This window comes from Cervus elaphus, chromosome 23 (assembly GCF_910594005.1).
Source record: "Cervus elaphus chromosome 23, mCerEla1.1, whole genome shotgun sequence".
Taxonomy (NCBI): domain Eukaryota; kingdom Metazoa; phylum Chordata; class Mammalia; order Artiodactyla; family Cervidae; genus Cervus; species Cervus elaphus.
This window is the reverse complement of record NC_057837.1, coordinates 44,342,800-44,411,339: the sequence shown is the minus strand read 5'-3', so window position 1 is coordinate 44,411,339 and position 68,540 is coordinate 44,342,800. Positions and strand designations below refer to the sequence as shown.

The 68,540-nt window shown below is 42.7% G+C and overlaps 1 long non-coding RNA gene across 1 annotated transcript; it reads left to right on the top strand.

Moving 5' to 3' along the window:
- The first annotated feature begins 12,715 nt into the window (after positions 1-12,715).
- Positions 12,716-41,732, top strand: LOC122682131. Its single transcript, XR_006337224.1, has 3 exons — positions 12,716-12,849; positions 17,036-17,182; positions 41,107-41,732. It is a non-coding gene; the product is annotated as an uncharacterized LOC122682131 (long non-coding RNA).
- Positions 41,733-68,540: the final 26,808 nt, after the last annotated feature.

Genomic DNA, 68,540 nt, shown 5'->3' with positions numbered 1-68,540 from the left:
TAACATGATTGTTTTTAATTTATTAACTTCTAAGCCTCAGTTTTTGCATTTTTCTCATAAATGGTGTATCTACTACATGGGTTCTAGTGGGGATTAAATAAGATGGCATATATGGAGCATTTACCATGATTCCTGGCAGTAGGAAGGGTCTTTGGAGCATGGTCCTCATCTTACCATTTAAGAAAGTTGTGATAGCTATATTGCAAGGTATTTTTTTGTAATCTTGAGGCTATCACTGTAATGTCATAACATTATAACAGTCTAATCATTTCCAACACATTTCCCAAAGGCCACAAAGGAAAAACAAAATGACTTTTTGTTGCCAACATATAGGAAAAATATTGATTTTTCTGTATCTATTTTGCAGCTGAGCGATTTTGTAACTGAACTCTCTCATCACCATTTCTACTGTTTTCAAGTGCATGATTTCATCATGGTTTAGCATCTCTGGTTTATAATCCATGTCAACCACCAGGCAGTCTCTATAGCTATCACTGGAGGAGAAAGTGCGGTCCTTGCTGGCAGCTTGCTCTCATCTGGGCTTAGACAACATCAGTCCATTTGGCTATCACATGGGCTATTTGCATCAATAGTACTGGATGCAGCTGAAATTTAAATTTGGGTCAGGAATTGTCAGTTGCCTGAGAAGTGATTACACTTGACTGAGTATTGAAACAAAAACGCATTGTGTATACAGACAGTGCTTCCATGTACCATTTTAATGTGGTACTAATTTTTAAATGTTTCTAATAGATCATACAATTTTTAAATTTAGAGAGGTTGTTGTAACAGATTCGTGCATCATGTGTGAGAGATTATCACTAGGTACTAAATACCTGTCTAAAGTTTCAATATGTCTTCCAAGAAGAAGTTCATTGACTCTATGCAAGTCAGTTATGAAAAAAATAAATAAAACCACAGTTTTGACCAAACTGATACTACAGAAAAACTTCAATCTTCTCTGCAATCCTTGAAATTATAGTGACAAACCTAAAAATTATGAGGGCAGGTCATCAAAACCAATGAGTCTACTTGAAGACACACATAATGGCCGAATATCATTCAGAAGAAAATCTAAACTATGAAATGAAGATCACTAAGCTTAAATACAGATTAAGTCTTACAAAAGGAGTCAGTATGTAATTGTATGAATAAAAATTGTCTTACTGCCTCCTAGAAAAAAGTATAAAATTATTTCAGCCTTTTATTTTTTAGGTAAATTACTATAACTAAAGTGATTTTAAATAGTCCAAATTATTACACTTTAGAATCAAGAAATGACAGCAATTGTAATAGTTTTCTTTTTTACTCTCTTCATTTCTGTAGACAGATTATCACAATATCAGTAAGGAAGCAGTGGCTCTGCAGACAGTTAAAAAACACAGACTTGGGAGCGAGAATGCTGAATCCCCTCTGCATCATTCATTGTCGTGTGTCATGAGCAGGCTGAGCAGTGAGGGTATAAGTGGGTCAGATGTCTTACAAAAGAGATGTTGGAAAGATGGACATCAAAATATATTTATAATATCTCCTTTCTTTTATTTACATTTAATTTTTCTTGTCTTGTTGCATTTACTACAAATCCAAAGTAACATTAAATGATGACATCAAATGGGTGTTCTTGAGAGGTACTTTCTCCAGGCCATGAATAGACATTCGCTACATCTGTTTTACAACAGAACACCTTTTTTACTTTCAAGAGGATTAAGGTCAGCTAGATTTATTATCTTACTCTCTGGCACAGTTATTCAAATACCACAATAGTTTTGTTTCCTGGTTTCTTCTTGTCTAGTCCACATAATGGCTATCCTTTTTTTTTTTTTATTAATGGAAGATTTCACCAGGCACATGAATATAATTCATTAGATTGTCAGTTTTGTGATCCTCTAACAGATAAATTTTATTAGCTTTTTTCAAAGCTAAATCATCCTGTATCAGACTTGTAAGAAAATAACTTGGGTGTAAATTTTAGAAATAACTAATCTCATTCTTTCTGTGTGTGTTAGGGGAAGGGATTATTTGTATTAAATGAACTATTGGAAGAAAACCTCCTGCCAGTACTCCTAAGAAGAGCATTATTAACACTCATAATCTCCCTTTTTTGGATAAAAACTGCACTAGTTGGGAGGAACACAGGAAGTTTTGTGGGTAACAAACATTCTACCTAAATTCCTCACCTCATACTCCTTCTGCATTATTCTTGGGAGGTACTGAGCTAGGCTGTGTGTGAGCATGCTCAGTGGCTTCAGTCATGTCTGACTCTTTGCAATCCCATGGACCATATCCACCAGGCTCCTCTGTACACGGGATTCTCCAGACAAGAATATTGGAGTGGGTTGCTGTGCCCTCCTCCAGGGGATCTTCCTGACCCAGGGATTGAACCTGCTCCTCCTGTATCTCCTGCATTGCAGGTGGATTCTTGACCACTTGGGAAGCCCACTGAGCTGAGCTATATTTTGTTTTTTAAGTTGTGCAGACGGAAAAATAGAAGGAAGTCATTTGGTGTCAGATTCACACACAAAAGATGTGATGTTCTTAAAAACATGATTACAACATTTCTTCTACTACAACACAGTATGGTATCACAGTCAGTGCATTCTTGTGTATATATCCAGATAAATTAGCCTGTAGAATGGGTGTGTCCTTCATTGTGTATGAAACCTCACCACTTTCATATGCAGCGATGAAACAGATCGGACCACAAGCAAGTGAGAGCAGAAATAGGACAGGCACACGACTGCATCATTCTGCTGGGCCGGTTGCATACAACAAGTGAAAGATAGGAGCAGGGACCCACACACCTGAGTCATTCTGGGCTCTGCTATGACATCCAGCCTCCTCGAGTGATCTGCCCAATGCAACCCAAACGAGCAGAGCTGGGCTGGCCCAAGCCTACCATCTTTATCACATTTACAGCTTCTAACATGTACCTTGAAGGTGCCAACCTCCAGCATTAAGAACTGAGAACACCCACTCCCATCCCACCTTCAGCATGTCAAGGTTTCCTAATAAGATGCTAGGTGGTCCAAGAGATTCAGCTGCTTGCTTCTGTGGTATTCATTTTGCTTGTGAAAATCAAAGTTTGATAATACACTTAGTTAGGCACAAATTTGAATGTATCTTTCTTTTTTCTTATGACTGTGCCTGCTTTTACTAGCCATGTGCAGGTTTTCTTTTAGTTGCAGTATGTGGAGCTGAGTTCCCCAACCAGAGATTGAACCTGCATTGGAAGGCAGATTCTTAACCACTGGACCACCAAGGAAGTCCCTGAGTGTCTCCTTCTTCTCTCCATTAAATGCCTCTGGTTTTTCTCAATATAGAGTCATTGGCAAGCTTTTACTCTCTGCCAAGGGAAGAGACTCATGTTTATACCCTACACCTCAAAAAGACTCATTACTGAGTCAACCAGGTAAAAATCGATTGAGTCAGATAATCACATCATTTCTTTCTTTTTAACGTTTGCTATAAATATTTTATATTACACATTTTTATGAGCTTACATCTGAAGTATGAAACTGAGATAGATTCCAGGTTTGAAAGAAGAAAACGCTACAAATATTCTTCAAAGCTACATCGATATGCCAATCCTCTGTGGAGTTTCACCAGGGTTTTTGAACTAAAGTTTAAAGGGAATTGCATTTGTCTGAGCATTCCAAATTAGGTTATCATGTCTATTTATGACCGTCGGTTCCTGTCATGTAACTTGATTACGTGGGCTTGATCAGAAGTGACACATTGGATGATTTATATGATGTGTCAGCCAGCGAGATACAAAGGCTGATAATTTCCTGTAATTACCTTCAAAGGAATTTTGAAAATGGACTTTAAATAAATAGTATGGGGTTGCTATTTGAAGTAATTTTAAAATATCATTCCAATATATTACATGGAATTAAATAATCAAAGATGCAGGATGCTAACAAGAGTTTCCTAACTGGTTGAAAAATGGAAGGATACTTTTTTTTTTTTTTTTTTTTATGGTAACTTCTTATGGTGAGAAGTTGGTGGAGATGACCCGGCCATTGCTCAACCCTCAACAGGAAGAGAGAGATTTTGTCGCGTCTCTCACTTTCCTGTCATGTCCTCTGATCCCTGAGTCATTTGTGCCTTGTGCTTTGAATTCACCTCTCTGCTCATTTCTTACCTAAATTCTCTGCACCTTTCACAGACAAGGAGGAAAAAAAGCAACTACCAAGAAACCCTTCTTAACAACAGTGACTTCCAGGGATCCCTGTCTTTTTAGTAACCCCACCTGGAGATCTGTGCCAGCCTGTCCCCAGGCTCTGAGTCACCCTGACGACCTGTCCTGCCGGGCATGGCGGGGCCACAGAGCATGGCAGGGCTGGGCACCGTGGGTTACCACGCTCGGGCGTGACTTCCTGCCACGACACGCAGCAATGTGCCATGGCCTACTCTGCAATCTCTTTCTTGACGTTTCCTTATTCCCACCCTTTGACCTGGGGACTTATTTCATTTTACAGTTTATTTCTCCGTGTGTCTGAAGTACAGTCAGCTCAGCAAGAGGGGTAGACAACAGGGTGCTTCAGAAAGTCTGACACACAGGCCTGGGTTTAATTCGAGTTCACCCAGCTATTCCCTGAGGGATTTTGAACAAGTGACATGCCTTGTCTGAGGATCACTTTCTTAATCGGTGAAGCAGTGTCCATAGCACTTGGTTCACAGGGCAGTACTAGGTGGCCAAGCCCAGTCCCTTTCCACTCATTCTTATAAGACCTGGAACGTGTACTCAGTACATTTCCAGACACATTTGGGGCTCAGAAATATCAAGCAAAGAAAATATTGGCCGAGGAGGGAATTTTACTTGCATTCTTGACTGAAATTCAGATTCCTAGCTTACTGCAGTGCCTCCAGTGAACCTGAGTTAACATTTTGCCCAGTTTGACTGGTTACCCAAATCTTTTACCAACAGTCAGCTTTCCTGTTCAGTTTATTGCTTCATAGTAGAATTGATTTATCACTAGTTAATTTGTTTCTGCCTTTCCTCCATTTTTTTCCATAAGGCACACTTTTTTTTTTTAAATCTCAATTAGATAATGATTTCTTGGTGGTCAGGCTGCATATTTTTTGTTGCTCAAGCATTCACATTGGTAAAGCCATTATGCTTAGCACATACAAGCTGTTCATTGTTTATTGACTAAACAGAGTGATGTACTGTTGTCAGAAAAAATCTTCTGTATTCCTGTTAATCTATAAAGATGTTGAAGAGGGAAAGAAAATTGATGAATCGATATTTCAGCGTGTGTGTTTCATAAGTCTGAGCTTCAGGAACTTCCCTGGAGTTCCAGTGGTTAAGATTGCAGGGAGCAAGGGTTCAATCCCTGGCCCAGGAACTAAGATCCCATATGTCATGCACCAAAAACCAAAAACTGAAACAACAACAACAAAACAAGCTGAGCTTCAGATAGCAGGGCTGGGATTTTCTCTATCCTTGTGTCTCAAGGCTCCAGAACCCCAGGGACTTAGCACATGTTATGACAGAACTGATGAGTGAATAAATGACTTCAGAGGAATTAAGGTTAATATTCATCCTTCTGATGTATCATAACTTTCCTGAGGTCAGAATATCCATCATCAATTGCTTTGTCAGAAGTTGTCTTGCCCTCAGAAGGCAGTCATGTCTTGAGGAGCAGTTTCCAGCAAGTTGAGAGCTTGGCTCTTGGGAATGTGTCTACTCTGCATGTTTACCGGACAGTTCATTGATTTATTATAGATCTCTGTGCTTGTGGAAGTGGGTGTGCCAGACAATGTAGTCTTTTCTAAGTTGGTTTCAATGCCAGAAATTCTACCAGGGTTAATTTCTATCTACTTCTTGCCTCATCACATATACTTTAGAAGTTTTAATAAATCTCACCAGGTAACTGACACTTGTCAAAAAATAAGCACTTTTCTGGACACTGCTAAGCTAAACATCCTTAGTAGGACCACATATTTTTACTAAAATTCACAGATTCCCTTAAGTGTTGAGCCATCATTTATTATTTATTTATTCAATTTATTCATTTGTTGAGCAAATCTTGGGAATGTTCTCCATGCAAATGTCCAAAAATACTTGGATGCTCTCAACTTAGGGTAAAAAAAAAAAAATAGTAAAAGCTGTTTCTTGGGAGAAAAAGAATTCCTTCTTTAAAAAAGATAATTTCTGTACCATATTAGGAAAGAATTGTTTTTCATCAAAACTGTTTATTCTAGCTCACTAAACCACCAGAGGTACGCTTTTGAACTTGATCTGGCTGAAATGAGATCCTGAAATATATTATTCTGCTTACCTTGGACATCTTTAGTAGCAAGAAGGATCTCTATTGGATCATGGAGAATCCATCTCGGGTTTCATTTGTGGAAGACCAGGACTCTCCCAGGACTGCTGCTTTTCCTACAGAACATTATGGGATGCCTTTGCCCAGCTTTGAGGATGTGTTAAGGGCCATCATAGGAAAAGTATTCCACACCACGCTGGCCCCAAAGAGCACTGCCTCGAATATACAGGGAATGTTTATTTTATTTATTTAAACTTCAAGATCCTTATTAGCTGTTGTAGAAAAGTAAAGATTTATTCATCAATAAAACCCAAAGACTCCATTTACCAAATTTCCATTCTTTACTTTAATGCAATGTGTCTGTAGGGCTTTTAAAATTCATTTATAAAGTTAGAAATATATTCAGCTCTGCTGTCTTGGAGATAGATGGCCACATTATTACTTGTCTGTCAGATATAAGTAGGGCTGTTAATAATGTAAAGACAGCTACTAAAGATTCTAAACGTGGGTGTTTCCTTTAGAGGAAATTGCAACTCTAACCTTTGAGTTCCGTTTGGAATCAATTACCTGACTTTGTGTGTATTGTGAAATACCTTTTTTTAGTGGAGAGCAAGACAGAAGTTAATAGTCTTCAGAATATTTATTGAAAAAGGCAGAGGAAGCGTAAGAATATTAGTGCTAAGAGGACAGTGACTATGACATGTGTTTCAAATTGGGACCAACCTATTCAATACATTACACAAAGGACAGTCTGGACTCCTCTCTGACTGGCACATGGATTTACACAAGATGTCGGAGCTGGGGAAGGAATCTAAAAAGTGAAAAACTATCAACTGTTGTAGAAAGACGAGGTGCCTTCTTAGCCTAGAGTTAATGTGTTGATACATATTCAGAGATGCCTTCCTTTCTCCTCACCTGCACAATGAGTTCCAAAAAGAGAATATAATCAGAAAGCCAGTGTTAGAATAAATTTGAAGGTAGATTTTCTGGCTCACCAAGTCCAATTTCTTAAATACCCACATAGAGGCACAACTAGGTCCACACCGCAGCTCTCTGCCCCCTCTACCTTAGTATAAACCAGGCCCCCAAATATGAACTGGAGACGTTATAGTATGCAGCAATTAGTACTTTCAAGTAAAGAATGTTCATCCATTTTCACCAGTAAATATGCTTTTATTACACACTATCCTTGCTGTTAATAGATAAAACAGGAATGCATGGCTATTTTCTTTTAGGGGAAAAAATTGTTAAAGTTGATTTGAATACATGAGAACGGCATCCGAAACACTCCCGGATGCTGTGAGGAACATCTGGATCTCAGAGAAAAGAAAGAGAGGTCGCTAAGGATCTGCTGTTCCAGCAGAGTTCAGGCAGAAGTGGACGTGGATGAGGCTGACCGGATATGGGGGAGCATTTAGAAATACTTTAGTTACACATTGTCTGCAAAAGGGTTGACTCATCAAGGTCTAAGTGAATGTCTTTATTCATTCAATTGTTAAAGGAGCCGGGCTGGCTTACCATGAAAATTTCCTTTCAGAACCTGTTCATTAGGATAATTTTCAGACAATGGGTGATTTAAGACTTCATCAGTGAGAAAATAAGCAGCAAAATAAATGTTCATTTTCATAAACGTCAAAGATAGTATTGAATAATTGAATAATACCTTGAGATTTTGTTTTTTTCTAGTTGGGGGAAACTGTTGGGATTTTGAAATCTGTGGACATGGCTGTGATTCAGGAGAGTGGCTGACACAGCACCCAGGTTGATTGTTTTATGAGATTTCAATTTGTAGCTTCTACATGATGCCAATTTCCCTCATCTAGGACATGCTGGGGACCTGTGTGATGCACAACTGTTCTCATCATTTGGTGTGCCCTCAGGGTTGAGAAACTGCTTCGCTAAGAACAGCTATGAGCTGGACAACAAAGTTCTGGCAGGAAGAGACAATGTCTTATTTTTCTTTAAAATTCTATATTCTAACAGGGTTTCACTGCTCTGTGTTGGGGCAGAGGAGACGCGGAGCCAATAGAATAATTGCAGATTTTCACATAATTCTTAAGTGTACAGTATCTATGTTTGATGAAAGGGAAAAAACCACCCTGTTAGAATCTTAGCATCTGCCCCCAACAAGGACTGCATCCAGGAAGCTCTCTTCGAGCAGGAAGCACTGCTCGAAAAACATGAGAAGGAAGGCTGTGTCTCCTCTGGCATGAAATCTCTTTTGTCCTTGGAGAGTTTAAAGAATATTCATTCATGACTGATCTTCATTCACTTTTATCAATTATTTAGTTGTTAACAGGAGTTGACTGCCTAACGCAGACGCTGTCAAACGCATTGGGGCAGCAACGCAGCTTAATAGTTAAGAACATTGGCTTTGACAGTCTTGCTGTGTTTTGAATCATCTTTGTCATTTGTCAGGACAAATCGCACCTTTGAACAAATCTCTTTAATGATTCGGCTCTCATTTTCCTCATCTGAAAAATGGGTCAGTAACTGTCCCTGCCTCATAAGGCTGTCTTGGAAATCAGGTATAGACCAGAAGAAGGCTTTGTTTGACCGATTGTTGGTCTTCAGCGATGTCAGAAGAGGATGCAGCTGTGTTTCTTTTTGAGCACGATGGAGAGCCCTTTCCTTTCCTTTCTCACCCTTTTTCCATAAAATAAGGGAAGCGTGTCTGTTATTGTTCTTAACTCTTGAGGGCAGCTGTTGTCATCAGGGGAGGTGCAGGCAGCCTTGGGGACCATTCTGGACTCTGCGACTCCCCTGACATGATCTACATGTCAGCGTGCACCTTGAACCCTGGTGATGGAATTTAACCATCTTGGTATCTCCCTTGATTTTTATGAGAGCCTTTGCTAAGTTGGGGTTTCATCACAGAATTTTTCTTCACTTCTATTTGATATAGGTTATGGGTAAACACATCGGCCTGAGGTCTAATTTTGTCCTCTTGTTCCTGTTTTCATCAGCTTATAAGTATTCCATTTCAGCATCCTTACAATGACAAGGATTTTAATTTCACCCACAGATAGAACTTAATTTTCATTTGTATAATTTTCATAGATGATGGATATGATCTTTATATTAGTGTTGATGTGCTTGGAGACATAGTGACCAGCATATTTGTGGAAAAGCAGAAATTTTAAAGATGTTGACCAACAACAACAAAAAAATGTGTATTTCTTGGACAGGGTGCACACTGAATTATTTTCACATATCATTCCTCTACTATAAACTGAAATCATGTGGTTAGCATTTTCTAGTTAATTGAAGTATACTGTAGTCTTTCTTTTTAAAATATGGTTTTCAGAAATAAAATGCACTAAGGCGCCTGGCGAGGCAGGGATCTGAAGATCTAACACACTCTCTGGACAGTTTCCTGTTTGTTGGAGTCAATGTTTACCTCTCAGCTTTTGTCTTGGTTTGGGTTGCTATAGCAGAATACTGTGGACTTGGGGGCTTAAACAATAGGAATGTATTTCTCTCAACTATGATCAAAGATCAATGTGCCTGTAGACCTGGTGTCTGGTGAGGACCTGCTACCTGGTTCCCGGGGCAGAGGTGGAAACAAGCACTCCCGTGTTTCTTCTTCTAAGAGTGCCAATCCCATTGCAAGGGCTCCACCCTCATGAACTCATCACCTCCTAAAGTCACTGCCTCCTGACACCATTCTGGGTCCTGGGATTTCAACATCTGGATTTGGGGCAGACACAGACATTCAGCCCATAACAGCTCTTGACACTCTTTTTATTTATATTTTCTATCATCATGTATAAAAAGTACCTATTCCTCTGAGGACAAATTCAGCATTTATTAATTTACAGTATATTATTTACTAATTATTCCCTCCAAATTTATCGTCGGATACATCTGGGTAGAATTCCAGTCAGCATATAGACTAAATATATTTTGTCAAGTCTAAAAAAAAAAATAAAACTCCAGTATCCTGTGATAAACTATCATGGAAAAGAACATGTAAAAGAATAGATATATATATGTATAACAGAATCATTTTGCTATACTAACACAAAATTATAAATCAACTATATTTCAATAAAAAAAGAATAAGAACTTCCCCAGTGGTCCAGTGGATAAGAACCCACCTGTCAATGTAGAGGACATAAGTTCGATCCCTGGTGCGGAAAGATCCCACCTGCTGCAGGGCAACTAAGCCTGTGCACCACAACTACTGAAGTCTGTGCACCTAAAGCCCGTGCCACACAAGAGAAGCCCCTGCAATGAGAAGCACGCATGCCATCACTGGAGAGTGGCCCCTGTTCACTGCAACTAGAGAAAGCCTTTGCACAGCAACAAAGATCCAGTGCAAGCAAAAGTAAATAAATACATAAACTAATTTAAAGAAAACAATCCCATTCAGCATTGAGTCCTGACACACTCATCTTGTGGCAAACAGTCAAAAGATCCCAACATTTTAACTCTATAAAATGACATTTTTAAACAGAATTTACTTAAGAAGTTTCTCATTTATATCCATGTTATATATGTTCCATACAAATAATTTTCATGTTGACCACTCTTTCACTTTAAGAATTATAAAATAAAAGTAATTTTCTTAAACATGTTAAAAATAATTTTCTCTAAGTGGGATTTGAACAGATTTTAAGCTTTTGAATGACTCAGTTGATTATTACTTAAAAGCCAGGGTTTTGTTGTTGCTATCTATACAATATGATTTGAAATTATTATTTTTTTTCTCTTCCTGACCCTTCCATTCTAAGTGCCCTTCTAACATGATTGTTTTAGTCTCAAGTGGCTTTTTTAGTTTGTTGTTTCTAATCTGGTATTAAGTGAAATCTAGGTAATAGACAATAGAATCTGTCTTACGTTGTCTTGAAAACAATATCTAGTATTCACATGTAATGCCAGAAGAAACATTTTGTTTAACCAATTATTTCTTCGTCCAAATAATGTTTTTCAATGCCATAAAATTTTTTTAAAGAAATTTATTAGCTTTTAAAACCAATTGGCTTGTTCATATTTTGTATCTGTTGTTTTATAATTACACAGACAAGAGGAAAGCTTATTTTACTTGAAAAAGTAATATATTTCTAGTGAAAATGGAACCCTAAAGTGGATAGCAGATCTTTCTGAGTGACTTTCACTAGATTTTTTTAGAGGTAGAGAAAGAAGAAATTATTGAGTAAAGTGCAGGACTTAATTTTACTGAATTTATTGGCTAAAAGTTAGCACATTAAGGGGCTTCCCAGGTGGTACTAGTGGTAAAGAATCTGCCTGCCAACCCCTGGATTGGGAAGATGCCCTAGTGGAGGTCATGGCAACCCACTCTGGTATTCTTACCAGGATAATCCCATGGACAGTGTAGCTTGGTGGGCTACTGTGACTTAGCACACATGCACAGCACATTAAAATCAAAAGAATCTGAAAAAAGTCTATGCTTTCACTAAGAAAAGAAATCATAGGGGTTACTTTTTAAAAGCCATTTGTTTTGCTAACGAGCCAGGCAAAAGTAATAAAGACTTAACAAACCAATCAAAATTTTTTAAACATATCGAAGACACAAGAAAGCAAATATTTAAAAGTTTCAGTGACTAGAGGTGAAAATGGTGGAACTATTATTTTCATGTACTGTTGATGTCATTGTAAATTGGCATCATTCTTCTGGAAAACCACTTGAGTCATAAAAATAAATATGTCCTTTGACTCAGTAATCCTATTTCTGGGAATTGATCCAAAGAAAACAACTGAAATGAAGGCAAAAGCTACAGGAACAGATCATATTTATTGTAGCATATTTTCTAAGTATAAAAAGTGAGAAGTGGATACATATAAAAAAATCAGAAAACAAATAATGGTGGGCAGGTTCTCAATGAAATATTATGCTGTCATTAAGAGTCCTGAAAGAGACTGAACACAGAATGCTGTGCAAGGTCTGCATGACTTTCTCTGTGTTCCATTTGGCAGGAGGGGGACATGGAATTATTCCCTCTCCTTCCTGAAAACTCTTTAGAGTAACAATAAAGAAGCCCGGTGAAGAATATTCATAAAATGTCTGAGAGGAGAAAAGGTGAGCCAACAGCCAATCAGTAATATTGATAAACATGTAGAATGTGGAAACTATTCAGACCCATGCATAAAAAAAAGCAGAGCTAACTCCAGGCTGGACTACACAAGGGAAACAGCATGAGGGGAGGGGCAAGTTGCTCCTTTCTGAAGGGTCCCTGAGACCCTCCTGTTGTTGCTTAAATGTGTGGGAACTGAGAGTGGGAAATGGGGCAGAGATTAACATCAGGAATTGCAAAACTGTCAGTGGAAGAGCTCTGCAAGTCACTGCAGACACACACAGACACACACAGACACAGACACAGACACACACACACACACACACTGCCTTCCTGGGTGGCACTTTCTTCGGGGCCAAATGAGATGCATGCTCACTGAACTTGGGAAGGGTGAGGGCTGCAGTTGCTGGTGTTGACACCCTAGGGTCAAGCCTTTCTCCTTTTCTCAAGGATGGAGACGAGTGGGTCCAGATGTACAGCCTGCTTCCCAAGTGGCCATCCTATGCTGAACCCTCCAGTCATCACAGCTTCCCCAGGTGAGCAGACATCACAGTCAATCTGCCCTCATGAGGGAGGACTCTGTAGAGATACATGTCAAAGGCTACAGAAGAAACTCTGAGCAGCCTCCATTCTATCATGAACTAGTCCTTCGATTCCCAAGTGTAGGCAGACAAGCAAGGGTCACCAGAGGAACACCTGGAGCGCCCCTCAAAAATTTTCTGGGATGAATAAATACTGTTACCAATTGTATATGTCACGTAAAAAGTCAAGGACACAGAAAAGATTTTAAAAATCATCTTCTATTAGTGATATCTTTAGAAAGATTCAATAAGATAATGATTCTATGAAGAAAAGACTTTAGAAGGGATTTAAAAATCCCCCCAAAATTCTTTTTTTTTTTTTTTTAAATTTAAAAGCAATAGTTGTTACTGGTTCTTGAAGAAGTTTCTGCTCATGGGGATCTGAGAGTGATTCTCCCTAACTACCTTCTGTACATTCATTTTGGGGGGGCCAGTGGTTTGTCCTGTGACTCAGCTCTCTGATGGATTTAAGAAGAGTGGTTGATTTTCAGTTTGTTTAGCTTTTCTTGTTTTATGGGTGAGACTGAAGACATCAATGAGCCAGAAACAGTTTTTGTTCACATTTTTGAAATTTTTAGTAGAAAGTACTTCAGAAATAGGAAAATAAAATTCCATTGAAGAGATTAAAGAACTAGACAAAGAAATCTGTCAGATTTTGGACAAAGAGATAAAGAGGAAATGAAACTAAAAGGTCAATCAATGAGTCAGTAGGAATCTACTCCAAAAAAGGAGAGAATCCAGGAAGTGGTGAGCTAACAAAATAGAGCAGAATTTGCTGGAACTGAAGAAAGGAGAGCCTCTAAACTAAATTGTGCTGACGAGACCATGAAAAAGAATTGACATGTAGACATAGCTTTCTGAATTTTTAGCATGCAGAGGATAAAGGGCATATTTAAAGCCTCCAGAGAGAGGGAGGATGAATTTGCATTACTTGGAAAGAAAAACATACTGGCACTGGGGGCTGGTTTCTTAATAGCAACAGTGAAGTTGGTGGAAGTTGTGTCAAAGTTCTGGGGGTTCATCATTGGAATCTAGAATTCTGTCATCACAATGTCCATCAGTTGAGAAAGTAAGAACTATTGCATTTCATCTCAGTTGAGAAAGTAAGAACTATTGCATTTCATCTAGGATTGTAAATGGAAATATCAATAGCAATAATATAAAACGATCCCAGTCATGTACAAGATGGTAAGAATTGTTGGGTCCTGGAGGAAACTGGAGGATGTACAGGCTCTGCCCAAGGGTAGGTGCACCCAAGGAAGCACCATGAAACTAAACCTAACAAACAGATGAGCGGGCAACTTCTGACTCATACTCCTTGTGGCCCAACCTGAAGGAATCAATTGTAAACAGTTGAACAGTGCTGCTATGAACATTGAACTGCATGTGTCTTTATGAATTAGTGTTTTTGTTTTTTGTTGTTTTTTGGATATATACCCAGGAATTTCAAATCATGTTTCCAGTACTTTAAAGGCTTCATTTATATTAATTAATAATTAAATAGATTACAGTAGTTTATATTACATACATCAATATAATGCTCCATAAGGGAATTGCCCCCCAAAATTATTGACTGTTTTTATATCTTCATACATTGGAAATAACAAAAAATGTTTTAAAAACACTCGATTCCAGAAATTTTATTTAATCAATTTATTTTTTTTCTAGTCACTCAGTTAGTCTAAGAGAATGATTTTTCCCTATGTTAAGATAGGAATAAAAATTATTGAGAAGTACAGCTGCAAGAATTGGAGTATTTACATCTATTCTGGCAGAGTTACAGAAGCAAAGGATTAGTGTGAAAAATGGTATCAAATTACCATCCAGCACTGCCTGGAATGGTAACCAGGACGTCCTTTCTTGCAGAGATAGACTTCGGTTCACTCCTTTCTCCCACCCTCTTTCTTCCATCTGCATTTAATGTGGCTGCTGAACTCTATTTCCCATAACCTTAGTGGTGATGAATCAAAAGGAAGTAAATATTTGCATTAGTATGGGAACTTTGTAAAAGAAGTACTCGCGGGATCCAGCTGAGGCTCCACTTCCTGGCAGAGAGGCTCCAGGCTCCAAGTGCCCCGGGTTTAAAATGCATGAAGTCCGCACTTGCGATATTTGAAAACGGATTAAACTTTGTCATGAGTCATATGCTTAAGGTCTTTTCAGACAAAGCTGCTAAAAATAGATGTTAAGAACAATATCTTTCATCTTGTTAATAACTCATTTTAGACAAAATCCCTTTCACTGTGTGGAGAGGACCTTCTGACATTCTTATCTAAGACTGGAATTTCAAGCTCATCGGACTTTCCTGAGAAAGTCTATCCACACATTCAAGGGAGCTTTGGTTTGTTCACATTAACACTTAAACATTAGTTTAAGTTATTGATACTTAGGAAAACTCTATTGTCTCTGATTACCACTTGGAAGGTATTAATAGCAACAATTTCACCTTATTAAAAATGTTTAAAAGATAACATTTATCAAGGAATAAGAGGCTAAGAGCATTACTCTACAAATTTGAATTGCTTTTGACTCCAAAACTCCTGGAGGCCTAATAAGCTAGAAAAAATAAATGAATATAAGTTTGTCTCAAAAATTCCTGATCTACTATAATTTTATTTATTACTTCTTAAAATTTTAGATGATCATTATCCTGCCTTTTACAAGTTTTTATACTTAGAATTCAAAATCACAAATAATTTTCATATACACAAATGTCCATTTATACATTTACATAACATTGCAACAGTGATCTCACCTCCCATTGTGACTCAGAGCTGATACTGTTAAATGTAAATGTGAAATGATGGTTAGATTTTTTGTGTCTTCTTTTGTGCTGTGGGAGTCTGCAGACCATGTTCAGATCCCCAGTGTGTCTTTGACTAAAATAGCAAATGCATTCTGTATTTTGTCCTGAAAATCCTTACAGCAGACAAGCTTCTCTATGTTATGTCTAGAGAAATCAGTTTGTCAGTTCTGACCAGTGGAATGTTCTGGTTAGCTCCTCTTGGTAACACCCCACCACCTCCACAATGGAGGGGCCTGCAGCAGTCTAGGAAGGGCTTGTCTGGCCTGTGTCCTCACATATTTGCAGCCCCAGGGCAGTGGGTGCTGGACCACACGGAGGAGGGGCAGGGCTCAGGCTGGCAACCTGGCCCCTTGCAGCCTCAGAGCCTCCCAGTGAATAGTTGGGCTTCCTCACAACATGGTAGCCTCATACAGTGGGACATCACATGTGTGACCAGGATCCCGGAAGGCAGGTCCCTAACAGGCCTTTTCTGCTCTCAAAGCTAGTATATCGACTCAGTGACTCAGGTCCCTCTAGACTCAATGCTGGAGAAATAGGCTTCACCTCTGAATGGGAGGGGAGTTGAAGTCACAAGATACGGGAGGACAGGAGATGTTGCTGTGGCAGTCTTTGGAAAAATAGAGTTAACAATGTTCTATGGGAAACATGACTGTTCTCTCAGAAAGGATCAAGTCATTTCCTTGTCTAACATGCATTAGAACCCTAAGTTTCCTCTAAAGTACAGCCGGTATGTACTTTAGATGCTCTCTTAAGTTAAAACCCAGCGTGAGGGAACGGAGGGAGTGACATGTCTCAGGAGCAGAACATTCAGAAGAGAATATTTCAAATGATAAGATGGCTGCACAGTTGTGGGCCTGTCAAAGAGCCATCTGAACCCTTACTGGTTCTGGGAAAGACAACTCAGTGATTAGTGGAAGACAGTGTTTCTTGGCCTCTTCTCTGTTTTAATCAAATGTTTCACTGAGAGCAGCAGAGACAGCCACTGTTCCTTTCAAACCTTAATGATGAATGAAGCCAGGCACAGGAATAATCTCTCTGGCAGAGGCTGCTGGCTCTTCAAAACACTCTGAGTCCCCTTTAAGCCACCCGGAATGAAGACCGTATTTCCTGGACTACTGTGGTAGGCAGAATTCTAAGATGTCCCAAGCCTCCTCCCTGCTGATCTAAACATCATAGAATCACCAGGATTGTGAAAATGATGGGCTAGCTCTCCCGTGATTGGGTTAGGTTCTACGCACCTTGATTTTAAGACAGAGGATTATCTTGGGTGAACCTCATCTAAGCAAGTGAAGCTTTGGAAAGAACTGGGCTTCTTTAAATAAATATTTGTGGCAGGAGAGAGATCACGAGGGGATTTCCTTGAGGCTGAACATGAAGATGGAGAGGAGCACCCAGGATGGGATTTGGGGGCTCCAGAGTTGAGAACTGCCGCCAGCTGATGCCAGCAAGGAGGTGGGGACCAGATTCTGGCCCTTCTAACAGGTATGTAGTGTAACAGAATCATGTTTTGTTGGGGTTTTCCTAAAACTCAGCATTTCACAATTCTTTTTGATTTGAATACACTTCCCATCCTCCATCTCTAAACCCCTTTATCTCAGATGTACCACTCTTACTTTGAGGAACACAAGTGTGGAATTATTGCTTTGGATCATAAAGTGTGTAGTTGCTCAGTGGTGTCCAACTCTTTGTGACCCCATGGACTGTAGCCCACCAGGTTCCTCCGTCCATAGAATTCTCTAGGCAAGAATGCTGGAGTGGGTAGCTATTTGCTTCTCCAGTGGATCTTCCCCACCCGGGATCGAACCCAGGTGTCCCACATTGCAGGTGGATTCTTTACTGTCTGAGCCACCAGGGAAGCCTTGGATCATAAAGTTCTGATCAAAGATAAATCTATAGCCATGTGCCACTGAGTGAAGATCATCAAAGGTAAGTTTGTTTCCATGATGGAGACGCCTTCTCTAAAGCCATCCATCACAGAAATAAAACTCTCCTTATGCATAATAAGGGGAAACAAATTAGTAACCCAACATGCTACCACCACCTCGGTGAGCTCCCTGTGTTTATTGTTATTTTTGGAGCAGCTTACTTCATGAAGTACAAAGGGGGAGCATTGTTGAACTTCTGGGTTTTAATGAGATGATAGTAATCCAATAAGGAAGCAGTTGGATTATGATTCAGAAAACAAATATTATAGAATCTGAATGGAAAACTTGAAACATGTATTTTGGTGCTTTGACTTCAAAATGATCTAAAGGCAGAATTCAACTGCAGCTCTGCAGTGTGGGGCTCACAACCCCCTGTAGTTTATCCAGTGCTCTTGAACACTGAGTAACAAACTGTTAGGTGACCCCAGTGAGTCATGCAATGTGGAGTTCTGTCCCCTTGTCTGTGTGTGGGCGGGACCTGTGACATGTCTGTAGCCAGAAGAGAATGGCGCAGATGATGAATGCCACTTTCTCGATTAGGTTACTGTGTGTGGCCAAGATGGTGGGGTGTCTTGTTCTTCAGGACTTGGTCTTGGACCAGAGTGAGACCACCTTGGAGAAGAGTGCTACCAAACAGCTGGGGACAGGGGCTGTCCCTCTAGGACTTGAGGGCAGCTTCTACCTGGTAGGAAGTTAGAAGCCAGGGACATACAGCAGGAAAGAGAGGAATTCTGCTAACAGTCTGAATGTATGATCAGGGTTCCCTAGAAAAACAGAACCAGTAGGATAGAGAAACATAAGAGGATATTTATTATGGGAACTAGCTCATGTCATTTTGGAAGTCCCACTACCCACCATCTGTAAGCTGGAGTCCAAGTCGGAAGGTCTACAGACCTGGAAGGTGGCCGTGTAACTTCCAGCCTGAGGCCCACGACCTGAAAAACTGGACCTTGCTGTCCAGAGCAGGAGAAGATGGATGTCCAGTCCCAGCAGACAGCAAGCTGGCCATCCTCTGCCTTATTGCTCTGTGTTTGGGTCACACCTAGCACATTGGGGAGTGTCCTCTTCCTCCCTTAAGTCTATGGATTCAAACGCTAATCTCTCCCCAAAACACCCTCACAGACACACCCAGAAATAACGCTTTCCAATTTTCCAAGGGATAATTTTGCTTCTTAAGTTAGGTTTGCAATTGTTCACTCTCAGGTGAAAATTGCTGGCCATTGCATTTTGTAAAGCAACTACCGTCACGAAGGTGCCTGAAAGCCAGAGCCCACTTGCACATCAAATGCTGGTCCACACCCTCCATCTGCGGGGAGCTTTCCCGTGGTCAACTTTGGGTCATCGAAGCCACCTCACCCAGCAGCAGAGCAGCCAGATAGGCAGGGCCTCTTATTTTCTTCATCTTTGTTTCTCAGATGCTCTCTTGTGAAGGGACCTCAGGAGAAATGTCAAGAAGATTTCACGGACATTTAGTGCAAATAAGTCAAGAACTTTTAAATGTTCTCCCTCTATGTGTATACATATGTGGAGTCTCTCAGTTTTTTTCCTCCGTTTCCAGTAAGAATACTTAACTATAGCTTTCACTCTGAGATTTATTTTTAGGTAGTATTAAATTGCCTTATGATTTTGACATATGACATATAAGTATATGACAATAAGTAAAGAAATGCAGAGCATAAAAATAATTTTACTTCTGAAATACCTTTTGGTGTAAATATATATTCATTTTCTAGGAGGGTCAAATGGGCTCATTTGCAATGTCATCCCGAAGTTCTTTGTGCTTTGTCTCCAAACCCAGTGGTTTTGAGACCTTTGTTCTTACTTAGCTGATGGTGCAACATTTTCCACATGAGCATGTTCTATAAAGTCAGCTCAGATTTTATAAGACTTTAATTTATGTACTAAGTATGTCTTAACAGGTACTTAAAGTGCGTTGATTGAATGACGGGTAGAAAAAGGAAACAGGCAAATTGCAGTTTAGTATAATAAAGTTTCATATAACCGTATCAATATTAGGCTTTAAACCAACAGGAAACTAATTTAGGACACTAAATACATACCAGCGTGACACGAGTCATTTCCCCTACACTAAGGCAACCCAAACCCCCACTTCCTGTCTTGGGGTGTATCTGCACAAACTAGCAGATTTCAGATCTCAATTCTGTGTGCTTAAGTTCCTAAAAAAAAAATCTCAGTTCAAGTTTGTACCTTCAGTGGAATTTTAAATAATTCCAAGAATGAGAGTAACTAACACCTAGTATCAGATAGTAGTAGAACAATTTCACTTTCAACAATGAAATTAGACACCAGTTAAAATGTTCAGATGTTGTGAAAGGAAAAGTGAAGTATGTGTGTCTTAACAAAATAAAAAGATTTTCACTGAACTAAGACATACAAACAGAGACGCACAGACACATATAGACAGACAGACAGACACACAAACACAGCAATGCAGATGGACATATACACACATAGACACACATAGACAGGCATAGACATAGCAACATGCAGACACACAAACACGGCAACAGACACAGAGAGACAACACAGCAACAAATAGACACATATGCAGACAGAAACAAGCACACATGTGCACAAACAGTAATACAGACATGTGTATACACATAGGCACACAGAAACAGACACACACACACACACTATGAGGATGAATGCCCCTCCACTTCCATTTCATGATAACACTAAATAACCTGATACTTTCTTCAACACATTAGCCCATTTTATGTTCAAAAGTGAAAGGAAAAAATTGCCATGCTTTTAAGACTCTAGCACCTTTTCATTTTGGCCTTAATGAAACTGCCTGCTCTGTCCTCTCTATTTCCTTCCAGGAAAGGATCCTATCACGTTCAGGTATTTCCCCACAATTTAGACCTTTCTTCTTTTGCATGACATATCACATCATTGGCCTGTGAGTGTCATATATTGATGATGGCACACGTAACTATACAGGCTCCTTTAAGGCCACTTACAAGGAGGTTTTCCACAGAACGAGTTTGGACATCAACCAGACTGATCACAACTCATCTGTGGACCAGCCTTAGTTGGATATCAGTTACACAATATGCCACATTTGGGGGCCTGGTGGGCAAAAATGAGTTCAGTGTTTTCAAATAATAATTAAGGCACAAATATTCATTAACCATCTATTATAGGGTCTAAGAATGGAAGAAGGCAAAGATAAGTGGTCTATGTCCCTCCTTCAAGGAGTTTAATTGTTATTTGGACTGAAAAGACAAGTACTTTTTTTTTCAACCCTACGATGAAAACATTGTGAAAAAGCAAGGACTAAATCATCAGATGAATGAAAAAAATAAATAAATCATCAGATGGTCAGGAGAAATAACTCACTGCTGAAAAATTCAGAAACTACACAACGATGGCAAAGATGTTTTCTCACAAAGCTATTTGGTAGTTCAAATGTTTTAAATTTGGCATGTGGCCACATTTTAGAGAAGTTTCAAAATATCAAATATGATTGATTCTGAACCTGGATGGACTTGATAACCCTGTGACATAATGATTCTTGCTTTGTTAAAGAAATAGGAGGCATTTTCAATGCCATGTTTCTCCAGCACCATCTCTATTGGAACAACTCCTTCTACTGTCCCAGGACATCCATGCCTGGATTCACCCTCGGGAGAAGGCAGGACTGCTGCATCAATGGCTGTGCTCAATGACATTGCTCTCCTTTCTTTAAAATGTCCACAGTGCCTAAGCCAGGAAACCTGCCACTCGTTACCAGCCAGACCAAAGAAGTTGTTTTCCTCAGGCCCATGCGTGCAATCTCAAAATTCAGTTTGAAAGCAAACATTTCCTTTTCTCATTACAGTATTATTTAGAAATACCTACTATATTGTAAGTAATTGCCCCATTGTCCACTTCCCTCATTAGACAGCAAGGTCTCTGAAGTCAGTCACTGTGGTTTATTCTCCATTGTTTCCCTGAAATAAAAATTATTTTGACTCTATTTCATATCATTCACAAAAATGAATTCCAGTGGGTTACAGATACAAATGTGAAAACAAAACAAAACAAAACAAAAAACCCTAAAAAAAAAATGTGAGGATATCTTCATGCCCTTGGGAGTGAGCAAAGAGTTCTTAAAAGAAAGATCTGAATATAAAGGGAAAATTTGTAAACTGGCCCTCCTATGATTAAGAACTTTCATCAAAAGATGCCATTAGCAGAGTGAAAGAGCAAGCCACAGACTGGGAGAAGATATTTGCAATTCAAATGACACCAAGGATTTATGTCCAGAATATATAAAGAAGTTCTACAAATCAATAAAAAAAGACAGACAATCCCATGGAAATACACTCCAGAGAACTGAACAGCCACTTCACAAAAGAGGTTCTACAAACAGCCAATAAATATATGAAAAAGTGTCCACCTCATTAATCACAAAGAAATGCAACTTACAGCCAACGAGATCCCACTAGGCACCAGCCAACTGAAATGGCTGAAATGCAGGTTGGCCAGCAGGCAGACCAGCTTGGACTCTCAGGCACTGCTGGTGGAAGGAAATACCCACGGGTGAAACTGCTCTGTGGTTGCATTCTGAAACAGGACATAAACCGAGGGTGTCACCAGCAATTCTGCTCCTAGGAACATATCCCACCAAAATGAGGACATACATTCACCCAGAGATACATCCAAGAATCTTTATATCAGAACTCTTCATGACAACTCCAAGGGCCAACCAACCAACACATGTAAAGAGTAGGAGGGATAAAAGGATTGTGGGCTGTTCAAACACTGGGAAAGCTTCCTAACAATTTTGAAATGCAGAGACTCATCTCTATATGTGTTAAAGTCCAGAGAGCAGAAGCCTTTGGGGGAGGGCAGGGACCTGGGGTTGATGGTGGTGTTTTATTTCCTGATCTGCATGGGGGTGACGTGGATGCATTTGCTTCGGGAGAATTTTTCACTTCATGTATGTCAGTTGTACACATTTTTATGACTTGTCCACTTTTCAGTATGAGAGCTATATACTATAGCAAATTTCACTAAAATTATTTGCTTGTGCTCAACGGCAATTAAAATTCTAAAATTATTTTCTAAATCAGTGGTTCGCAACCTTTTCGTGGAAGACAATTTTTCCACAGATGGGAGCTGAGGCAAGGTTTCAAGATGATTCAAGTGTGTTACATTTATTGTGCATTTTATTTCTATTATTATTGCATCAGCTCCACCTCAGATCATCAGGCACTCGATCCTTGAGGTTGGGGACCCCGTTCTAAAGAAAGAAATGGCAATGCCATGAGAAACCAACTGATTTGGATGAGATGAACAAGAAAGAAGAGTAAGAGCTTGGTGAGGCCACACATTCCCCATCACTCTGGAGAGATGGAGTGGGGGTTCCATGCTGGCTAGACGGACCAGTCTGAGTTTTTTTGCTCCATCATAGCTCCTTTTCATAATGATGTGTTTATAAGACTTTCTCTGCTTCTTCCATGCCTGTTAAAGATGCTGACATTAAGAGGCTACATTGAAGTAGGAAGATGAGCTCTGGGATGCAAGGGTGACTATGGGCTACCACGGGCCAGTGACCTCACAGTGTTTACCAGACACTGCTCACCTTGATCATTCATTTGCCAAGTGCTTGGAGCCATCTCAGCTATTAAAACTGCCGTATGGGCCCCAACTCTATTCTCTTTTCTATTCATCATATTTGATTAATATCATTTGAAATATCATTAAGTAATTTTAATGCAGGTGTGTGGATCCGAAGCTACTCTAGAGCTTTCCTGACATAAACATTGACAAATTACGTGTGATTTTAAGTTTGCACAAGTGATTAATCTGCTCTTCTGTGGTTGAAATTAATTATTACTTTCATATTTACATGACTCATTCTGATATGTCCGATCATTAACACGCTGCCATTTGCCCTGGATCATTTTTAAACACAATATTGTATATTTAATGTACAACGAGGACAAAGAACAAGAGGGAATCAGATCAGAACTTTCATATTTGGTGATGTTATTAAAATTTTTCTGTATTCTGTCTTCACAGAAGCTTAATGGGATAGTATCACTATAAGAAGTGGACTGGTATATACTTTCGCCCAATTTATCTGTAAGTGCTAGCATAATTTACTTATGAAAAATATATTTGGAAATTTCCACTTCCTCTTACAAGCTCTCTTATAGGAGTGAGTACAGAAGCTTTTAGAAGGTCGCACGTATTCAGTAGGAAAATCCAGGGACCGGAGGGCTGACAGCCAACCTCACAGGACCTGTTGTGACTTCCTGCTGGTGGGAGGACTCACCTGCACCAGGTCAGACAGGTGGTGTTCATCTTGCTCTCCAAGGAACGAGGCTCTGTAACTTGGGAACAATCTGTGATGCTGGGGCACCTTTATCATTTGAGAACACATAGTAAAAATAACTTCAGTCCAAGCTAAAGCAAGAGGGTCCATTAATCAGGATTCTATGTGGTCCTGAGCATTGTTTAGGTTCGTTACTCACATTGTCTTTTATTTACTGCCATTTCCTTCTTATAGTCAACAAAATGGAGGCTTACGTTGCCTAAGGCTGGAGCAGGACAGGGTCTGCGTGCTGGTGAGAAAAGTGGGGTCTATGTACGGTGAGAATGTGAGTAATAAGAATAAAACTTAATATATTTGTGTAAATGCCCTGGCTTTGGGGGGGGGGGCGCAGGAAATTGTATGCATTGTTGCCGGCCTTGGCAGATACAAGTAGGCAGGCTCTATATTGAGTGACTTCTAGCTGTTTTAGGTTAAAGCAGATCCTTCAAGTGTTCCTGCTGAAAGGCGTCAGTTCTTGTTTTCTGCAGCTACACTCAGGCATAGGTGGAAAGGCAAGGAGTGTCCAGTGAGACACTGACGGGCATGGACAACCTTGCAGGTGGATTGTTGAAGAACAATTATTAAATGATATCAACTGGATTTTCACTGTTATTCTCTGCATCTGTGTATTCAGTCCGGCTAATGTCCATTGCCATGTTGCTTCAGGTCCAAGGATCCTTTCCTTGGTGCCACTGAGTTCACCAACAAGTCTGTTAAGTGCATTCTTCACCTGTGGTATCCTGGAACACGCATTTGTTGGGTCAGCATGGTATTTGACCCTTTCTTACAATTTCCATCTCTGCTGAAATCCACCATCTCTTCACGTCCATGGTCTGTCCCACCAGAGCCTGTAACTCACGAGTCACCATTATTTAAAGATACTGTCTGAGGGTGACAACAGTGGGGCCACTGGAGTCTGATTCTGCTGGCCCTGTTGTCTCATGAAGATGGTGTATGTCTTTTTTCCTTGCCTTTTCCCCATTACTTTTAACTGAATGCTTGCTATTAGGTGTGGAGAGTCAGACTGGGACCTGGCGTGCCCCTCCTGCTGAGCTTTTGAGATGGGAGGCTGAGTTATCCTCAGCCCCAGGAGCTGGGCTGTGTTGGTCCAGGTGTTGTTCTGGTCCCTTCTGACCAGTAGCTCTGAATTCCTCCAGAATTCCCCTGAGCTGAGGGTGGACCAGTGGACGGAGCTTTCTGTGGTCCAGCTGCACCCTCAGCATCCAGGTTTCCCAGCGTTTCTGAGCAGGGATGGTCCTCTCTGGACTCTCACGCTGTCTGGTAGTAGATCATGCTGCTTGTGAATAGTTAGTTTGCTGATTTCCTCTAAGTTCTCATTATTAAACTAAAAAAATCCTAATGGCTTTTATATTTTATCTTATATTAATTCACCTTACTGAATTCTTCTACTAATTCCAATTGTTTAGAAAGAGCTTTTTGGATTTTCTAGTTACAGAATCATCTCATAAAAAAGGAGGTATTTTTATCTTTTCAAAATGCCACACGAGTTATTAAACACTTTAATTACAGTGATTAGATCCTTGAAGACAATATTTAATTATAATTGTAATAGTAAGGATACATCTCTAATGTCTAACTTTAATTAAAACAGATTCTGCATTTTACCCTTTAAAATAGTAATTCTGACTGTCTTGTGTAAATAGTTATTATTGTATTTAAACAGTTAACATATACTCTTTTTTTCTTTTTTAAACAAAGTCAAAGAGGAATGGTTAAAGAGAAATGTTATTTAACATGTTTTAACACTATATAAATTTTCTCCTTTATGTCTGCATGATGGAACCCACATGACCAAGCAATGATTCATCTTTGTGCCAGCTCCATGCCCACACTTGCCTGGCTGAATGTGGCTGGAGAATAACAAATGCACCTGAGATGAATTCTCCCTTACCTTTCCAGGTGGCTCAGTGGTAAAGAATCTGTCTGCCAATGCAGGAGATGTGGGTTTGATCTCTGGGTGGGGAAGCTCCCCTGGAGAAGGAAATGGCAACCCACTCTAGTGTTCTTACCTGGGAAACCCAATAGACAGAGGAGCCTGGCAGGATACAGCCCATGGAGCCATGGAGTGGGACACAGCTGAGCACACACACACACACCACCGCCATCCTGGATTCCCAGGGTCCTGTCACTCTCTCCCTCCCTCTCTCCTCCCCCCTTCAAGCTCCCACCCTCTTCCTCCATTCTTACCCTGGTGGATCATATCCCTTTGGGTCTCTCTCAGGAGCAGGATGCTGTCTGAGGAGGGTGTCCACCCCTCACGTGGACCAGCTACAAGCATCTCCACATCCTCCCTTCAAGATCAGCCAAGCTGCCTACCCTCCAGCACATGTCTTAGACCCCTCACCCCCATTTGGTCCAGGGACTTGCTCTAGGAATGCTTCCTCTTTCTTCTCATTAATTAATCTTCCCCATCTATATGTAAACATATCTGATCATAAACATAAAAATCTCTATTTTCCTGTCTCAGTATTCCCTCACTTTCTCCATTCCTTAGAGTAAAGCTCCCCTGAGTAGTCTAAATTGCCTTTCTCCATTTCACATCTCCCTCTGAGCAGGTCTCTGACCTCCAGGGCTCCATTAAGACAGCTCTTATCTTGGACTCCCCCTTTCCTATTTAAACAAACCATCTTGGAAATCTCCTCCAACGTCACAGCTTTAGGTTATGAGGGTAGCTCAAGACTGCAAAACTGCCATTTCCAGCCAGGGAAGTCCCTCCAGGGGCTTCTTAAAAGACAGACTCATCATTGCCTCTGATGCCCAGTTACCTCTTTGACCACATCGTCTTCATAACCTTCCCAGGGGTTGTTTCTATCCAGGCCCATGTCTCCATGTTGCCCCCTGGCTTCACCCTCTGTTTGAGTCAGGCTCCCCACCCATCTCCTTGGCCACTACACCTGGTCTGGTCTTGACTAGCAACTGGTGAGTTTCCTTCTCTGACAAATCTAAATAGACCTCTCTGTCTACATCCTCTGTTTAATTCTCCTCCATTTTCACTTACTGCCATCTAACATCATAGGTATATATTGTCTTTTCATTTTGTTTGTTGTCGTGAGACAGGTTAGATGCTCATCTAAAATAAATGTTCATAAATTAGGAAAATAATGCAGGAATACATTTATGATACTTGAATAAGTTTTTTTTTCCTGTCTTCATAAATCAGACCCATTTATGACTTTCCTGTATTGTTATATCTTTATCAGAATTTTGAAAGAGTTATGGTGCCTTTGGGAGGTGAATTGGGAGGCCTTTCATCTCTGTTCTGAGGCCTGGGATAATTTAACTTTGAGAAGCCTCTCTCTTGAAGGTTATATAAATTCATGTTACATAAAACTCAGCTGGGACTCCATCTGTCCTCAGTGTCTTTTTCAATGGTAGATCTTTAAGTGTCTTTTTCTAAACTCTCTTATGGTAACTGATGTATTTAAGTTTCCCCTTCCTTTCTTTTTGGGTGAATTTTGGCAATATATATTTTGCTGGGAAGTCATCCATTTCCTCTAAATTTTCAAATGTCTTGTCAGAAAGTTTCATATATACATATATTTTTATGACTGCTTTAATCACTTCTACCTCTATAGTTATAGTTATTTCTTGTTTCTCTCTCCTAGTTTGGTGCATTTTTTGCCTTCTCTTTTTGCTTTAAACAAGCTCATGAGGCATTCATATAAATAAACTGACTCAGATTTGAATTTTAAAATTTCTGCTACCTTTAAAATTTTTGCCTAGTTTTAGCTTTTGTAATGAATTTTTATTTCCTCTTTGTTTTGGGTTTAAATTATTTTATATATTCATAGGATGAACACAGCTCTATTCTTTAACTTTCTTTGTAAATAATGATGATATTTCATGTCAATTTTTTTCTTATTCTGAAAACTACTTTCATTCTGTCCCACAGGTTTAGCTGTGAAGATAGTTCCTCTTCACAACTTTTTACATCCTTGTAATTTTCCTTTTGATTTTCTCTTTGTCCAAGAGTTATCTGTCTAGGAATGTTCTCCTTAATCCCCCAGGGATTCTGATTATTGGTCCCTTTATATTATTAATTATTTCTGATCTTGTTAGTTCATGTTCACAGAATGAACTCAATAAAGTTTTTTTTTTATGTACTTAAGCATTCTTTTAAGCTAAGAAGGTAATTTATTTTATAAATATTCCATGAACATGGGCATTTAAAAAATCTTTTCAAGGAATATGAGATTTCATATATACTTATTTTACTATTATTTAGTTATTTCATAAAATTATTTTTGTCTTTTAAATCTGTCCAGATCTCAAAGAAGCAGTTTAAAATATCTCAGTCAAATTATAATATTAACAGTTTAGTTTTTGCTTTATTTGCTTAGGTTTGTGTGATTTGGTACATATGAGAAACAGAAAGTCCCTCTTTATTTCTTTGTGTTTTTAATTCTAAAGCTAACATTTCCCTAGATTGTCATTCTAACTTTTATTTTCATTTCTACTTGTAGAATATCTGTCTATTGCCCACCCAGAGCTCGCTATTCTAATGCATTTGCTATTTGGTGTCAGCATTTCCGCAAGAATTCTTTCATATGGAGTGTGAGGCTGGGGTATATTTTCCAAATAACCACATATTCACATTTTGAATATGGGTTTGAATGATGGTGGATATTTCTCATATATTATCTAAAGATGTTATTCTAGTATCATCTAGAATCCCTTTGATCAATAGCTTTAGGATGCTTTAATGTCTTCTCATATTTATTTCTGTTTATTTCTTACAACTCATTATTTTCCTTATCTGAGGCATATCTGGGAAACTTTTCAAAGTCCATTAATGTATTCTTTTCCTTCTAGAACTCCTGTTTTTCTCTCAGTCTTCTTTAGGATTACTTTCCTCTACTGCCTGTGATTCCAACTTTACAATTTTGAAACATCTTTTATAAAAAAGAGTGGAATAATGCCATTTGCAAAAACAATGGATGGGCCTAGAGACTGTCATGCTAAATGAAGTAAGTCAGAAAGAGAAAGACAAATACCATGTGATGTCACTTTTGCATGGGGGCTTCCCAGGTGGCACAGTGGTAACAAATTTGCTTGCCAACACAGGAGACTTGAGGGACATGGATTCAATCCCTGGGTCGGGATGATCCCCTGGAAAAGGAAAGGACAACCCACTCCAGTGTTCTCTCTTGGAGAATCCCATGGACAGAGGAGCCTGGCGGGCTACTGTCCATGGGATCACAAAGAATCAGACATGACTAAAGAAACTTAGTACATCACTTGCATGTGGAATCTACATATGACACAAACATATGAAATAGAAAGAGACTCACAGGCATAGGAAACAGACTTGTGGTTGTCAAGGGGGAGGGATGGATTGGGAGTTTGGAATTAGCAGATCTAGATACACAACAAGTCCTACAGTACAGCACAGGGAACTGTATTCAATATCCTATGATAAACTACAATGGAAAAATATGAAAAAGAATTTATATATATATATACACACATATATATATGTATGTATAACCGAATTACCTTGTTGTACAGAGGAAATAAGCATAATATTGTAAATCAACTATACTTCAATGAAATAATTTTTTTAAAAATTAAGGCAATAACGTATGTTCTGAGTACGCTGGTTGGCTCAGACCGCACCTGAGTCAATGGGTTCGTATATCTATCTTCCAAGCAGAGCAGGCAGGAAGAATTAAGTGAAGCAATCAGTCTGGGATGATTTTAGAGCTTTCCAAGTGCAGAGCCAATGCTTCTGGGACTTTTCCTAAGAAGCAAACCCCCGAGAGAGGTGGATTATGCGGTTATTATCTGAGAAGGAGGAGCTCAATCTTTTAACAAAATGTGGCAGAGGAGACATTCTATGGAGACCATCTGAAACATGGCTTAGAATCATCTGCTGGGACAGCTTCTGAGGAGCTGATTGAAAGCAAAGAAACAATCCATTTTTAAAGGACTTGTAGATCAGTAGCAGACTTTGAAGTGGGTGGGACTGAAATGAAAGAGTGGAGATAAATCATAAGTGAACTCAGCCCTGGCAGGAACAAGATCTTGAAAATGAGAAGCTGCACTATTAACAGCGGGTCAGAAGATGGGAAGAAAAAAAAAAAACAGGTGAAGACTCCCACGTGTCCAGCCTGCAGACATGAAGCCTGCTAGCGCACTGTCTGGATGGTTTGCATTCCCCTGTTTTGCACAAGGCACGTTTACGAAAACACGAGAGCCTTCAAGGGCTCTTGTTTCTCAGGAGACACTGCTTTTCTTCCTCTCAGACACTCTCCAAGTTCCTCACACCTTCTGGGCTCTGGGGAAATTTACTATCACATGGCTCTTATTCCAAGCACCCTAATTTTAGGCGAATGGATGTCTTTGTAGGTTCTCCTCTTCAGAGTGTGGGGTACAATGTGATCACCAGCCCTGTGGGGACCTGACCTCAGACTCACTGGACTTGGTGTGACCTCAGGGTGGTGCCGTTCGTGGGCTTCTCATTCTGAAACGTTGCCTACACTTATCTGTCTGACCTCTTGCATCTTCCTGACTTGCTATATTTTTTTTTGATTAACTTTAAAAGAAGTTTTAAATACCTTATAACCCTGATAGCTCAGTTGGTAAAGAATCCACCTGCAATGCAGGAGACCTGGGTTCGATCCCTGGGTTGGGAAGATCCCCTGGAGAAGGAAAAGGCTACCTACTCCAGTACTCTGGCCTTGAGAATTCCATGGACTGTATAGTCCGTGGGGTCACAAAGAGTCGGACATAACTGAGCACTTTCACTTTCAGCAGTATTCCTATATGATTCATATTTTACAGTAAGATTGGTTAGGAACCCCATCTGTCTTCACTTAACTAATTTACCAACTATGAATAAGGTAAAAATCTCTCACTTTTTTAAAGTAAAAATCTAAGAAGCTCAAAGACAAGGCAGCATCCTCACCTTTCACCTTGTCTTATTACCTGTGACATGAACACTCGTGTCTTTGTTCTCTTTGGTGCTTTGTATGGATTACCACTTCTGCACTTTGTTCGTCATGTTGCCAGTCTGATCTCCATTCCACTCAACCCGACTGTCTGTGCATCAGGCAGCCTGCCCCTCCTCCAGCAAAACTGTAAAAGGCGCCCTAATTCTTGGCCTGATCAAGAGCTGTCCTCACTCCGTGGGGCCCTCCCACCCAGCTGGGAGCCATATTGAACCCACAGCTCTGCGATCTTCTCACGGTGACACCACGGCTTCAGAGCATGAAACTCTTATCCAGTTTCCTCACCAGACTGCAACCCGCCTGAGGACAGGCATCATAGCCTGGTTTATCTGTAGATTCTTGGCAGCATCCTCAGTTTGATACATAACAGGTATCTTCTGTATCCATTGAACACATCTCTAGTATTAAATGGTCCTGCCTTTGACCATTTACATCTTCTTTTCCCTTTTGTCTCATGAGGAGCCTACATGTTTTCCTGAGGGCTCACAACAGAGCAGTCACACCCCATTCGTCTTTGATTTGTATCTCACTTTTGGAGATTGCCACCCAGATTCTAGGTTCATGAATATTCAGTGACTATAAAAAATAAAGTGTCTTCATTTTCCGATGGGGTCAACTAAAAAATTGGGCTTCCCTGGTGGCTCAGATGGTAAAAAATCTGCCTTCCAATACAAGAGACCCAGGTTCAAATCCTGGGTTAGGATGATCTCTTGAAGAAGGGAATGGCTACCCACTCCAGTATTCTTGCCTGGAGAATCCCATGGACAGAGGAGCCTGATGGGCTTCAGTCCATGGGACTGCAAAGAGTCAGACACGACTGAGTGACTAACACTTTCACTTAACTAGAAAATTAGTCTTCAATTTGAAACTTCAATTGTGTACATAAAATCTACCTAGCCTCTTAATTAAGCATTTTAGTCAACTGAAGTTAAATTTAATAATTTATTAGTATCTTTAAATTGCAGCAGGAAAAAGTAATCGTGTTAATAATTAGAAAGTTGAGCATGGACTTTTTTTCAACAGAGTTGCCTTCATACTATTATATTTCACTTCATTTAAGTAAAGCAGTGTTCATGCAAATGGGAAATGATGTATTTGTTTGAGGCCTAACTTAGGATGCAAAAAAAAAATGTGGAGTTTTTGTAACAACACTGAAATCATAATTTTATTGACAGCTTCAGAATAAGATGAGGGAACACTCTAAAAACATCAAGCATTTCCTGTTTAAGCTTTCCCGTCAGCTGATATGAAATATACATGAAGTCACCAGAATTCAAGAGACCTGATGTAGGATACAGGAAGTGTGTTTCCTATTGTAGGTGCTCTGCACATCAGCTGTGTGTCTGTCCTGCACACCCTACCTGGCCTGCCCACTGCTTGCCAGCTCGACATCCAAGTGGCCACATCTCCCAAGTGAGTGCAGAGACAGGGTAGACCTTCAGGAGCCCACACTTCCTCTGGCTCTCAGCCTGAGTCCTCACGGCAAAGGGCTGGGGGGCTCCTGACTTCTATCTTCTCGTCCTCTCTGCTAGAATAGCGCAGGGAAAGTGACAGGGGCTGGGGTACCTGGGACTTAAGATGCTATGTATAATACATCACAGAGTTTGGTCTTGCCCAGTTCTCATGGTCCAACATGTAGGTCTGCATAATTCAGAGCTGAAGGGGATTTGAGCTGTACGGTGAGCTGCAGGTCACTGTGTATATCACTTAGGATTCATATCCAGGTGAGTCATTTGGAGGACACAGTGAAAACACAAGAGTAAAGGGATGTAAAAATAGGCCCAAGGGGGACTTCCCTGATGACCTAATGGCTAAGATTCCGATCCCAATACAAGGGGACTGGGTTTGATCCCTCATTAAGGAACTAGATTCCACATGCTGCAACTAAGACCCAGCACAGCCAAACAAATAAATATTTAAGAAAAGAAAATAGACCCAAGGTGAACCTAAAGATCAGCTAGCACTATGCCTGGGTAGAGCGGCAAATAGAGCTTTTGTCATGTGACAGGAGAATCACATGTCTAACTGGATCCGTTCCTCTGAGCAGGAGGAGACAGAAGGGCATCTGGAGGGCCCGGAAGAGTCCAAGGAAAAGCAGAGGGAGATGAGGGCACCAGGAAAGCTGTGAGCATTTCCGTCCTGACATGGGAAGCCTCCACTCTCTGCCCCGGTAGGAAGACAAGTTCTGGGCAAACATCTACCCGTCCCATTCCAGGATCATCCTCAGGGAGACCTCCATACACCAACCGCCTACACAAATCAGGACCTTGGCTGAATTTTTGCATGTTGAATCTGAAATGTAGAAACATTCCTTTCACACTTCACTGACCACTTGAAAGATATTGATCAGAATGTCCATTTAGAAAAAAAAAAGGAAAAGTTTTCAATTAGTCTTCCAATCACTGTATTACATGACAGTGGTAGTCGCTCAGTCGTGTCTGACTCTTTGAGACCCCAAGGACTGTAGCCCGCCAGGCTCCTCTGTCCATGGAATTCTCCAGGCAAGAATGCTGGAGTGGATAGCCATGCCCCTCCAGGGAATCTTCCCAACCTAGGGATTGAACCCAGGTTCCTGCATTATGAGCAGATTCTTTACTGTCTGAGCCACCAGGGAAACCCATATTATTAACATGGTCTTCATGAAATCAGTCTCCTTTAGGCTGCAAAGATGTCAGTTTGATTACTTTAAAAACAATTAAGATGAGTTGCAATTTTTATCAGTCTTGGAGCCATATATGGATTGATGAATGTTCTCAAGTCATCATACTTTAAAATGCAACCAAACAGGTAATTATCATATACCATTAGATATAATTATACATGCTAATCTCCATAAAATCCTCCAAGTTAATATCACATATTAGCAGTTAATCATATAGTTTAAATGGGTCCATGATGCATTTTTATGAACTGTCTCATCTGCATCAGTAAAGAATTCACAGAGCAAGGGAGAAATGGAGGTAAATGGTTGTTCCAGGGAGAGGCTAGAATTTGAAATGTGCTCTCCTCCTACAAGAAAGCAGGGCTCCCAGGACTGCCAGCTCAGAGGACTACCTCACAGCCCCCTTCCCGTGTTTCTTGTCTCCTTCCCCTCCTCCCCACCCCTGAATAGCCAACAGCAAAGACATGAGGAAGTTCCCCAGGTGGTTTCCTTTGACTTAAGAGCCCTGGTCATGCACCAGTACTCAGCCCCATGACATAACCTTTCTTTGGTTCCTAAGAATCATAAATCAGTCCATCCGCGAGTTCCCTGGAAGGAGGCTCCCCTCTTTGCTTTAACACTTGTTGTCTTGCATCTTCTCCATTGAACTGTGGTGTCCTTAAATGTCTTTTCACTGCCTCTGGCTGTCCAGGTACTTCCTGGTACTTCTCAGAACACTTGCCTCTCAGTGGGGACAGGTGGCCATCTCTGGCCAATGTGCCGGGAATGAAGTCACCTATAGCCTGCAGTCCAGAAGGGTGGCTTTGCTCTGATCATGCATTTTCTTAGCCAGCTAGGCCACCCTCCTTTTGGGGACTTGTGGTCCAGGAGGTGGAGCCGCAGGACGTGGGAGCTTCCATCAGACCTGTTTCTCAAGTCATGGTACTAACCAGCTGAGGTCAGCAGGAGAGAAGCCAGGACTGTCAACCCTCTCCACTTTGGGGTTCATCCCAGATTGTCAAGCCTCTCAGTGTCGGGGTTCATTCCACAGCACAGAGTGATCTCTGCCACCAGGACACAGCAAGCCGTCTCACGACTCTGGTCTTTTATCTACCAAACTGACACAGGACCACATTTCATGAAGAAGCAGCACTGTAAAGACTCATTCGTGAGCCCAGGAGCTTTGTGCATGAGCTGTTCATCTGGAATTCTTTGCCTTCCTTCCCTGTTGGCATCCTCAAGCACCGAGTGAACACGAGCATCAGGGGTGGACTGTCCTGCAAACCTGACAGTGAGAGGCGGGCTCCAGCAGCTCTGGGCCTCTCCTGTCTAGTCCTGCTGGTGGACCTCAGATGGTCTAGTGAATTATCTTCAGGGGTCTCCCAGGGATGCAGCAACCAGGAAAGTGTTGTAAACATGAAACGATGGGTGTGACCACACAGGCCTGGGATGTGTGAGTGACACTAGCTATAGCGATTTGGCAGCGGGTTCACCTATGGTACCTGTGAAATGGGTGGATGTGAGACCCCGGGATGGCGGGGAGGTGGGATTGGATACAGCCCCTGGGACCCTCAGGTGGGCGTGTCCTGAGTAGGTGATGCTCCAAGGGGCTGCTCACATGACCCTGAGAACTCCTCCCATGTTTGGAGGTGCCATGTCTCTGAGTCCCTCTAGAGGGAAGGCCACCTAATGCAAAGAACTGACTCATTGGAAAAGACCCTGATGCTGGGAAAGACTGAAGGCAGGAGGAGAAGACGATGACAGAGGATGAGATGGTTGGGTGGCATCACCAACTTGACGGACATGAGTTTGAGCAAGCTCGGGGAGCTGGTGATGGACAGGGAGGCCTGGCGTGCTGCAGTCCACAGGGTCGCAGAGAGTCAGACACAACTGAGCGACTGAACTGAACTGAGGGGGAAGGCCACAGACAGCAAGGAATAGATTAATTATCTTGTCTGTAATTTGCCACAAGCACTAAGAGAGTCTGACTAAAGAAATCTCTAAGTTTTCTTTAGGCAGTGAAAATAGAATGAGTTCATAAACAATCTTTTTTTTTGATCCCAAGGTGATCTTCCAGCATGGCTTGATTTAATCTGCCTGCTCGTCTCATTCGAGAGGCTGAGCAGGTGGAGCAGGCAGCTCCAGCTCTCTCTCTGCTTCTGAACCGTATCATGTCTGGCTCTGCACAGGGTGATACTGCAGGCTCTCTGGGCAAGCTGAGAAAAACAGCAGGAAACTGCCTGCAGGGAAGAGGGGACTCAACAAAGTGACACATGACCTCACGGAGGCCTGTTAACCAAGTGTCCTTGGCGAGGAAATGTTTGAATTTGCCCAGAAACCAGATTTTAGTGTTTCAAGTTTTGCTGAAGAGAATGGGGCTGGGACTTGTATCTAAAATAAAGTCCAAGTTTTTAATGAAAAAAAATTTTTTTTTTTCCTCCTGAAGCTAGAAAGTGGTAAGGTGTGACAGTGACCTGACTAGTCTCTTGTTAAGTGGATGAATTAGAAGTCAGAGAGCATGTCAAAGCAGCGTGGCTGTGGAGAGATGTCAGAGATGTCACTTGAAATGAGCTTGTCTTTACAGAACAATTTAAAGAAGTCTATTTCTTAGATTGCAAAAGCTACTGAGGGACTTCCCTGGTGGTCCGTTGGTAAAAAAAGTCCGCCTGCCAATGCAGGGGACACAGGTTTAATCCCTCATCTGGGAAGATCCCATGTGCCTTGGAGCAACCAAGCTTGTGCACCACAACTATTGCATCTGTGCTCTACTGAGCCACAGCTACTGAGCCCTTGTGCTGAAATTACTGAAGCCCGTGAGCCCTAGAACCTGTGCTCCACAACAAGAGAAGCCACCACAATGAGAAGACCACACACTGCAGTTAGAAAGTAGCCTTCGCTCACTGCAATTAGGGAAAGCCCATGTGCAGCAACAAAGATACAGCATGCCAACATAAATAAAGAAATAAATATTTTAAAAAGTCACTGAGGTCAGTGGTGACACTATGTTTCCGTCACTGATTATCAGGATGCAGAGACACGAGGGCAAAGCAGAACCAGGGTGGAAGCCAGCCTTTCTCTCTCTTCTGCTATGTGCCTAGGACTTGAACTTATTTAGACTCAGGTCTTTCTGCTCTAGATGATTCCAGGGGGCTTTCATGTCTATTAATCTTACTCATTTATTTTTATTATTGGTGAAAGATAGAATAGGCTTCTTCTTCCATTTGGAATGCACACTAGCTGGAAACCTGGTTCTTAGGAATTGCTCTCTGTTATCTTACCCCAAAAACTCAAAAATAATGAGCTGTGATCATCTGTCTCTTGGAGTTCTCAGCCTCCACTTCAGACTCACCTCATTCACCCCAGTTCTGCAGAAATCCCGTTTAGAGTATTCCTTATTTAGGAATGTCTCAGGGAGCACGAACCTGCCTTGCCCTCCCTGGAAATAGCTTTATGAGGGCCAAGGCGTTTTCAGAAGCTGAAATATTTACGGCTTTTTTTTCTGGATATGCCTCCTCTGTAAAATTAGTCACACACACATCTCAGTGTCTGTGCCGTTATTTCTGAGGAAGTCATGGCCACATGGGATCTGCTGTGCAGATACAGCCAAATGTGTTGTGATATGTATCCTGGGTTTTGTCACGTCCTGTTGCCAAGTTTTGACCAGAGAACTCTGACGGGATGAGAATTTGACCAGAGAACTCTGACGGGTGTACAGAGAAGCAGCAACATTTCCAAGGGACTTCAAGGATCTGGACGTCTGTTAGAAATCTCATTCTACTAAAAATAAAGCTGGTTTCCTTTCATGGCCATCCTGGCTTGGGAGGTAGGGAGAACAATAAGACTCAACCCTGTCCTGTGGCTTCTCTGCCTGTGCTCTCATAAAGCAGAGTCATGTCCATCTCCCCCAGGGACCCTGAGATACTCGGGGGGAAGCTCTGTCCAGGAGAGAAGTGACCGGAGAGTCCCCAGGAGTGAGGCCGTCGGGGTCAGACCGGCCCTGCCCTTTCTCTGCTGCTCTTCCCCACCACTGCTGCTGACTTCAGGAAGGTTCCATCACTTCCGTGAGGCTCAGGGTCCTGTAAAATTAAGTGTGAGAATAAAAGAACTGATGGCATCCTCTTGATGCCTACCCGCGTCTTCCCTCCTCTGACTCTAAATCAAGCTCATCTTCCACCCTGCCCCCCGCTCTCCGGGACAATGCTCAAGGGGTGCCCTCCCCCAGACCTTACCCCCCACCTCAAACCCTGTTCTCTCAAGGATCCATGGCTCTAGGGACTCTCCTCCCCTGAAATGCCAGCCTCAGCCACCAGCAGATCCTTCTCACAGCCGGGAAACACAACTTAGTGTTTTTCAAATAAAACCAAAGCCAACAACCCCATCTCACCCAGGCTCCGCCCCCTTCCTCCACTCCCTTCTAAGAAAACCTCCTTGAAATTTTGTCCACACCCATTCCCTCCATTTACTTACTCTCTCCTTTTGCCCCAGGACCTGTGTTTGTTCTGTGATTATATCTGATCCTCTGATGTTTCATTCCCTAACCTCTCCTCACAGCTTCTGCACTTGTTCAGTCTGTGCCAGGGCCTCTGCTCGTGGACCACAGCCCCCGTCCTGGAATCTCACTAGAGCATCCCACACAGCGGCCCAGTCATCTTTCTCCAGGGTTGGACCATCAATCTATTATTTGTATATATGAGTTCATTTCTTTCTTCTTTTAAAGATACCACCTGTAAGTTACATTATTCTTTTAATCTTGGGTTTAATAACCCAAGATTTTTTTTAGGGTTTTTTTTTTTCCTTTGTGCCTAATAAAATCCCTTTACAGCTGTTTAATTTGTTTTGGTTGGGAGATGAGGCAGAAGTCTGTATCCTTTCCCATCCTCTGGAGGCTCCTGTCACTCACCCCGAATCGGTTCTTCGCAAATTCACCGAGTTTCCATATTTGCCACATCAAGTGGACATCTCTCCTTTCACCAGCTGCTAGAGAGTAGCCGCTCCCTTCTCCTTGAAACACGTTCCTCTAGAGATCACCCAGCTACGACTGTCTGGTCATCATCACCCTAGTCACCATGGCTACCTGTCCTGCTCACCAAACCCAGGTACTCCAGCCTGGAGCCCCTTGGATTTTGATATCCATGTCACTAGAATAGAATCACCTCCTCCTCCGTTCCTGTCCCTGGTCCCCACCTTGGTCTGGTGGCGATTTTCAGCTGGAAAGCATTCTGATACTCTTACTGGAGTGGAACCAGCAGCCATGCCCCACACTCACGGGCTCTGAACTGAGCATCAACCCCAAATCTAAAAACCATATTTTTGGGAGATTACTGTTGTTTTTGGCATTGCTGTCAGAAACCAATGATAGCTTGGCGTGTGTTTTTAGCAAAACCTGCTTTTTTTTTTTTTTACGAACTCTAATAAATAGTTTTATGTACCCTAATAAACTGCTGTAGTGATGTATCAGGGACCAGCATTATAACTTCTCCTGGAAAGTCAGGACAGCAGTCAGCCTGAGACAATGCCTGCCATTCACAGGGCTTCCCTTCGGACCTGGAGGATGTTACCATTGGCAGCTGACCATCAGGACACCATGCTGCTCACATATAAGAAACATGAGCCCTGACTCCCCCAACCTAACAGCTGACCCTGTCCAACATAGACAGTGTTCTCTAGGGAGAAGACTGGAAACCTAGAACATGAGTACTTTGGCTTTCTCTTTGTCACCTCGTGCATCTTTCCCAAAGTTGTCTTGCCACAAATGTAGCATCAATAAAATTAAGTCTGTTTTTGTTCTAAAAAATAGACTGTTTCCTAAAATATTCTCTTAGGTCCATGTTCAGTTCAGTTCAGTATCTCAGTTGTGTCCGACTCTTTGCAACCCCATGAATCGCAGCACTCTAGGCCTCCCTGTCCATCACCAGCTCCCAGAGTTTACTCGAACTCATGTCCATTGAGTCGGTGATGTCATCCAGCCATGTCATCCTCTGTCGTCCCCTTCTCCTCCTCTCCCCAATCCCTCCTAGCATCAGGGTCTTTTCCAATGAGTCAACTCTTTGCATGAGGTGGCCAAAGTATTAGAGTTTCAGCTTCAGCATCAGTCCTTCCAATGAACGCCCAGGACTGACCTCCTTTAGGATGGACTGGTTGGATCTCCTTGCAGTCCAAGGGACTCTCAAGAGTCTTAGGTCCGTGTCACCCTGTGGCTAAAGTAAATGTAGTGGACACTCTGTTCATAGACCCTGGTGCTTTAAATGTGTCCCCCTACCCATTCTCCCTCATTCTGGATTTTATCTCATTTTGGATTTTTTAAAGCTTCTCACTTATCTCATCACTTTGCCAATGACTGTCCAATTTTCCATATAGTCAAAGCTATGGGTTTTGTAGTAGTCATATACCAATGTGAGAGCTGGTTCATAAAGAAGGCTGAGTGCTGAAGAATTGATGCTTGTGTACTATGGAACTGGAGAAAACTCTTGAGGGTCCCTCGGACTGCAAGGAGATCAAACCAGTCCATCCTAAAGAAAATCAGTCCTGAATATTCACTGGAGGGACTGGTGCTGAAGCTGAAGCTCCAGTACTTTGGAAACCTGATGTGAAAAGCCTGCTGGAGCGTGTATGGGTACCTTTCACTGCTTTTCTTCCCACATGGATGCCGGGGGCACAGAGAATTCTCCTTCTCAAAGGAGAGAATGCTGTTGCTCTGCCTAGACGCGGGCCTCCAGGACCTGCTGACAAGAGGTGCCAAGGCTGCTCTGTTCATTTCTGAAGGACCCCTGGATTAAAGTCAACAGAGAGCTGGACTTCTGAAAAAGCAGACTTAGGAAAAGGATACATCTTGACTTTTTCTTTAAAAATATTTTCATAAGAAAGGCAAATGGGGTGGTAAAAAAGAACTGTGTCCTTAATGACCTGGAAGTAGGTGGAATAAAAAGCCTTGCCTTGGACTCTCTGGGTGTGCCTGTGTGTGTGTGTGTATGTGTGTGTATACATGTGTACACTTGAGTGTGTGCTTGTATGTGTGTGTATGTGAGTGTGTATACATGTGTACACTTGAGCGTCATCTCCCCGGAGCCACGCACGCTGTGTGCAGGTGGCCCCCGGTGGAGTGTACTGTGCTCCTATGAGGAGAGAGGGCCAGGCTGGGGCGCAAGCTCGCCCCACGTCCTGTGGTTAGAGGCACATGTTGGCATCATTGGCCGAGTACAATTAACCCCGTTCTGTAAAAACCCTCACAATCATTGCAAGTGAATCGTGTGCCTATGTGTGTCTCTGTAGGTACCCTGTTCTCTTGTTTAAGGTGGGTTTGCCCCAGATCTATGGCCAATTATTCTACACTCTGACATCTAAAACCAAGCATCTCCAGGTCCTACAGTGAAAACAAGTGTCCTGAGCCGTCAGCAGATCTGGGTTTGCAATCAGGGAATCTTGACGAGAAGATCACAGTCCCCACGACCCTTCTCTCTGAAGACCCCATTCCTGAAGCCATGCATTTCAAATCCTTGTCTAGTCTCACTCCCACACTTAACTTTATAATATTTATGCAGGACGGGACCACAGGAGGAATTCTGTGCTCGTTCTCTGCAGTGACATTGTGTAACTCGAGCTAATCTACAAGGGGACCAGCCATCCATTTCACGTGGACAGTGAAGCGCCTGCTGCCGAAACTCCATGACTGCCATTTGTTACCGACATAGAGAACACTGCCTTACACAATCATAAGAGAGTTTTCCGGAAAAAAAAAAAAAAAAATTGGGGTTGATGAATTGCTTTCAAATATGTATCTGATTAAACAAAAAGAAAATTAGAAAATCTCTCTGCATTGCCTATTTTGGAGTGTAAGGGATTGTTTATCTATATGTGGGTTATTTTCAAATATCTGTTGATATTGATCTCTAACATAATTCCACAGTGATAAAAGAACAGACTCTGTATGATTTCAATACTTTTAGACCATAAAATTTTTGCACTTGGGCTTATGTCCCCGGATATGTTCCAGGGTCTTCTAGTTTATAGTCTATAGGAACTTGAATAGCGTTTGTATCCTACTGTTGTGTGAAAATTGCATAAGTCCTAATTATGTTGAATGGGTTCATAGTGCTTTTCGGGTCTACTATATCCTTCTATGTCTCTGTATATTCATTCTATTAATTTTTGAGTGTTTGATATTGAAGCTCCAACTAAAATTTTTAATTTATCTACTTAAAAAAATAATTGAAATATAGTGGAACTATAGGTAACTCTGTTCTGTATTTTCCAGGTCTCCTATAAATGTGTTATCATATTTTCATAATTTAAAAAGAAAACGGAATGGTTTTTCTTATATTTTTTAAACTTTTATTAAAGTAAGAGTAATTTGACTTTTCTATCAACTAAAAGTTCAATTCTTTAAAAGATGAGTACTGCTTTACAGGTGAAAGAAATATGCAGCTCTTTTGGGAAATGGGATTATTTGTTATATGAATTTTAGAAAGAAAAAAATGAAATATGGTATTTAGCACTATCTCATGCAAATATTATGTAAATACCAGAAATCATTATAACACATTTTTATACTAAGGATGCTACTTCAGATGACATTCCTTGTGTTATAAAAACATTTTTGTACACACAGAAGATTGAATTCTGTAGTTTACTCCTGTTTTATGCTAAATGTACACAAAGCATCCTACATCATAAAATTTGAAGTGGTAACAGAGTCTATCTTAATGCAGAACCATTCAATCTTTTGTGCAAATTTAAGAATGACTCAGAAGGAAAAGCAAAAAATAATTTCATTTGGCACAAATTAAAAACAGGACAATGCAAAATTATAGTGTCATTTGACAATAAAAATAAGATTTTATACACTGGGGAATTTGTGTACAACTTTTTTTGAAGGAAATTGAAATATGTCTATATTATATTTTATAAATACCAAAGTGGCACCAACTCAATGTGTTGACTAAGAAGGAAAAGTAAACTCAATTGTATTGATATTTTTGCATTCTTACTGACTTTTTAAATGCGTGTGGAAATACTTCTAATCCCTGGGTTAATTTCTGAAACTTGATCACCGATGTTTCACTTTATTGTCAAAAAGCATTTGTCCAGGCAGCTATCCTCGTGTTCATGTTCCCGTCTTGGCAACAAATGGAGTCAAATAACTCCAGAGCAGGGTCTCAGCAAAGTCAGAGGATTATATTTTCTCTGAGTGCTCTTGCAACTATTTCTCTTCCACTATCCATCATCTCTAATCAAACTCTCACTGCACATGTGCATGTCATTCAAACACCAAACTGTTACAACTTTCCATAGTTCATTTCTACCAGGTTTTCTTTCTGACATTTACCATGGATTATATATCTACATATCTACGTCCATATCTTTAGCTATACCCATATCTATCTATCTACACCTATATATACTTTTATATCCACATCTGTATTTAAAGAGATATTCATTGTAGGATAATTTATAGTGACAAAAATTAAACAGTGTATATTTTTTAAAACAGTGGGTTTACTGAGGAATTTAGAGTGCAATAGTGATCAAACAATGGTATATTATATAGCCATTGTTTTAAACTAAATTTACAGGGAAATTGGTGATATACCATTAAGTAAAAATAAAGTAGAAAACCAGACTGTGATTTCGTACAGATAGAATTTTTTAAAAAGTATATCCATGTATATATCTGTATATTTTTAGAAATACATATAAGAATTGAAAGAACTATATTTAAACATGAACGGTAGTTCTAGTAAAAAAATTATGCATATGTTTTTTCATTTTTGTACCATTTTCTTTCTTTTCACATTTTCCTGTAGTAAATCATGTCTTCTTACAATCAGAATAATGTTAGAATATTATCTTAAGTGACAGTAAAACTCAAACAGTAATGGGGAAGTTGGGTTTTAATTGCGCCTTGCTGTGTCAGTTCTGTTTGGATCCTGTGTCCTGGATGGCAGCATTTCAACTTTATTAACAATGGCCCATGTCAGAACTGAGACTTCCCAATATGGTTGTGTAGGAAGTGGCATCAAATGAACTGACCCCCAGAGGGCCAGTCTGTAGTTGGCTCTGTTCATGGTTGTCTTTGCTCTCCCATATATGTTTATGCTCTTCAAACATAGAGTCTAAACATTCATTTGCCAATGATAAAGCATAATTTACTCCACAGTTCACTGAAGAACTCCAGGTCAAGTACCTTTACTTTGCCCTTTAAATGGCAGAAACTAAAGAAATTCAATACTCTTTTGTGCTAATGTAACTCAAGTTTTGTCATCCCCCCCCCTCCAATATTTCAAGCTTCCTTTCTCGCTTACGTTAAATCTTGACTGTTCTCTGTTTCTGTACAAATCCATGAAGATTCAGTAGAGAATAAGTGTACATAATCCTCATGACATATAGATACATAGGCACACTCTATATGTCAGGTGGGAACATGTGTCTTTTGAAATCCCATACATCGGCCAAGACACTTAGCAGATTATGTTAGGCTCAAAAGCTGTCCTGTAGAACTGCATCTCTTCCCTCACCAGGTGGCCCTGTGGAGTGCTGCCTAAGCCAGCATCTGAGTGGAGGGAGGAAAGCATTCACAACCAGAAATCTTAACCTTCTGATATGTTTATGGGTTAGTCTTGTTTACCCCGAACCCCAGTAAAGCGAGGACACGGCTCAGGCACAGGGGCAGCCTTGTGGGTTCTCAGGCCTGGATGGGAGAGCATCTGGCCAGGAGCATGGCAGACCCATGGCCACATCCAGCGAGGATTTTATTTACTCCAGCTTAGATCTAAGTTTGACAAGATGTCATGAATGATATACTCTAATTCTCAGGCAAACTGGAACATTCAAAGGACAGTCTCTCCTCCCTTGGACTGGCACCCTAGCCAGACCTTTCACCACAGGATGTTCGTTACGACAGGAAGTGGGGTCCATTCCACTGGTTCCCTCAAATTAGTACCATTTTAATTTGGCTTTCGTTCTTTGGATCTGGTGCATAAGAGTCTACTGGGAGTGTTGAATTAGAACCAGATGGGTTTTTCAGCTCAACTCTCCTCCCTTTCCTGTTATTCTGAGAAAACAATCCCAGATCATGGGCGTGCCCAAGAGGAGACCATTTTGGTGCTCAGAGTGGACTGCACTGTCCAATTCTAATCTTGTGCAGAAAATCCATGTTCTTCAAGAATGTTTTTCTGAAGAACTCACAACTGATTTTAAGTATTGCTACCTAAAGACATTCAATAGCTTCTTCCATTTTTTTTCTTTGAATTGGTGTTGAATTTTCCTGACTTTCTAAAAAACTACAGTGTTATCTTCTGGACTTGTTGAGCAAATCATTTCTCAAGGAAGATGTAAGAAGCTTTATTAAGCTAAACAACTTTTTCAAATTATTGGTTAATGAAAATATGAACATTTCTGTAATAATTGCATTTAAAGAATTTTTGCAATTTGAGTCATTTGTATCTTGTTTCTGAGATTTCAGTCAATGCTTAAAATCCACCATTCTTTTCCGATTCCACTTCAATAGCATTTTAATGATTCAAATATTTTACTACAAACTTCTGATTAAAAAGGAAGCAACTTATAATATAGTATTGACATTCTTCATAATGATGGTCTTCATTCTTATGCATATATAGATTTCTCTTTTTCCTAAGCAATTAATATATTAATGATATGTTTTATATATACAAATAAACTAGTGTCTATATAAAAATAAACTCATTTTTTAATTAATGTGCTTTTGTGTTTACTTTTTTCTTGTTCTTGCTCTCTTTTACCCACTAAATAAATGAATTATGATATGTCACCTCTGTATGCTGACAGGAATTAAAGAGAATTACATAGCATCCAAGACACTATACTACCATCTCCTCACCAGTCACACAGGGTCACGTGGCTAGGGGTTTGCAGAATAGTTGTAAATTCCTGATTATACTGTAAGAATTTCCAAACCAAATTCCACTGTAAGCTTGTGACAATGTTAACCATGGCCACACAGCTGAGCCTGGTTTGGGAGCTTGGAGTTTTGCAAATAAAAGCATTTCTCTCATATATTACCTGAGTATATATGCTGTATGTACTGTAGTCAATATCTATTGATTGAATGAAGTTATCAGTTTAGTCACTCAGACTAGAAAGTCTTTTTGTGATTTTTAAGGACTGGGGCTATAGAATGGTTATGCTCTGCTTCCTGGAGGGAAATGGTGTAATCACATCCCACAGGCACAAAGAGGATGCTGGTCAACCATTCACAGTGATCCTTGGTTTGGCCTCTCCCAAATAGGTGACCCAGGAATGAAGAAACTGGGCTCCAACTCTGAACCCTGTGTTCTTTCAGCAGTGAGACTTTGCCTCCTAATGGCACAATCTTGAAGGTTTGCTTGCAAACACCCATGCTCATGTACCAAGTAATCACTTTATGAGCACAGACTTAAGTCTCTGGATAATTTAGGAAGTCGACTGGACATAGACATTGCGAGTTGTCTTGTTTTGCTCTCTCATCATTTCATGAACAGGCTAGAACTTTCAAACTGCTGCCTTAAGCCACAATCAATAGATGACACTCATACTGATCTCCTTAAAAAAAATAAAAAAGTAAAATAGGGTGTTTGCCTCAGCTTAGCAAAGAAAAAATGTGTTTTATTACTTTCAGATGTAAAGTAATACATCCTTTGGCATCCTTTGGCAAAAAAAAGCTACACCACATTATACTGTTTACAAACAGACTAAAATGCTGGTGAGGCCAAATACCACACAGAGTAATCCCTAATAAGACTCACTGATTGCTTTCCTAATAGATCTTTACTTCTCAGTCCAGTACTTCTGAAAAGAGGTTATAATTCTACCACCAGAGCCCCTTATTAGCAGGCTCTCTTCTCCCCAGGGATGGAAGGTGGATTCTCCGTGGCTTCCTTTTTGGTCTAACGTGTGTGTGTATCTGCTTCTCAAGTGGCTCAGTGGTAAAGGATCTGCCTGTAGATTCAGGAGATGTAGGTTCAATTCCTGGGTCAGGAAGATCCCTGGAAGAGGAAATGGCAATGCACTCCAGCATTCTTGCCTGAAAAATCCCAAGGACAGAGGAACCTTGTGGGCTACAGTCCATAGTGTCACAAAGAGTTGGACAGGACTCAGTGACTGAATGCATATGCAAGGGTGTACAAATGTGTCCTTTTAATAAAATGCTACTTTGATGGGACAACCCAGGGGTGAGCATGACTTCAGGCCCAAATTGATGGCATATGCGAATCTTGAGAAAAATAGGATTGAATTCCTTGCTAGTTTTTCTTGCCAAATTTCTGATAGGATTTTGAGCAAAGAAAAAGCTCTGAAACTGTTGCTTCAGGCATCTGAGTATCTCACCGAACAAAAGGGCATGTGTTTATGGCACGTATCTTTACAAAAATTTCTCGCTGGTGATCTTTCCTGGTTGCAATCCATCTCAACGTACACTTGTCTGACTGCTGTCCATATTTACTTTAAAAATAGAGCTGCAGTTTAGTACTTTTAACAATTTTTTTAAAATGTAATGGAAAGAATAGAATTTCCTCTTTCATGATGGCACCATAGGACTCTAACTCTAGAAAGCTGCAAAAATAAACTTTAAAGCTTTTCTGTGGTGACCACATGCAGGTCCCCATCTCCACTGCACCCCCACCCCAGCTCTCCACACCATGTGCACCCTAGTGTCAGAGGCTCAGTGTGTGACTAGGGATGAAAACTCATCTCTGCTAAGTCAGAGGAAACCAGAAAGGTCTGATTTCAATGGCAAGTTTTCAGTATTTGCTTTTTAGATTATGATTTCATTTAACCAAACACCCATGAGCAGATGTGATCTGGCCATGCCCTCAAGAGCTATCATGATGCTGAGAGGACCGAACAAAGATAGAAATAGTAGACTATGAGATCTCCTCATAGATTTCAGAGGTGAAGAGAGGGGACTTCTGAGCGTCTGTCAGATGATTCTCAACTGTTAGCTATCTAGACAGTGAAATATCCTCAAGTGATCGGGAATTTGTTTAGCAAACTGTGGGTTCAATTTCTAGCTTAAAACTAGATTATGGTAGATTTTTTTTCATAGTTAACACCTCTAAGATGTAAAAAAAAAAAAAAAAAAACCACACACACACAAAAAATAGGATCATGCTTAATCAGTAATAGTTTTAAGTTTCAGAGCACATCCCCCATGTTGTTTCAACCACACAATAATTGGTCTTTTTTGGAAAACAATGTTTTGGTTTAGCTACAGCCCAAGAAGGTGGGCTTCCCAAGTGGCTCAGTGGTAAATAATCCATCTGCCAATACAGGAGACACAGGTTTGATTCCTGGGTTAGGAAGATCCTCTGGAGAAGGAAATAGCGACCCACTCTAGTATTCTGGCCTGGGAAGTCCCATGGACCAAGGAGCCTGGTAGGCTATAGTCAGTCCGTGGGGTCACAAAGAATCGGACACGACTGAATGACTTCACTCACTAGCAACTGAGCATGCACACATGCATAGCCCAAGAAGGTACCTTTATTTACTTTCTTATTTCATTCATCCTGGTGCTCCCAAGTATGTATTTTCCAACCAGGACTTTGGCCTTTCTTTTCCTGATTTTGCCTTTGAGATGAAGCATTCATTAACAAGCCAATGGCACAAACATTGACTTCTTTTAAGAGATTGCACCCTTATTTATTATCCTGTTGTCTGTTGCAGCATCACTATGAGCTACTTGATCAAACAAACCTTGCTTCTATTTGGATGGTCCAAGGTATTAAGTGTAAACAGCCTCTGAATTCCTCAAGCAGGGAAGAGAAAGCTTTCTATTACTGAAAGGGCACCCCTAGCATTAGTATTTTGATGAAATGAAAAAAAATTGCCTGGAGGTGAGCTCCAGGGATAAGCAGAGAGACGACTGGCTTCAATCTAATTTGGGAAGTAATTTGAGGCATAACTTTTATTTGGTTGGGAAACCACCGAGGACCTGGGTGCTTGCTGTCCTAAGACTGTCAGTCCCTTCCTTTGACTAAGGACCTGGCGGACTGCTGCACTTCTCTAGCTCCTGTGGTCATCTGTCCCTCTGGTGGGTTTTGTTTTAGCTGCTTCTTGTTTTGCCTATGATGTCATGCTCACCCTCACAGGGGGCCACAGCTCCAGCAGTAGAGGGATAGGATGTTTCCCCAGTGCTTTTCATTCATTCATTCATCTACTGCACAGCACACTCAGCCAGGCATCAGGCATGTACTGCCAAGGCACCAAGGGCAAATAGGTTCCTTCCTGCATAGAACTCGCTGTCCAAGGGGGAGTGAGACGCCACCAGGGAGGCAATCACTGCTCTGAGCATGCCAGGGAGAGGCAGACAGGCCTCAGTGGGTGATAACTACAGATGCTGTGAGGAAGGGGTCCAGGGTTCGAAACCACTGCCTCTCAACCCTTGCTGTGCACAGAGACCCCCCCCAGGGGTTCTGGTTGGAACGCAGATTCTGACTCAGACAGTCTGGGATGGGGCTCTAACAAGCTCCCAGACCACACTCGCAGGAACCGGGTCCCTCAGCTTGTCAGCAGGAGCCCTCGGGTGGGCTGAAGGGCCCAGAGAAGACAGCATGAGAGTGTGATGTCCAGGCTGACATTGTTGGGGAAAATGGGACTTGGGTGGGGATTGTTCATGTGCAGGATGGTGGATGGAGAAGTCTTGGGGCAGAAAATGACATGTACACAGAGGCAAAAAGACAGAAGAAAAGATCCATGTTAAAGTCCATAGAGTAAGTTTCCTAGACTTGGGTGTGAAGCCATCCCAGTCCCCGGAGCCTTCTGTGAACCTCAAAAGAGAGCACTGAGATGGAGCTTGTTTTCTTTGATTTTCTGCAATTCAACACCAGTTTCTTCCTCATGGTGAATTCTCTTCTTCAGTAAGCTTGGGTGAAAGGATATTTTATGAAATTAGCATCAGGAAGCCAAGGCTGAGTTGCCCAGCAACTTTTTCCTTCCCATGGAGGGAAAATTCGGCTCTTCCTACCTGTCTTTCTTTCCCATGAGGCTCCTTTATTCTTCACACAAAACACTCACAATACTTCACTTCTGATGTTTCTGGTCATCAAAGATGTGTGTGAAGGTTTCCCTCCACACCAGCTGGGTGTCCCACAATCTACCCAGTCTGATACTGTTGATCTGGAGATAGTGTCAGATCTCCAGGTTAGGGCTCAGCCTCACAGAAAACCCATCCCCCCCGCCACACACACACACACTCACACTATTTAGATGCTAGTCGCAAGGCCAGGTTGTCCTTCTGACCAACGGCTGTAGATCGGAGGTGCCAACAACAGCCTCCCCTGATGTGATTAATCTGCAGGAGTGCCTCAGGGGACTGAGGGAAATACCCATGTTCACTAGTTCATGAAAGAACATGGACAAAGATTTGGATAAACACCCAGATGGAAGAGGTGCCCGGGGAGGGTGCAGGGCAGGGCCGGTCTCCCATGCTTTTGGGGGCACCACCCTCCCAGCACTTCCACATGCTCGCCTACCCCAGACACTCTCGAAACCTGTACTTATGGGATTTTATGGAGGTTTCGTCATGTAAGCATGATCTACCTTTAACTCCATTTTTTAACCCTTGTCCTTTCTCGAGAGAATGGAGGTGGGGCTGAAACTTCCAAGCTTCTAATCACAGTTGGGTCTTCCTGGGGACCAGCCTTCATCCAGGAGCCCACCCAGAGTCACCTCATTAGAAGAAAAGATACCCCATCACCCAGGGATTCCAAAGGTTTCACGAGTCCTGCGTCAGGAACTGGTGAGGGTGGGGGAAGGGGCAGAGACCAGTAACTATTTCCCATGATCTCACGGTCATGTTCCAGGAGTCAGGGAGTTGGGGTCAGGGGTTCCTAGTGGGACGACATGCAGAGGGCAGTGGGCTTATGACTGTCCTGCTTTGAGTTCATATCATCACCTCGGGCTTCACTCCGGCCCTTCCTTCCTTGACCAGGAGCATCAACCTCAGCAGTGCAAGCTTACTGTGATTGAACTCAGCTCATTTCATTTTTTTAACATATCACCCTTTGGATTTTGTTAAATGAATTTCCAGTTGACAGTAGTCTGGCTGGCACCATCAGCACTTTATTTTATTTGTGAACCTAAATTGCCAGTAAGCATATTGCTGTCCGTTTATTATTAATCATGGGCTTGTTTCATTCCCTGAATATACTGTTGAGCTCCTTTAAGCTAGAACCACATTTTAAATATTTTTAATTCACCTGTTGGACACAAATAACGAGGCTTAAGCAATTAATTGACTCACAGTGACAACGTGTATATCCCAGTTAGTAGAATCCATATAGAGAGCAGAAACTCAGCAAATAAATAATATAGCTCGGTTGGTATAACATCCACAAGGAGAAGAGCTCGAGGCAAATAGAATGAAAACGCTTTAGGCTTTTAAAAATTCCATTCCTACCGCTCGGCCAAAATGTAATAGGAATTAAATAGCTGAGGTGAGTTTTCATTTCTCGTAGACATTTTATCCGTATCCTGATGCCTTTATTACCTCATGTCTGAGTATGTAACACTTTTAATTTTAGCGATGATGACAGGTTTTACAATGGCTGCAGGTTCCAGATTAAACGCTGAAAATTCATTTGAGTTTTGCTATTGGAATGTGTTCAACCAAACGAGGTATACCTTTGAATGTGTGAGAGATGTAGGAGCAGCGATTTGTCATCATGGCTTCTCTTGGTTGTCATATTGCCCCACTTAAAGGTACACTGTAGATATCAAATTCAGAAGCAAACGGTGTGGAACGCAGGGTGCCGACAGCGAGGTGGGGGAGTGCTTTTTCTGGAATGGAGTCAGGAAGCTGTGAGCTGAGGGCGTCAGTCGCTGAGTGAAGAGGTGGTTGCAGCGAATAGCTGTGCTGGTATTTTCCTGAGACATTGTGTTTGGAGACACATGGAAATCTAGTTTAATAATTTACTTGCCTTTGGGTGATGTCTTTGCCTTTTAAATACCCTTTTTCACGTTAGATGGTTCAGCTTTGAAACAATTAACTTTTCACCAGCCTCTTCTTAACAACACGTGATTGGGAATGTGAGTGCATTCCATCCTCACATCAAAGTCGGGAGAGGTTATTTTCTTCTGTTCCACTGGTGAGGACAGGGAGGTAAGGCGATTTGTAGAATTTACTCAAGGCAGCAAACAGGTGCATGGGTGGAACTGGATTCCGGGGCTGTTGGCACATTGTCTAGAAACCTGATGAACTTGCCCTTGTGCCTGACTCATCCCTGTGTTGGTGTGGACGCAGAGAACCGAGGTCTCCCATCCTCCGCGGCTCATTGTGGAACTTCTGAGGGGCATCTGTGACTGTCTGGTGGGCTCAGCACTGCCTGCCCTTCCAGAGGGAGAGTGGGGTAGAAGCCACAGAGCACTGAACTGTGCTCTGACCCCTGAGCCCTCCCACCAGACAGACCATCTCCAGGGTGGACATCTCTCCACTCAGAGATGCAGCGTGATTGATTTCACAGCTGGCTGAACTGTCTTTCAACACATCCTGTTGGAGATGGACCAACTCCTCGACAACCCAGGTTGTGCTCAAACATAACTGCCTGGGCACATGCGTCGATCGGCACTTCTGAGACCCACCATTTTTCAGGGTCTGTTCCAAACAGCTGGGTGCAGACAGAGCTCTCACCCTCCAGGAGCAGAGAACGAAGAGGGGCAGTGCAGCCCACATGTGTGACGCTGGCACCCTGTTCCATCAGCTTCCAAACAGACACCGTACTACAAACCAGCAAGTGTAACAGGAACAGTCTCGTGTTGGGGTTAATTTTCATGAATTAATAAAATAAAGAAAAGGAGCAATCAGTGAAAACCAGTAAAAAGGACCCAAACTCACAAAGCTGCTGAAATGACGGCCACATAGAGCACTTCCACATCTTCAAAGAACATTAGCATTAATGCTCAATCAATTCTCATTGCATCTGTACAAAGGAGGTTTTATAAAGATGCAAAGCAGAGACCTTGAGCGATATGCTCAAGGCTTCCCAGGGCATCCTGGTCTGAGTCTCAGCCTCTGTAAATCCCAGGCATAGGTGTGCGTGACCCTCTGGAGAACGGGAGAAGACCAAAGTCTATAAAATGTGATTACAACATGATACCTGAGGTTTCAGATATTTGTCATAAACTTGGAAATAAAATCCATCACTCATAAAGAGAGGCTATTGCAGTAAGCCTGACAGTGATCTGTTTGCCTCGGCTGATGCTATAAAGCATGCCTTTGACACCCGGGGTTTTTAACAGCTTGTGAAATATAGTAACCTTCCTCCAGAGAATGGACAGAGTGATTGTTAATACACGTGGAAGTTTACATCCCGAAGCAAGAAGGCAGCCCTCTTGCTAAGGATTTTGGACTCAGGTGGGTCTCCTTGACAGCATCCAGGACTCAGGGCAATCTGTTAAGGGGACTGAGGGTAGCGAGGGTGAGCAATCTTTATCGATGGATTTGTAAGACAGAAAAGGGTGGCAGTTCTCTATTAGCATTTGCCAACCTCATAATCCAGAGAAAGCAGGGTGCTATATGAGACCATGAAGGACAGAAGGAGACTGAAATGAGGCAGTGTGTTAGGAGGAAAATAGCAGAGGGGTCTTCAAGGATCACTGGGAAAGGCCACCCATACCCGCTCCATGCTCCACAACCCCAGCTCATTGCAAGAGGGCGTAAAGGGCCTGTCACCTTCCTGTCCTCAGCAAGAACAGGAGCTCAAAAGCCTCAGGTTCAGGATCTGAAATTTCCTGCTGCTGTGCTAGCCACATCATTGCCAAATTTTTAAACAAGAAGGTCCAAGAAGAACACCTGAGTGGATACCCCTTCTCCCTCCTTCGCGCTGGGATGGCTGGAGAAGGGCTGTCATGTTGAGGCAGTCATAAGTGTACTGCCTTACCTGTTCTGCCCTGAACATCCCACCCTCTAAGCTGGTGCAGCCCCAACTCCATAGACACTGCTGCTCTCAAGCCTGGGGGAGAAGGGCACAGTGCCCCAGGCCAGAACTCTGCCTCCTTGGGCAGAAGGCGTGTTTCAGTTTTGTCCTTGCCCCTTCAGGCTGCAATGACCAACCACCATGACCAGATGGCTTATCAACAACAGATGTTTACTTCTCAGATCAAGGGTCCAGTAGACTCAGTGTCTGCTGAGGATCTGCTTCCTGATTCATACAGTATCTTCTCTCTGTGTCCTCACCTGGAGGAAGGGGCTGGAGCTGTCTGGGGCCTCCTTTACAAGGATGCTAATCCCATGCTGGGGGCTCCACCTCATCACCCCCAAAAGGCTCCCCATCTGACACCATCACATTGGGGGTTAGATTTCACCATGAACTTTTGGAGATGTGAGCATTCAGGAAAGCTCTGACAAACCTAGACAACGTTTTAAAAAGCAGAGACGTCATTTTGCTGACAAAGATGTGTGTAGTCAGAGCTATGGTATTTCGAGTAGTCATGTACAGATGTGAGAGCTGGCCCTAAAGAAGGCTGAGCACCCAAGAATTGAGGCTTTTGAACTGTGGTGCGGGAGAAGACTCCTGAGAGTCCCTTGTACTGCAAGAAGATCCAACCAGTCCATCCTAAAGGAAATCAGTCCTGAATATTCATTGGAATGCTGAAGCTGAAGCTCCAATACTTTGGCCACCTGATGTGAAGAAATGACTCATTGGAAAAGACCCTGATTCTGGGAAAGATTGAATGCAAGAAGAGAAGAGGGTGACAGAGGATGAGATGGTTGGATGGCATCATTGACTCAATGAACATCAGTTTGAGCAAACTCTGGTAGATAGTGGAGGACAGGGAAGCCTGGAGACCTGCAGTTCATAGAGTCATAAAGAGCCTGACATGACAAAGTGACTAAATGACAACATTCAGGAAACCCAGGGTTCCCATGGGTCCTGTCAATGCCTTGGATAATAGCTAGGTCAGAAGTCATCATTCAGGCCCTTAACTGATGTGGGTGGACCACACCTGCTAGATTGAGTGAGGAGGTGGGAACGATTCTGAGAATTTCACAGGACAGGCTTAACAGAGCCTCAGGATGCAACAAAAATATACATCAAAATCAAATGAGAGAGAGAGGAGAGCAGCATTTGCACACACATTTTAAAAACAAAATGAGTTTAATGCCTGGACATAACTTGGTTGAAATTTTAACTGGCAGTAAACTCCACTCTGTTCATGATGATCAGGGTTCTGAAGGAAGGCATGTACCGTACTGGGAACAGCTAGGGCAGCAATTGAGAAGTCACGCTTCAAGCCAGGCCCTTTGCTGGAAGCTGGGATGTTAAGCTGCTCGTGGTGGAGGGAGCAAATGCAGGAAAGGCAACAGCCTGGGAGCCCAGGAGAGGAGATCAGGGGAGCCACATGGCCTCCCACCACCCCGTCCAGACCCCGGGCCCCGTCTCCAGCTCTGCCTCTGCGCTTGAACCCCAGCCCTGCTGTCCGGGAGCTTGTGTTCTAACACTCCCTGTACATGTTGAATTGAGCAGTTGGAACACAAGGCATCCAGGGCAACACCCGGCTCTCAAACAAGGCATCAGCGACGCCTGAAGAAGCTAGGAAATGCATCAAATGTGAGCAGTTTTCCACAGGCTAAGTGGTTGAGGATGCACAACGACTACAGTAAATCCGCGGCTTTGCCCTGATGGGGGGCGCATGAAATCCGACCTCTTGCTGGGACTATAGCTTTCCCCTGACCATGTTCTCCATGAGGCCACCAGAGAGTTCTTTGAAAACCTGAGCCAGAGTAGGCACCTTCCCAAGTACACTTCCCTCATGGTTTCACACACACGAAGAATAAAATCCAAACTCCTTTCCATGGCCCAAGGCACCCAACAGGATCAGGCTCCCGTGTGCTTCTTTGATTTCTCCTCTTTTTCTGCTCTCATATTTTGAGAGGACATCAAGCTTATTTCCACCTCTGAAGCTTTGGGTATTTTTTTCTTTGCATTGGATGATATTTCCCCATATTTTCAAGTGTCTGGTTTTGTTCCTAGTACTCAGAATTTGCTCTGTGAGAATAGAGGGTCCTGAGTGCAAACACACTGGAAAGATGCTGGAGTCAAAGGGTGAGAGGTCACAGGGACTTGAATTTAGAGGTTGCCACAAAGGGAAGCTGTGAGCGAGATGACCTCCCATCACCGTGTATACCTCCAGAGCCATCTCTATCTCCTCCCATCCTTGGCTAAGGATTCGGTGTATGCCTGGTCCCTAGAGGGCTACCTTTTGTGTTCCCCTATGATGGTCAATACTTAACGATCCTTACTAAGACTCATGGGGTCACATCTGAGCTCAGACACATACATGCAAAGGGAACTTCTTCCAGTTGTCAGGAGCTTTCCAGTCCTTGGGGACACAGTGAGAACACAGTTCTCACCGGCCATGGCATCTGCCTGACCTTGAACTTCCTCCCGAACCAGGAGGAACCCGTGTCTGTTGTTTGAAAGGCACCCGTGGATGGTACTTTGTTACTGCAGCCCAAACAGCTCAAGACACAGCTTTAATTTGTATCAAAAGCCCTGAGCCCGGCTTCCACACCCAGCATGGTGGGCATGGCTGCGCCAAGGACAGATGGACAGAGCTACACAGAAGTACTGTGTGCCAGGCAGGAGCGGACATCCAGCGCACTTGAGCAGCTTGTCTGGGCTGGTGCAGGGCCACCTGGAGGCTTCCCATGGATGCTCTTGACATCCCCCTGGGGCACTTTGGAACCTGGGGACAGCGCTGGTACTCCTTGAGGCTTCCAGCCCAGGCATCCGAACACAGCAGCAGACAGCAGATGACAGAGGCAGAGGGGACAACATGGCTTTCTTGGAAGTCAGAGCCAAGTGTTAACTGAATGACTTTATAGCAGCCAGGGTGCTTTGAGCACTCGTATACGCACAGTCTTCTTCCTCTGATGATGTAGAATATGGATGCCTCTATGAATGTGGATGATGTAGAATGTTGTTACAAGCCTCATGTGACTGGGGGTGGGGAAATCTGTGGTCCATGAAAGGTGCTAAGGTTTTGACCCATCGTGAAGTGATTCATCTTTGTTTGTCCCCTTGTTTTATAGAACAAATTCAGTCCACCTGGGTTGAGTAAGTGAGTACAAAACAAAGCCACACAGTGGTTTCCTAAAAACTTTCCCCTCTGGAAATTTGTCAGATTAGCTATGCATGATGACTTCTATTACTCACAGCTACTGACTTCTCTAGTGGACTCATTATTAAATGCCTCCTACTTCATAAGTAGCTAGGTGTTGTTTTCCTATTCTCTTTTCTCCAGGTTGTTTCTACTCCCATGGATATTTGCAGGTGGAGCCTTGCTGCCATAAAAAATGCACTGTACTAGTGCAAGAAAGTATTTGTGCCATTTCTGAATTTAGCTAACTGCAGGGCAGTAAAGAAGCAATTTGACTCTTCTGGTTGTAATTCCTTCAACTCTGAAATAGAAAGTGAAATAAGATTATTTCTAATTTCACTTGCAGCTTTGACATTCTGGTTTTTTAAAACTCTGCCTGTATGTCTAGCACTTTACTATTTCAAAATTTCAGTCATGATCATATGTTTCCTCTTTCCCAACTCATCCTCATTCACCTTAAGTCAGATGAGCTGAAACATGGGTGCATCCTCCTCCAGTAACTGAGAAGAGTTAACCAAACATGGGAGCCTTAGCCTGTGCTTCCGGGGACGCTCTCCCTCCTGTTCGATGTTTTATATTGTTTGTCTAACTGAGCTGATGTAATAGACCTGTCATCCTAGAATCAACTTAAGCCTGGCGGGACCTACTTTATATTTCAGCCTCTTATCTTTTGTGGTGAACTAAGAACACACTCATCATGACACATTGGCTTCCTGGCCCTCCCGTCCCAAGAACGGAACAAGTCAGTTACAGCCATTTCCAAAGGAAGAGCCACAATGGATGGAGCCAGTTTTGGTACACAGAAATGCTCACAGGCATGTTTTCACAACATTTGTTGCATGTTGTAAAATAAATAAACAGCACATAATTATTTATTTTAATAAAAGTTCAGGACATGAAGTACTTTGAAGGTGGCATAGATGACAGAACATTTCATACAGGGTAGCGTGGAGCTTTTTGTCTTCCCCAGTGGCGTAGTGGATAAGAATCTGCCTACGAATGCAGGAGTCGCAGGTGATGTGGGTTCGATCCCTGGGTTAGGAAAATCCCCTGGAGGAGGGCATGGTAACCCACTCCAGTATCCTTGCCTGGAGAATCCCATGGACAGAGGAGCCTGACAGACTACAGTCCATGGGGGCGCAAAGAGGTGGACACAACCGAGTGACTGAGCATGCATGCAGCTCAGAGTTTTAATGTCACTATTATGAAAATTATGCATTTACCAGCAATGAATCACTGTGGAGACATCCTTGATGAAATATAAAGCTCTTTCTCATTCACCAGATGTCAGTGTTTTCATCCTTTAAGAGACTGCTCAATGCACATTGTTAGGCACCACATAGCCCATGAGTCAAAGCCTGTGTGTGATAGATGACATGTGGCCGACCAAGTGTCAAACCATCAGTAACAACTAATATCTGTGTAACTGGATTCTGTGAATTTGCCTAGAAGCCCTCTGTTGATTAAAAAAAAAAAAAGAAAGAAATTGACTTATTTCTTCAGTACCTCTTGAGTCGCCTTGCTCAACTTTCATTTAAAATTCTGGATTCCAGCTGGAGGACACTCAAGGAAATGAGCCTTCGGGATGAATACAATTGAAATATGAAGAGACTAAATTATGCTACAAATTGCTGAATATTACCAGGCTGTCTGACTGTGCAAAAAATTATGACACGGAGAAGTAAAGCAGATTCCCAAAAGACAGCATAAGCATGCTTTCCTCGAATTTGCATCACTCCTTGTACTTCAAATGCCCACAATTTAGACCTTGAAAGCTTTACATTATCTTGATACAAAGTTATGAGGTTTAGGTCCTAATTTAGGATCGGTTTATACTGCATTGAGAAAATATGATTCACCGTAGATGTGACTATTACTGAAAAAATGCATCGAGATATCATTATAATCAGAGGCTCTCATCCTGAATGGGAGGACTCCTCAATGTAAGGAACCTATGGATTTTTCTGTTAAGAATATTAAAGAGGTCTCTTCAAATTTTTGCTTAGAACACAGAAGCAATACTTCTTCAAAGAGTATGGGAAGGGCCAGGAGGGTATTTCCAGAAGGGGAGGGATCTGGCTGTGTCTTGAAGCAATAGGCTGGGTTTGCCAGGTGATCAGGGGTAGGGAGGGGAAGGCAGCTGGTCCGGAGGAGAGCAGGCAGGCTGGGTGAGGGCATAAGAGCAGGAAGCAGCAGACCCCAAGCCTTCCATGCCTTTTACACAGACAACAATAAATCCTGGGGATGTGACGAGCTGAAGAGTCTTGGTTGAGGTGCAGTGAATTGTGGGACAGGGACTGGGAGACGTGGAGGGGGGCGATGAGTGGAAGCTGAGGCTATTTTAGTAGGTTGCCAGAAGGTTCAGCTCTTCCTGGTCCAGGGAGGACACGCTTCTCCAGGGACATTTCATGAATTGCTTTTCGATAGAAAGCGGGAGTCAAAGAACCCTTCCTGCATCTGCTGAGTCACAAATGCCTTCAAAGCAAAATACTCAATCTGCCAATTCTACATTATTTGGGGAATTTACACCCGCTGTCAATTTATACCTGCTCGAAGCTTGGGGGCAGTGAAGGACATAGCTCAGGGACCTTGGCCTGTTTTGGGAAGAAGGACTGCCCTCCAGGGCTTGGGGGAGGAGAGTCCAGGGCAGCTGAACTGTTCTTCAAGAGATCATGCTGATATCTGGGAGGTTTAAGAAGCAGTGATATGACCTCGAAAAGATCCCATGAAGATCCAATGGAATAAAGACCCGGATAGTTTTGTACTAACTACTGCACATCAGACAGTTTTAAAAAGCATGAAATGCATTTGCCTTGAATTGGCAGAAGAAGACTGACTCCGTGATGGATGTCACACTAGGTAACGAGAGAGTACTCCCCAAAGTCACATTAGTTTTGATTTTTTTGCTCAAAAGATGATGCAACAGTGTCCTGAGAGAGCCACAGATGTTTGCAGAATGTAGTGCAGGTCAGATGAGCTCATGGTTCCAAGGGAGGAATATTCCTGCTCACAGTCTGTATTTTGTTATCTGATGATAGAGGCCAGAATCTAACAGGTTGCAATAGAAACAAGCAAGCAAACAAACAAGGACAATAGAAACCTGAAGACTGAATGGTCAGGCATGCTCAGATGTGTAGAGGTTGGGGCCATGGGCTACAAGATGCTGTCTTAGCTGGGGTCACTGCGGCACAGGATACCAACTCTTCACGAAAAGAGGATGCTGGGGTTTACAGACAAGCCCAGAGTGAGGGGGCCAGTGGATGACTAAAGAAGAGGAGACAGGTGGGGGATTCTTGTTAAACCAGCTCAGCAGGATTCTTCCTGAAGGCAGACCAGAGGGACCAGGCATCCAGGGTGGAGGATGAGGAATTTGATCAGATACAGGTGACCAGATGTCAGGGATGGAGGGATTCTTGACAAGGTGACTTAGCAGAATTCTTGCTGAAACTGGACAGTGCAGGCCAGCAAGGATGGGGCCAAGTTGAGGTCTAGCTGAGAAGGGACCCAGTGACCCTGACTCCCCTCTCCTTTGGTCAAGGAGGGCATCTGTGTCAGGCCTGACCCTGGGAAGAAAAGACCCTCCTTACCCAGAGGTCCTCCTTACCCAGGCTGCAGCAAGATCCCCTGAACTTGAGTCCCTGATATTCAAATGGGGCCAAGGGGCTCCCCACCCAAGAACTCTCTGGGTAAACCCCAACTGCTTTACAGACACGCTTTTTTCCCCCTGACTTCCAATCTTTTACCTGGAGTAGATTTTGGACAATCTAAGTAGATTCATCTTTCCTGCAAGCCTCCCTTTTCCTCCCCCATCCTTGTGCCTGAATTAAGACCTCAGGCTCTTGGGTCTGTTATCTGAGCAAAAAGTCCTAGCCAATTTTAAAAGGCTATAACCTTTTAACCACAATCTCTGCTCTTTCCTGCACACTTTCTAACTTCTCATCTGCTCTCCCTGGAAACCTGATGCTTGATTTAAACACGATCCAGTCCTCTTTCCTTCTGAAGACAGCTGCTAAACGAATGCTTTGAATTTAAGTTCTGCCCTTAGCGTACATTCTCCTGCTTTCTTAAAAATTTTCTTTTTCAGAAAGCAGCATATACAATGTATCCTGCTGTGGACTAACTTGTTTTTGTTTTTCCTTTAATCCTTTGACTTGCAGCTGAAAATTGCTTCCAAGTGAGAAAATTCCAAAATAGTTGCATTTAAAAATAATAGTTTTTAAATATGCCTGTTGCAGACAAGGCACTGATAACCCCCAAAATGTCAGGAGAAACATCCCTCTGGTTTAAATCTTTTGGTGACTAAAGCAAGTTTCCTGAAGGGGATTCTTTTGCAGTTGCTGTTTAACTGAAGTAAAATTGCTTTACAATGCTATTAGTTTATGCTGTACAGCAACATGAATCAGCTACATGGAATCTAGAAAAACGGCACTGATGAACCTAGAAGGACAGGAATAGAGACTCAGATGTAGAGAATGGACTTGTGGACACAGCGGGGGAAGGTGAGGGTGAGACAAACAGAGACAGCAGTATTGGCATGTACACACTGCCATGCCAATGTTGTACATGTTGTACAATAGTGTACCATGCTGTACACTATCATGTACAACAGATAGCTGGTGGGCAGCTGCCGGACAGTACAGGGGGCTCAGCTCAGTGCTCTGAAAGGGTTTTTAAAGCAGATCGTATGTAGCCTCAGGGCCCTGGGTAAGCCAGGCCAGAGAAGGCAGTGAGGGACTTTTGGTCTCTCCCCGTCCACATGCTGAGCGGTTTACACACTAAACCTCAGCAATCCTGCCGACCATTCTGGAAGAGTCCCATTTACAGAAGAGAAAATGGAGGCTATGAAATCTGACCCAAGGTGCTCAGGGTCACCCGGTAAATGGAGAGAGCAGTTCCCGAGGGCAGGTGCCAGCGCTGTGTGCTCTGGTTCCTGGGGGCTGTGCAGTTATCGACAGGATTCTGGAAACTGGCGTTTGGGGAAACGGTGGGTCCCAGACATTACCCAAGTCCCAAGGTTTTTGACTATGAATGCAGAACCCCGAGGCCTTGATTCACACGTGGAAATGGATCTGCAGTACAGATTCCTGTCGAAACGATTCACTTTGCCCCAAACTCACACTTTCCAGGGGAGGAAACAAGTCAGAAAGGCTCCTGGGATTGCTCCGGTCACGCAGCCATCTGGCTTGAAGGGAGATTTTTACTCTCATGCTCTCGCCACCACACGAAGACGGCACAAAACTCATTAAAAATATGTTTCAGTTCAGTTTGGTTTCCATCAGTTACTCTTTCAGATTTCCGAGCTTCTACTTAAAAAAAGAAAAAAAGAAAAGACATTCTGCATTAGCAAAGTCCCTGGAGGCCACCACTGCTGCCGTGAAATAAAACGGTGCCCCTCGGTCTCCGGGCCTCTCAGCTGAACATCTGACGGGCCCTACCCAGAGGGCACCAGCTGGCCTTCTGATGCCACGGGAAGCTCTTGGCACTGCCAGGCACTAGGTCATGGTAGCCCGCGGGTGGAAATAACCATCCCAAGTTCACCAAGAAAAAAATCAGAACCCAATGCAAAGTAAAATGCTGTACTGACCTATTTAGAGAAAAGCACGGTGTCTCAAGGACTTTCAGTGAAATTCGAGGAGTGGTGGAGAGCAACTGGGGAGAGAAGAACTCCCAGATATTCAGAGAGCCAGTTTTGGATGACAATTTTAGGATGAAATCAATACCTCTAATTGGCCCCTGTGTTAATAGGTAGCCAGGGGCGTCTTACGGAGCACAGATGAGGAGAGCTCCGAGTTCCATAAGAGAAATGTTTTGCTTCCAGGGTTGAATGGCTGCAGATGTGTGCCTGGCTGAAAGATTGCTGCTGTGTGTCTTGGGGCTGCCCCTTCAGCTGTCCACACAGGGCTTTTCCTTCTCTTGCATGCGTGCTCAGTTGCTCAGTCGTGTCCAACTCTTTGCGACCCCATGGACTGCAGCACGCCAGGCCTCCCTGTCCATCACCAACTCCCGGAGCTTGCAAAAATTCATGTCCATCGAGTCGGTGATGCTATCCAAACATCTCATCCTCTGTCATCCCCTTCTCCTCTCACCTTCAATCTTTCCCAGCATCAGGGTCTTTTCCAAGGAGTCAGTTCTTTACATCAGGTGGCCAGAGTATTGGAGTTTCAGCTTCAACATCAGTCCTTCAAATGAACATTCAAGGCTGATTTCCTTTAGGATGGATTGGATCTCCTTGCAGTCCAAGGGACTCTCAAGAGTCTTCTCCAACACCACAGTTCAAAAGCATCAATTCTTTGATACTCAGCTTTCTTTATAGTCCAACTCTCACATCCATACATAACCACTGGAAAAACCATAGCCTTGACTAGATAGACCTTTATTGGCAAAGTACTGTCTCTGCTTTTTAATATGCTATCTAGGTTGGTCATAGCTTTACTTCCCAGGAGCAAGTGTCTTTTAATTTCATGGCTACAGTCACCATCTGCAGTGATTTTGGAGCCCAAGAAAATAAAGTCTGTCACTGTTTCCATTGTTTCCCCATCTATATGCCATGGAGTGATGGGACCAGATACCATGATAAGGACATGCACAGCCTTTGCCCAAATCTGACTTTATCTCAGACTGACTTTGGAAATTGGCTCATCTGGAAAGGCTACTTAAGAAATGTTTAATGAGTTACTCCTCCCAAAATTATATGCATTCTCATAACAACTTTTCCCCAAACCTGCAAAGGAATAAGCCCATAATGCTGAAGCTTCCTAGTGGGACCATCTTTGAAGGAAGAGGAAAAGATCTGGGGGCCAGGTAGCTTCCACAGGGCCTCCTCTCAAGTCAACATCTTGTCCCGAGAAGCCCCATGTCCACTTGCCTCATGCAGTCCTGTAGGTACTCACCAAGAACACCCTGCTACCAGCTGCTTGGGCCCCAGGTGCATAGCCCAGGGTCAGTGCAAGTACAGCCCTGTTCTGCCCATAGAACTGACGCCCAAGGTCAGCTTCTGCGAGAACAATTTTAGGGAGCGAGGCTCCCACCCCATGTGGGAAAACAGCCATGACCTGCATTCACCATCAACAGCAGTACTTCCCCATCAGTCCCTAAGGGGCACAGAATGTGTGTGTGTGTTCTGTGCTGGCCATGGCCCTGAGCCAGCTGCACCATGTGTGGAGCGTCCGGCACACGCCAACCCCGCAAACACGCTGATCTGATGCCTTGATTGCTTTGAGTTAAAGGTTCTTGAAAAACAGCAGGTGCAAGCGGAGCCCTCTGACCATCATCCTTCTTCCTGAAAGTAGGAGCTGAAACTGCCATGTGAGCAGGTCCTCCCTGTATGTGAGGGGGGCACCCCAGAGAGACAGCCAAGCTTGGAAAAGTAAGCCCAGCTTCTTAGTGACAAAGCCACCCAGCATCCACCGCCCTGGCCCAAACCCAGTGGCCTTGTCGGGTTTTCACAATGCCCTGCTCTGTGTCCAGCCTGGTCTACAAGCGTTCAGCTCTGATTGCGTTTTTGGGTCTTCACTTCCTTGTGAGGCCCCTGTATCACATAACACATATTAAATAAAATTAGACAGATGTGAAGGTCTTTCTATTGTTCATGTGTGTTTTGTTAGGAAGCGCCATCCAAGGACCTAGAAGGAGGTCCTCCCCTCCAAACGACCCTGGCCCTCAGTTCTGCCCCAGGGGACACACACACCTCCTGTCCCTGGCACTGCGCACCATCTCTGAGGGGAGGAGACAGTTTCGGCGCCCCCGCCCCAGGGTCTGGGCTCAGTCTGACACCCTGCAGCCCCCTTACCCTCCCCCCGTTTGCTGGGACAGCCTTTGTAGCCCTCACTGCTCCCCCATGCCATGTGTCCACAGCTGTTCCATCGAACTTCCAGAACACGTCCACGGTCTGCCCACTTCTCCCATCTCTCCTGCCACTCCTCTGGTCCAGGCCACCTCTGTGTCTCATCATGATGACCGCACGGCCCCCCAGCTGGGCTCTAGTGATACCCCTGGCCCCCCACCATTTAAGCAGTGAGGTCAGATCGCTCCAGTTCTCCACCGGAAATGCCACCCCCCGCCACATCCCGGCTGCAGGTCCCCTGCTGTCCCGAGACCAGAATCTCCACCAGCATCTCCCAGTCTCCCGCCCTTTGCACTTGCTTGTCTGTCTGTCTACCTGGAGGGTTTCCCCCTGAGATGCACTCTGTTCTGAACTTTGTGAAATGATATTTCCTCCTTGGGTCCTTCTCCTCCTCATGGTTGTTGAAAATGCCCCACTCCCACCCCCAACCAGCAGGAGCTGGCAGCAGTCTCTGCCCTCCTTCTCCTCCTGTTCTTCCCTGTGGCACTAACCTTCATCCAACACATTCCACTCAGCGACATCATTTCCAACTTCATGAACCAAGATGGAAACCCTAGAAAGGCAAGGATGTCTCGGTGCCTTGCATTGCATTATCCTCACTGCCCAGGAAGGCAAGTCAACATTTATTGAATATTTATCAACTGGTTGAATGGAAGGGCCAAACAGAGCCTAGCTCTCTCCCATTTCCCCGTGGGCCAACCCCCTAGCATCTGACTGTGTCCCCAGGGCTCCCACTGTGAGAAGCCACCGGTGGATGCAGCCTGGTCCTGTGCCCTTGAGGAGCCCGCCTGCTTCATCCACCCAAGGACCCCATGCCTGCTGTGGCCATCTGTGATTGAGAGCAGCCATCAGGAGTGCTTCATCTTCTGTGGAAGAGATTCTATCAAAATAAATCTCCATCATTATCAGAAAAAGACATTAGGAGGAGGACATTCTGTTTCCTGAATTACCCAGGATTAGATTAACAAAGTTCATTTATTATTAAACTAAGCTACTATAAGGCAGGACAGGGTTATGCAACATGAAATGATTCAGACAGACTGTTAACCCATGCATCCTCTAAAACACTCAAAATTAAAAACACAGTGAAACTCTTTTCAGGGAAATAAAAGAGGAGTATAGGAAGCCTGGCGTGCTGCAGTCCATGGGGTCACAAAGAGTCAGACACGACTGAGCGACTGGACTGGCTGACTGAGAGCAGCCGTGTGGGCTTCCCCTGTGGCTCTGTGGTAAAGGATCTGCCTGCAGTGCATGAGACACGGGTTCAATCCCTGGGTCAGGAAGATCATCTGGAGAAGAAAATGGCAACCCACTCCAGTATCCTTGCCTGGGAAATCCCATGGACAGAGAAGCCTGGAAGGCTACAGTCCATGGGGTCACAAAGAGTTGGACATGACTTAGCAACTGAGCATGCATGCACATAGCTGCCATATGCTTAAAACCCTGGAATTTTTAAAGTAAATGCCCTCCACATAAGGGCATAAATTGGGGCAAAACCTCAGAAATGCAGTTGTGTTCATCTTCCCTCGATGACAGGGCTTCCTTTGTGGCTCAGCTGGTAAAGAATCCTCCTGCAGTGCGGGAGACCTGGGTTCAATCCCTGGGTCAGGAAGATCCTTGGAAGAGGGTTTGGTAACCCATTCCAGTATTCTTGCCTGGAGAAACCCCAAGGACAGAGGAACCTAGTGGACTGTAGTCCATGGGGTCGCAAAGAGTTGGACACAACTGAGTCATTAAGCACAGCACCCTTGATGACTAAACATGCTGGAACTTGCCACAGGAAAGGGAGCTGTCGATTATCCATTCCTCCTGCCAGGCAAGACCATAGATCCACTTTCAGTGCATGGGTGCCTGTTATAGGCTGCAATGCCATCAGCTGTAACACATAGAAATCAGCAGTGTGTTTAGTAAGGCCTGACCATCACAGGACAGACAGGCATCCTTACATGGCTGAAGGAAGTCCTGTTGCTCTAAAGAGAGAGAGAGAGAGACTGTACATGGTTGGACTATAAGAGGAAACGGCCTTTGAGTGGTGACCCTACACAGTGACAACACACCCCGGCACGCTGAAGGCATCACTGAGAAGATCCCACATGGACAAGGCCGCCCCCACACCAAGCCTGGGCCTCACTGCAGGCGGGTGCCCACCCCCTGCCCTGCACTCTTCTGACTTCACATGACTGAGGATCCCATCACCTACACAACCCCCACCAGCATAAACCAAACTTCCGCAAGCAAAAACAAGCTTTGGAAAGTGAAGCTTAGTAAGCGGCCTCCGTCTGAAATGTTACCGCTGGAAAGAAGCAAGTCTAACTTCTCAACTGACTCCAACCTTTAGAATCCCTGTTGCTCAATTGACTTCAACCTTTAGAAAAGACTCTGATGCTGGGACATATTGAAGGCAGGAGGAGAAGGTGACGACAGAGGATGAGATGGTTGGATGGCATCACCGACTCGATGGGCATGAGTTTGAGCAAGCTCCGGGAGTTGGTGATGGACAGGGAAGCCTGGTGTGCTGCAGGCCATTGGAGTCGCAAAAAGTTGGACACGACTGAGCAACTGAACTTTAGAATTCCATAAAACACTTAATTTGGGGATGAGGTCTGTTTGTGTGTGTAGCCACACCCTTGAATTGAGACAAAATGGCACACACGGGATGGCAGCATGAACACTTCAGTAGTATCACTCCTGCACAAACAGTTAAAGTTGTCCCACGCACTACTTGAATCCAAAAGAAGCTGACCCAATTCTGAGGATACTGGTCTTTAGAAATGTTTTAAAATAGCTCCTTCATATCATTTATGATAGAATATTCCAGCATAGCTACCAGTTCAGTGGTGGACTGAGTCCTTAAGAGACTACACAAACTTGGAGCAGCTTTCAGGAACAGTGTTCAGATAGATAGACAGATAGATAGATAGATGATAAATAGATAGGATGGACAGTGAAATAAATATATATGGAGGATGAATGAATGGTTGGACAAATGGATTGAATAGATAAGTAAGTAGATAGATGAAGATAGATGATAGATAGATGAAAGATAAGTAAGTAGATAGATAAATAGAAAGAAAATAGATGATAAACAGATAGGATGGATGTGTAGATACATACAGAGGACGGATGGATGGTTGAATGAGTGGATTGAATAGATAAGTAGTTAGATAGGTGGTAGATAGATAGACAGACAGGCATACATGGACAGGAAGGTAAGTGGGCAGATAGGTAGAGCATAAAGAGAGACATTTACCTGGCAGACATAGAAGGACGCCAGAGCCCTGCCCGCACTCCCATCCTCCATGTGACAATTCCCACCTCTCTTCACACGTGTCCTGTGCGTATATTTGTAATTCTGTGCCAAATCCCCATCCTTCCCTTTCCCAGATCACCCTGCCCTACCACCAGATCCTTAAACTTCACATTTTACAATCTCTTCGTTCCTCGAGACCCTGTTCATGACGAGTCTTTCTCTTCATCTGCAAGCAAAACTATGTATTTTTTTCCTGCTCCCTAATACTCTGCAAATATTTCTATCAAGGCAATGAGCATACATTACATATTCACTTACAATTATAAATTAAATTTCATATCTTTAGGAGATGTACTGAATGAAGCATGACATTAGGTTAACGATTTAATAGGTATGGTTCGTGCCGTCTTTGATCATTTTGCACACACTCATTCCCGGGGTACCAACATTAACCACACAACTTCCTCTACACGTTACATGGGAATGTTCTTGGAAAACCTCACATCTGTGCCTGTGTCTGTGTAACTTGTTTTAAATTCATTAGGTAACCATTCATTAAACACTCATTATATGGTGCTGTAGTTTGTATGTTTTTAGACAGACTGAAAAGCAAAGGTTATTTTAGAAAGAAGCGAAGTCGCTCAGTCATTTCCGACTCTTTGCGACCCCATGGACTCTAGCCTACCAGGCTCCTCCGTCCATGGGATTCTCCAGGCAAGAATACTGGAGTGGTTTGCCATTTCCTTCTCCAGGAGATCTTCCCAACCCAG